The sequence below is a fragment of the Helianthus annuus genome, chromosome 16 (assembly GCF_002127325.2).
Source record: "Helianthus annuus cultivar XRQ/B chromosome 16, HanXRQr2.0-SUNRISE, whole genome shotgun sequence".
In the NCBI taxonomy this organism is placed as follows: domain Eukaryota; kingdom Viridiplantae; phylum Streptophyta; class Magnoliopsida; order Asterales; family Asteraceae; genus Helianthus; species Helianthus annuus.
Window position 1 is genome coordinate 137267986 of NC_035448.2, and position 72089 is coordinate 137340074.

The 72089-nt window shown below is 37.8% G+C and overlaps 4 protein-coding genes across 4 annotated transcripts; 2 read left to right on the plus strand and 2 right to left on the minus strand.

Moving 5' to 3' along the window:
* Positions 1–15952: 15952 nt before the first annotated feature.
* Positions 15953–21297, plus strand: LOC110918669 (E3 ubiquitin-protein ligase UPL5). The gene is made up of 3 exons (XM_022162946.2): positions 15953–17773; positions 18790–19379; positions 20773–21297. Exons 1-3 carry the CDS (start codon positions 16099–16101, stop codon positions 21034–21036), a joined length of 2529 nt encoding a protein of 842 aa, XP_022018638.1. The 5' UTR covers positions 15953–16098; the 3' UTR covers positions 21037–21297.
* A 2490-nt stretch (positions 21298–23787) lies between these two features.
* Positions 23788–25494, plus strand: LOC110916094. Its single transcript, XM_022160851.2, has 5 exons — positions 23788–24161; positions 24367–24478; positions 24607–24688; positions 24785–24836; positions 25106–25494. Exons 1-5 carry the CDS (start codon positions 23811–23813, stop codon positions 25253–25255), a joined length of 747 nt encoding a protein of 248 aa, XP_022016543.2. The 5' UTR covers positions 23788–23810; the 3' UTR covers positions 25256–25494.
* LOC110916671 lies at positions 25168–29148 on the minus strand. The gene is made up of 6 exons (XM_022161367.2): positions 28543–29148; positions 27255–27363; positions 26630–26801; positions 26354–26538; positions 25991–26138; positions 25168–25859 (listed from the first exon to the last, which is right to left on the minus strand). The coding sequence occupies exons 1-5, from the start codon at positions 29028–29030 to the stop codon at positions 26016–26018; spliced, it is 1077 nt and encodes a 358-aa protein (XP_022017059.1). The 5' UTR covers positions 29031–29148; the 3' UTR covers positions 25168–25859; positions 25991–26015.
* A 41039-nt stretch (positions 29149–70187) lies between these two features.
* On the minus strand, positions 70188–71367 carry LOC110919648 (acyl-CoA--sterol O-acyltransferase 1). The gene has a single exon (XM_022163911.2). It carries the CDS (start codon positions 71325–71327, stop codon positions 70266–70268), a length of 1062 nt encoding a protein of 353 aa, XP_022019603.1. The 5' UTR covers positions 71328–71367; the 3' UTR covers positions 70188–70265.
* Between the last annotated feature and the right edge of the window lie 722 nt (positions 71368–72089).

A 72089-nucleotide genomic window follows, 5' to 3' on the forward strand; every position in this document is an offset into this window, starting at 1 on the left:
TAGAAGTCAGAAATTTTAGTAAAACCGAGCTGATTTGGCAAGAACTCTTCCTCCTGAGCTCAGATACCACTTGTAGGATCGAGAAACGATCTAAACGAGTCTATCAGAAGAGTTCTAATCCATATCAAAGGTGGAAACTATGATATAGACTTGAATACAGCTTGATTTCCTCTTTAATTGTCTTGTATATTGATATAACACTGTTACAGATCGACTGACACGTCGGCAGCAGTTCGGTACCGGAATCAGCAAACGTTACAAATGAACTAGCACGACAGGTATATATATGGGACGGTATTTCGTACGAAATGACCAGGATTCATTTTGTGCGAAATGACTAATTGCTATTTTGTACGAAATGGCCCTTTGTCATTTCGTACGAAATGACATATCCTATACTTTTCTCGTTTTTCGCGCCCTGATCTATCTAAACGAATACAAGACTCGACACAAGACGAAGTCGACAGACATATGCACCAACATAATCTGCTAAACGTTTGATTGACTCATTTAGATTTAGTTTTGCTATAAGTTATAGTCAATTTAATGATCATAGTCGGATGGTTATTGTTAACTGTTTAGATGTGCTTAAGACTTGAGAATTGTTGAGAATATTGACCGCAAAACTGTTTTGAGTTATTTAGAAAGAATGTTTTAGTTTATATCCTTTTGATTGTAAATGGTGTTTATATGATATGTTCCTTTGTGGTGTAACTACTTGTTTGATGAAGAAGTGGCATGTGTTGTTTTGGATTCTTTGTGAGCATTAGATTTGTGAAATAAAAACACGTATATAAATGTTGGACAATACCTATTTGTCTCCTTTGCCTTGCATTTTTTATTTGGTGGAATGAAAGGGGTAAACTTATACATGTTTGATTTTAGAAATGATGATAGGATGTTTTATAATATTCTTGGAGTGAATTGCAAATTTTGTCCTTTATCTTTATACCTGTTTGCAAGGATTGTCCTTTATCTTTAAAGTTGACGAGTTTTGTACTTTATGTTTCTAAATCCTACACGTTTTGTCCTTTAGGCCTAACCTGGTTAATTTTTTCAGTTAAATCTGATCATGTGCAAGGCACATGAGGGCAATTTTGTCATTTTACTTTTTAGGGACTAAATACGTATAATCTGTTATATATATGGGTTGTTGTGTATAAAACAAAACTCATCAAATCATCATCATCACAGCCTCTTAAACTCATCAGATCATCAGCATCAGCTTTAACTTAAAAAACCTGCTTCTCTCTCTACCTCTCTCTCTAACTCTTCTCTTAACCCTTGCTTCTCTCGCAGAAGCACCGCCATCACACCACCTAACATCTACCACCGCCACCACTCTCAAGAACCACCTATCACCACCACGGCACCAACACCATCACCGATCACAACTAAACCCTAAGCTACCACCACCACCCCTCTCTCTCTACCTGCAACCTACCACCACCACCTCTCTCTCTCTCCTCACTCTCTACCTGCAACCTGCCACCTCCACCTGCCGCCGACCACCTCAACCCCATACAACCCACCGCCATCTCTTTACCACCCGTAACCCACCCTCAGCACATATAAACCCTAGTCCCAAAACAGATCTAAAAAATGATGGGGGAGTTGGACCGATTTTACATATCAAAGCTTACCTGCCACCGGAGTATGGAGGTCGGATCTGACAGTTGTGGTGTGGGGGAGGTGTGATGGCGGCGGCGATGATGAAGGCGACGGCGATGATGAAGGCAGCGGTGTAGAGGTGATTGTTGGTGGTTAATGGTGGCGACAAAGAGAGAGGGGTAGAGAGAGAAGCAGGGGTTAAGAGAAGAGTTAGAGAGAGAGAGAGGTAGAGAGAAAAACAGGTTTTCTAAGTTGAAGATGATGTTGATGATCTGATGAGTTTAAGAGGCTGTGATGATGATGATTTGATGAGTTTTGTTTTATACACAACCACCCATATATATAACAGATTATACGTATTTAGTCCCTAGAAGGTAAAATGACAAAATTGCCCTCATGTGCCTTGCACATGATCAGATTTAACTGAAAAAATTAACCAGGTTAGTCCTAAAGGACAAAACGTGTAGGATTTAGAAACATAAAGTACAAAACTCGTCAACTTTAAAGATAAAGGACAATCCTTGCAAACAGGTATAAAGATAAAGGACAAAATTTGCAATTCACTCATATTCTTGTGACAAACTAATTGTTTAAAGATCTGAAACATATGTTGTTGAGTAATTAGATTTGATTGTTAATTGTAGAAGGCATGACTATGAATTGAAATTGGTTGATTTATGTGATGGTGTTTACAGATAACTAATTTTTAAAAGTATGATTTATAATTTAATTAAGTTGCACACTCACCACTCTACCTTTTGGTCTACAGAAGGTATAACTCGACAATGCATGACCGCACCATGAAGGAGCCGCACACTCCAGCGTGTGTCGCATACCCTCATGGGGCCGCATATTCTTGACTGGGCCGCATAGTCCTATTGGGCCGTACCAGGTATTGGGCCACACACTTTAGTGGGCTGCACACCCAAACACAGGACCGTACACTTATTTAAAGTCGCACACTTATTAAACCACACACTTAATGTAGGACCGCACATTCGAGCATGGCCGCACACTTATCAAGCTGGCCGCAAGTGTGGGCCGCACACTTGACAAGTGGGCCGTACACGCTCATTTGGGCCTGATACCATGATTGTGCCGCATACTAGAATAGCCCACATCCCTTAAAGATCGCCCACTCCTCACTGTTCCATGCTAATTCATGTTAACTGTTATATATGGATTATTGTGTATACATACATGATTAAAGTGTTATACAATAATTGATACTTGTACACTACTTGATGAATACGTGTTAGATACGTGTAGCTTATACGTGATTACTCAATTTCCGTCCTAACAAGTGGTAACCATAATAGGATGTGGTTGACCAACTTAGGACAAACGCTTTATCTACCGAGCAAAGCAAAGGTGAGTTCACACACACAAAAAGTATGCGTCTCGGGGGACACGGACGAACTACTATCCTTGAAAAGGATGCTTTTAAACTACCATTCCCGGGGGGAATACAACTGAACACTCTAAACTACTATTCCTGGGAGGAATACGTTTGGATACTATTTATAAATCATGACTAGCAAACTAAACGAAACTCTATCATGGAAAGTCCCCACTTACAATACTGATTAATCGCCAGGGGTGAACGAGATATTTGTTGATAGCGCTATTAGGTTTGATAAACCTCACACCGTGACCTGGGGGATCGGGCATGAACTAGTAGGCCTTGCAACTTGGTCAATGATGATAGACATTGACTTGGGGCACAACAACTCAACGTCACCAGTATTCGGTATCTACAGTTTAGTGAGCTTACAGATGGGGTAGCTCCCCATAACGTGATTATAAATGTTTTATCTAAACAACTTACGTTTTCAAAATTTAAAATTAGATAACTTGTGAACTCGCCAACTTTATATCGACTCCCTACTGCATACTTTGCAGGTTGCTCGATACAACTTAGAACGGACAATGCAAACGGATAGAGTGTGTAAGTTGTACGTTTGTACATTCATCTAAATTGTGCTTTCTAACTGTGAAAAGTTTTCAGTTACATTCCGCTGCAAATTATATTTTAGAAAATTTTAAATTAAGTCACTAATTGTATTATTATTTGAAATAACCTACACTTTTCGCAAACGGTTCAAAATAATTAGTGGCTGGATCCTGAGCAGTCGCACGCCTCACGGTAATACTCCGCATGTGGAATTTGATGGTGTGACAACAATGAGTTGGGAGCTCTGGATTTGAGAGAGATAGATGGATTGAAAGTATGGTTTGAATTTTGAATGTGGAGCCAGAATCATGTATTTAGTGTTATATATGTATCAAAAAGTATGGTTTGAATTTTGAATATAAGTCAGAATTTTGAATGTGGCAGAGATTTTAATTGAGCACATTTTTTAAATGTAATTTAAAAGATTTTAAATTAAGATTTATGATGCAATAATGACATCAAATACGCATTGTTCGACAACCTATCTGATTGCCACGTCAACATTGTAATGTAATGTCCATTTCTCCTTTTATAGAAAGTATAGATAATATAAAATATAAATATAAATATAGATATAGATAGATATAAATACATGTTTTGTTGTATGGTATAAAGTAATGATGTGCCTTACGTGTATTTGTGTTGATTGCTTGTTAAAGTTTATAGTTATCTTGTTAAGACTATTATTCCATATATAAAGAAGCAGCTTTTTAGTGCATCATGACTTGTACATTGTGCTTAGGGAGTGTTAAAAAAAACTTTGATTCTTCACTTTTCCCCACATATGTCTTGCGTTTACATCTGCCTTACACATGTGGATTGAGATATCAGACATAGATCATGAGAGAGGGAGGCGGAGCTGCCGGCGGAGCACGACGACGATGGATCTCTTCATTGTCATGACTGTTCTCCTTCCGATCATCATCGGTCAACGCTACCATGATCAATAACGAAGCCGCTATTTCCACCACTACCACCACCGTCGTAGCACCATCCACTTCTTCCTCTAACATCGCCGCTCAATCTCTCGGTCTCAAAAACTTCTTCAAAACTCCCGAAGGTCGTTACAAGCTTCGTCACGATAAATGTCATCCTTCTTCTCTTCTTCCCCACGCTCTCGCCAAATCCATCACTCAGGTAAAAATATCTCGCACTCTCAGGTGTTTGAATTCGTGTATGATGTTAGGTCGATTAAGTATCGTTTATGATTGTGTTTGTGAAATTGCAATCGGAAGTTAAAATTAGGTTTTATGTTGATTAGATAAACCCTAGGTTACTGACGTGACCGTGTCGTCCCGATCAGTCAAAAACCCAATTAACCTAGGTAGCTAGGGTAAGTTGGGTATCATATCCACGAAGAACATGTGGTCAGTATCGCACGACCTGTTCGATTAGTTAGACTATTTACAAAAATGTACAAAGTGATTATGAAGCTTGCTAATTTTTAGTTGTTTGGTTTGAAAAGAAATCGGAGTGAACCAACAATTTGATGTTATCTAAAACCACGGTGTTACGCCCTAATTCGTATTTATCAAAAGTCGCAGCGGAAATTCGTGCCATAAAAATTCTTTCATTATAAACCTTACGTCTTACTTGAAAGTTCACTTCTAAAATAACTCTTTTATATCGAATACAACAAACTGACTCTATTATAGAATAATTCATAGCTTATGTACAACAAATTTACATCCTTAGACAACCCCGTACAATCCCTTAGGTGACTCGGTCTTCGATCTTTATTCCTTGATGATCCTCCGTGACCCGCACAACCTGCATTCACCACATACATTCAAAAACATTAGCACACAATGTATAAACAAGATCATTCGCATACACTTCACATCTCGTTCTTTATCAAACTTCAAGCGTTTCATCTGCGTATCCATTTCCTGGCGAGGCTTCATGAATGTACCTGCATTACTTATCATTCTCAAGGTACACCATTAATAACGTTAATCCTCAATGTGTCTAAATCATACACATATATGTACTTACATACCCACATACATATACATCTACATCTACATACGTACATACACTCATACATACCCTTATACATACCTACATACACAACTACATACTTACATATCCTTCCTACAACTAGACATACGTACATACACTCATACATATCATTAAGCATAACTACATATCCTACTACATACGTACAGTTGGAGTTATAAACATACATACGTGTATGCCTACATACATGCTTACATAACTTCTACATACGTATACAAATACATACAAGCACACAATCTTGCTTATCTATATATGTACATACTTCAACGAACACGTACTAGATCACGCGTACCTCTTACATAATCATACATTATTAACGTGGGTCTTAGTCTTGGCTTTATAGCCCATAAACATCCAAGGAACCTTCAAAATCATGTTTGGAAAGTTCGCCGTAGTCCACGGATATCAAACCGAAGCCCACGGTACATAAATTAACTTAAATAACAAGATTTCAGCTTTTGGGACTTGGGAAGGCCGTCACCGACGCCCCTAGGGCCGTCGGCGACGGGCCTTGCATTTACCCGTAGCCCAAAAACCCGTAGACAGGTAATTAACCCGTCAGCACAAAAACTGATTTTCTAGAGCCCGTCGGCGACGCCCCCATGCCCGTCGGCTACGCCCTCTAGATTTTGCATTTTTCTGCAGCTCCGTTTCGTCGTCCGTACGCACTAAAACGCGCATAACTTTTGAACCGTTTACCCGTTTAACCTCCCGTTTCTTCCTACATGCTTGTAAATTCACATTCTATCATATGAACTTAAAATCCCATATCCGGATTAAGGAAATTCTTAACTTACACTATCGGCTTGTTATTCACTTATGAATTATTCGACCCGTTATGGGTATTTATACATTAAAAGGTCTATAACATACAAAACTCTATACTTCACTTTCATAATAGACAAAGACATTACTCTAATCGAATAACTCACTTCCAAATGACTTTTAAGGTCGTTTACCCGAAATCCCCACCAAGGGCGTTTTTGTCAACCTTGCCCCATTATTAACAACAAGCACTACCTTGCATAAGCAACCAATCCTCCTACCTAGTTACGATTCTCAATCACTCATACCTTGCTCGGATCAAAGCTGAGATCCGTTTAATACTTCATCGATATCATACCATTTGTTCCTATTCGACCTCAATTATCATACCTAGTTAAGTTGCATATAACTTTACATAAATAACTAAGAAGTGATTACGGAATCACTTACCTTGTGCATCCGTGTTCATACCCGCTTGCTTGCCTCATCTTGACCCATTAGTCTTTCGTGCTTGAGTCCACGTCCACATGATCCCTAATGCTTTCATGTTACCGCAATCACATCCTTGTTAGTGTATACGATTTCACATCTAAATGATCATATCAAAAGCGTAACTCACATTTGACTTTCATGGTCAAGTCTAATAAACATAAAGCATACATCCAAAAACCACATCTTTTTAGACTCATGCAATCCATCACGTTAACGCATAAAACACATATTAATTTAGCACCTACCATACGACACTATGTACATTTCGTACTTATGATGCTAAAGTACTTACAACCACATGATCACATAATCATACTCGCATACACATTTGCTTACATATACTTTCACATATCATACACCTTCGCTCTTAATTACCTTGAGTCAAGCACATCTAATACAAGGTGAGCATTACACCATTCAAGCACAAGGTACAAGCTCCTAATGCATAATTTTACCAAACCATACATTCAATCCGAATTCTCATATGGACTCCACCTTAAGCACACTTAACATATTATTTTGCTAACGACTACACCATAAACACCTTCTATACATACTACCCACAACTTTCATACGATTTCACAATTTTGTTCTCTTAGGCATTTCATCGAACACTTGGCGGGTATCACATTTGTAAAACATTATGTACAAGCTTTTAAAGCGTGATTCCTACTAATTCTTCCCATAACTTATTAACAATCAATCAAGCTCATAACAATATTTCGCCCTAACTACGGACATATGGTTGTGACACCAATTGTTCATAACAAGATCATCAAAAACAATCAAATTAACACGTAGAAATCTCAATATTTCTAGCCATTCCTTGACATGCAAGTGGGTTTTGCCTAATCCATGTTCATATTCAAAATTTAACATATCTTGATGTCTACTCAGCCATTGCAACCATCATTCATACTAGATTTAGCATTACATTCACGAATTACACTAAACCCACTAAATCAAACATCACCAAATTGCAAAATTCGACTTACTTGATGTAGGAAATACTTAGATGATCACCATTCTTAGTTTATGCAGTCAACTAGCCTTCGATTTCCCTTTTAATTTGAAGATTTTGAAGAAACTAGGGTTTGAACCCTTTTCTTCCTTCCTGCTCATCGACACACACACATACTCTATGTGTGTGTGTGGTGTTTTAATTTCTTTTTTATAAAATCATGTTTCCCACTTAACGGTTTTGGTCCCTCTAGTTTTATTTCGGTTAAATAAGAGATTAAAACTTATTTGTTTACATCAACCGGGTTTTTAATTTACCAAATCCGTTTTTGGGGTGTTACAAGTCTACCCCCCTTAAACGAGGTTTCGTCCCCGAAACCTTTCTCATTCTTAGTAGACTAAAACTACTCTTATTTTCCATCTATTCATTCACGATGCTCATCACAACATGAATACATTCGGGATCTTGGTCAGAAGTTCGTTTCATACCTAAACATGATTGTACGCATTGTCCTTACGTTCTTAAATTATGTAAGTTACTTCCATAATTACATGAAACTCAGAATCTGTTCCAGAGCTCTTATTAGAGTCTTTCACTTTATGCTACTAGCTCTTAACGCCTATCATCACTAACGTTTCATTCATCGAATTTATTCCAATTGTATACAATTATTAATCTAGCAAACCCAAGTCTATGGCTTGTTTCTAGCTTCCTATTTAAGCATATTACATTCATTTATTTACTAATCGAAATAAATCGATTATTTCATACTACTCATACCTCATATACTATCCTTCATTTTGTTCGCTATGAGCTATCCTACACATTCCATTACTCTCATTACCTCTGATTAGCTTCAAGCTCATAGGAAGGGTCGATTTATTATCATACGCCTACTGCAATCATTCGAAGACTTATTATTACAACCAAGTCACCCTTTTTACACCTACTTATCCGTACTTAACATGAAGACTAAGCATTATTTCCATGGTTACTATTGTTATCTATGTCATGCATATCTTTCCTACCATGCCTTGTTCAAATGAACATGGCCAACAAGCCGAGCATCAAGGTTAGCATTTCTTATCGATACTTGTCGTTTCGTATATTCTATCATAATTTCCACAGTTATGATCGTTCAAGTTTAGTACCACCAGTTCACATAAAAGCATCATTCAATATGTAACTTTCTATTTAACATCCACAAGTTAAACCATTTACTAACCTTGCTAATTTGGCACCGACCAACGTGTAACAACCCGAGTTGACTCGCTCCTTCACGAATCCGTATCTTAACAGGGTTGATCTTGTCCATCTGGTATCATGAGCTTTCATTCATGAGCATTCTTTCACCGTTCTCGGTAGATTCATTGCATCAGGATTTCTGCCAATCTCATTATAAAATTAGGGGTTTACACACTTCATTCGATTTTATTTAAACATGATGTTTATCACCTGACCTCGTTTTTACATCAATACTTTATTGATTCCTTCTTAAGACATTAGTGTGTTAGACCTATTCATAACAGGTCAATACATAGCCATTTCTTAATATATCATTCTTGTTATTTATATATATATACGTATCGAGGTACATGTTTTAAATCCGTCCCACGGTTTTAAATGTAACATCCATACCCCTCATTCCTTCTATGTTTGAATCCATCTAGCGGCTTCAAACATATCATTCGTACCTTTTCTTCCTTACATGTGTTTTAACAAAAACTTAAAGTTTTACCTACCTTCAGCAACAAGATTTTAAAGTTAGTCATCTCAGTTGTCGAATCATAATCACTTCATTTTAGTTCCATCCACATATGAGCTTTCTTCTTTCTTACACATTCGACTACCCAAATAATTGGGTTTCGGCATAAACACTCTCAAAGAGAGTTAAGCATACACATTCGACTACCCAAATAATTGGGTTTGGCATAAACACTCTCAATGAGAGTTAAGCATACATATTCCACTACCCAAATAATTGGGTTTTTCGCATTTAATCATAACCTCTTCTTTCAATCCGTATAACGGATTAAGCTTCTAACATTCATTAGAGCATTCAAAATCACCCGTTCAAAACGGATGGTAGCTTATTCTTATTCGACTTGTTCGCTAGAACCGGTCGACTCGCATAACTTTTCATAACCTTCGTTAGCATAACCAAATCCGCAATGGATTTGCTATTTCGCATTCGCTACAACATAGCGCCCACCTGCTACCCAGTTCTACCGGACATACCTGCAATAATTGCCACGGTCTCACGAACGTCATATGCTTCTTGCGTACTGGCCAGGTGCGCAATGCACACACTAGTTTCGTGCCTTCGTGTAATCATCGCCTTATGCCCGAGAAATGGGTTTCAGTTTCGTGCACATTTCTAAAACTTCCCCAAGACCACATCATTGTCTTTCGTTTAATAATTTCCCTCCCAAGGAGACCCCTTCCTTTTTCTTTTGACATCGGTACTCATACATATTAGTAGTGTGTACCTGGGGTTAATTTGCCTATTTGCACCATTGCCCGCCTTAGCGTTCATCCTATTCTGTACTCACGGATCATCCTCTTCACGCTCTTAAGCTTACCTTGCACATAACACACTATTAGTTTCCTTCAAGTACATAATCTAATACATGCTTACATTCGCCTTTGCATTTAGGCCTCGATCGAGTCTTGGATTGTACGGGTTCTTGATTACGAGAGCACACCGGTTTGAGTTCAAGCATTTACCTTCTATTACTTGATTCTCTCAAACCAGGGCTCTGATACCAACTTGTTACGCCCTAATTCGTATTTATCAAAAGTCGCAGCGGAAATTCGTGCCATAAAAATTCTTTCATTATAAACCTTACGTCTTACTTGAAAGTTCACTTCTAAAATAACTCTTTTATATCGAATACAACAAACTGACTCTATTATAGAATAATTCATAGCTTATGTACAACAAATTTACATCCTTAGACAACCCCTTACAATCCCTTAGGTGACTCGGTCTTCGATCTTTATTCCTTGATGATCCTCCGTGACCCGCACAACCTGCATTCACCACATACATTCAAAAACATTAGCACACAATGTATAAACAAGATCATTCGCATACACTTCACATCTCGTTCTTTATCAAACTTCAAGCGTTTCATCTGCGTATCCATTTCCTGGCGAGGCTTCATGAATGTACCTGCATTACTTATCATTCTCAAGGTACACCATTAATAACGTTAATCCTCAATGTGTCTAAATCATACACATATATGTACTTACATACCCACATACATATACATCTACATACGTACATACACTCATACATACCCTTATACATACCTACATACACAACTACATACTTACATATCCTTCCTACAACTAGACATACGTACATACACTCATACATATCATTAAGCATAACTACATATCCTACTACATACGTACAGTTGGAGTTATAAACATACATACGTGTATGCCTACATACATGCTTACATAACTTCTACATACGTATACAAATACATACAAGCACACAATCTTGCTTATCTATATATGTACATACTTCAACGAACACGTACTAGATCACGCGTACCTCTTACATAATCATACATTATTAACGTGGGTCTTAGTCTTGGCTTTATAGCCCATAAACATCCAAGGAACCTTCAAAATCATGTTTGGAAAGTCCGCCGTAGTCCACGGATATCAAACCGAAGCCCACGGTACATAAATTAACTTAAATAACAAGATTTCAGCTTTTGGGACTTGGGAAGGCCGTCACCGACGCCCCTAGGGCCGTCGGCGACGGGCCTTGCATTTACCCGTAGCCCAAAAACCCGTAGACAGGTAATTAACCCGTCAGCACAAAAACTGATTTTCTAGAGCCCGTCGGCGACGCCCCCATGCCCGTCGGCTACGCCCTCTAGATTTTGCATTTTTCTGCAGCTCCGTTTCGTCGTCCGTACGCACTAAAACGCGCATAACTTTTGAACCGTTTACCCGTTTAACCTCCCGTTTCTTCCTACATGCTTGTAAATTCACATTCTATCATATGAACTTAAAATCCCATATCCGGATTAAGGAAATTCTTAACTTACACTATCGGCTTGTTATTCACTTATGAATTATTCGACCCGTTATGGGTATTTATACATTAAAAGGTCTATAACATACAAAACTCTATACTTCACTTTCATAATAGACAAAGACATTACTCTAATCGAATAACTCACTTCCAAATGACTTTTAAGGTCGTTTACCCGAAATCCCCACCAAGGGCGTTTTTGTCAACCTTGCCCCATTATTAACAACAAGCACTACCTTGCATAAGCAACCAATCCTCCTACCTAGTTACGATTCTCAATCACTCACACCTTGCTCGGATCAAAGCTGAGATCCGTTTAATACTTCATCGATATCATACCATTTGTTCCTATTCGACCTCAATTATCATACCTAGTTAAGTTGCATATAACTTTACATAAATAACTAAGAAGTGATTACGGAATCACTTACCTTGTGCATCCGTGTTCATACCCGCTTGCTTGCCTCATCTTGACCCATTAGTCTTTCGTGCTTGAGTCCACGTCCACATGATCCCTAATGCTTTCATGTTACCGCAATCACATCCTTGTTAGTGTATACGATTTCACATCTAAATGATCATATCAAAAGCGTAACTCACATTTGACTTTCATGGTCAAGTCTAATAAACATAAAGCATACATCCAAAAACCACATCTTTTTAGACTCATGCAATCCATCACGTTAACGCATAAAACACATATTAATTTAGCACCTACCATATGACACTATGTACATTTCGTACTTATGATGCTAAAGTACTTACAACCACATGATCACATAATCATACTCGCATACACATTTGCTTACATATACTTTCACATATCATACACCTTCGCTCTTAATTACCTTGAGTCAAGCACATCTAATACAAGGTGAGCATTACACCATTCAAGCACAAGGTACAAGCTCCTAATGCATAATTTTACCAAACCATACATTCAATCCGAATTCTCATATGGACTCCACCTTAAGCACACTTAACATATTATTTTGCTAACGACTACACCATAAACACCTTCTATACATACTACCCACAACTTTCATACGATTTCACAATTTTGTTCTCTTAGGCATTTCATCGAACACTTGGCGGGTATCACATTTGTAAAACATTATGTACAAGCTTTTAAAGCGTGATTCCTACTAATTCTTCCCATAACTTATTAACAATCAATCAAGCTCATAACAATATTTCGCCCTAACTACGGACATATGGTTGTGACACCAATTGTTCATAACAAGATCATCAAAAACAATCAAATTAACACGTAGAAATCTCAATATTTCTAGCCATTCCTTGACATGCAAGTGGGTTTTGCCTAATCCATGTTCATATTCAAAATTTAACATATCTTGATGTCTACTCAGCCATTGCAACCATCATTCATACTAGATTTAGCATTACATTCACGAATTACACTAAACCCACTAAATCAAACATCACCAAATTGCAAAATTCGACTTACTTGATGTAGGAAATACTTAGATGATCACCATTCTTAGTTTATGCAGTCAACTAGCCTTCGATTTCCCTTTTAATTTGAAGATTTTGAAGAAACTAGGGTTTGAACCCTTTTCTTCCTTCCTGCTCATCGACACACACACATACTCTATGTGTGTGTGTGGTGTTTTAATTTCTTTTTTATAAAATCATGTTTCCCACTTAACGGTTTTGGTCCCTCTAGTTTTATTTCGGTTAAATAAGAGATTAAAACTTATTTGTTTACATCAACCGGGTTTTTAATTTACCAAATCCGTTTTTGGGGTGTTACACACGGTTTATTAACTAAGATTGCAAGACTAAACTACTAAATTGAAAACGAGAATTGGGAAAACGGATCACACCCGGGTCGATAATTGTAAGACCTAGGGTTCCTACATGTTTTAACTTGACTCAATTGTATATAGTGATTAACGAATTTCTATCACGAAGCTTAGGTGCCAATTGCTATCAACGTCATAGACAACGGACCGCATTGCACTTCGTTACATCGGACATGTAAATCCTAACCTAAGATAAGGCATGATTGCACAAACCATTTCGCAAAGTCAAATTTTATCATCACTCGACAATTTACGAATTCGAAACAAATGCAAGACAATTATCAAAGGTTTCAAATACTAAACAACTTGTCACAAAATCAAATCAAAATACAAATGCATAAACCCTAGTATTCTTACAAAAATCTACACCGGGGTGAAACCGAGGAGACTAGCCGCTCATGGTTGAATGGCCGCGATCACCGGATGACGAACACGAACACCACACCATGATCTTGAGTCTTGAAGAAGAGTTGAAGGATAGGGGTTAGGGTTTGGATGGTGGAGAATGGATGAAGATGATGGTGATGGTGAACTAAGGTTTTAAAGTGTGGATGGTGATGGGTTAGAGGTTAGAGGTGATTAGGATGGTGTTAGGGATGATTAGAGGTGAAGAGATATGAAAAAGATGATAGGGAATGGTCCAAGATGTGTGTTTTATCGTCCCCAACTCATAATCCTCGAAAATTGGTCAACACCTCACCTAAAAACCGTCCCCAACTCATTAAACAACAAAATTCGCGACACACATACAGGGAGGGCGTCGCCGACGGCCCCTGGAAGTCTCAGTTTCACCCGACGTCTTAATCTGCTGTTTACAAAGGTTTCTGGCCGACGGAACAAACCAGAGGGCGTCGCCGACGGTGCCTCTAAATCCCGTTTTTTGTTTTCTTCGTAACTTCTTCGTTTTAGCTCCGTTTTATTCACCGTTTTCTCCCACGTCTTCGTAATTCAACCCTATATCATGCTATCTTCCAATATCTTCATTTTTAATCCATTAACATCCCCTACAACACATCCAATCTTCCTGGTTAACACCAACTTGTTAGTACATAATTTCTAACTACCAAAAGTTTTTTTTTTTAAAAAAAATCATATACAAAACCTAACAATATCGATGAAGCAATACAATACAATGATGAAGAATAACATCGAATTGGTCCTCCTATTTACGCCATATTTTTTGATTCTTTCACCAAATGACGTCACATTAGTTAATTTTTTCTTCGTTTTATAACTTCTAATATATATTAAAAAAAAAAACGAAAACGAGATTGCAATATGTTTATTTAAATATGTGTTTCGGTGTCAATTTTATAAAAAAAACAAGTCCGTATCATATATAAAAGTTTATAATTCTTATGAACTTTAGGAGCTGTTTAAAAACTTCTGAATGAGTAAGTGCCGGATCATTAAGATATTTGAACCATTAAGTGTTGAACTAGTAAGATGTCTGAACCATTAAAAGCCAGTATAAGCTTAACCATTCAGAGGCAAATGTCTGACCAATGAGATAAGAGGTCTTAACTATTCAGACTCAGTATAATGTTTAACTGTTCAGAAACAAATGTCTGAACCATTCAGACACCTGCTGTTTAGACATCTACCCGTGAAAAAAACAGTCTAAACCATTAAGTGCTGAACCAGTAAAATGAAACGGGTCGAAGGTCATCTAAAATACAATGAGTCAAGTGGAAAAAAATGACGCTTAAAATTTCTTTTGTAAATATAATTTTTTTTAACACAACCCATAACCCGTGAAGCTCACGGGTATATAACCTAGTACTTAATATGACTCCATTTTTAACAAACATCATCTTAAAACATAGATAAAAATAAACATATTGTAACACCATACAATTATATATTTAATGAAGTATTTTGAGAGGAAATTTAAGATAAATTTTTTCTTTTTTTAAAAATCTGTCCTATCTTTTTTTTCTTTTTATTAAAGTTAGTAAAGAAGATTATTAAAGAAAACTAAGAACACAAACTTTTTTCACCTTATCTACCCTTCCTTTCATAAAAATACTAAAAAACACAAATCATATAGTCGGTATAACAAATAAAATATATCTTAAATCTTAAATAATTAAATTGGAAAAAATTGTCATAAAGTAAAAAAGCTACAAAAAGTACAAGATAATTCTTTAAATTTAGTGTATATTTAAGACGTCACTGAAGATGAATAAATACAAAGCACCGTTTTATTAAAGAAACTAAACTTTATATAATTGTTCTGAGCTAAAAATAAAAATAAAAAACCGTGTCATCCTATTCTATCATTTTTCATTTGTGTAAAACTAAAACCCATCATCCATCAGCTTTTACTGTTTCCAAGGTTGTGTTCTCTGTTCTGATCGTAAAACCATCTTCACCGGCCAAAATCAGAGTCTCCGATCATCCCCGGAGAATGAAACGCCAGCTTGAAGATTACGACGATGATATATTCAACGAATTAGACCTCCTCAGAATGCGAAAATTCGACCCCAACCCTAATTCCGCTTCCGACACCGACCACTTTCTCGATCAAATCGAAGCTTCTACTTCCGGTTCATTACAGCACTCATCGGATCCTGATCGTATCCATTTCTTCGTTCGAATGATTTCCAATGGCAAAACCCTAGTTCTCCATGGAAAACCTGAAGATAAAGTGGAAGTGATTCTTGAGAAAATTCAATCAGTCACCGGAATTCCGATGATCGAGCAGCGATTGATTTACCAAGGACGGCAGCTGCAGTCGGAGTATAGTTTAGCTGAGTGTATGATCAAAAATGATGCCGGGTTGCATTTGGTTGGTCGAATGCGGAGCACTGAGCATCCTCAGGTTTGGCAATTGGTTGATACTTTGGTTTCTACGATTTATCGATTGTTGAAAGGTGAAACAGAGTTTATTTGCAAGCCAGTCGAAGCGGTGTTGATAGTGTATTTGGATATGACGGCGAAAAGGGAGATTCGGGTGAATACTTTGGCGTCTCATTTGAACATATTTCAATCTCTATGTGCTCCGTCGGCTCTGGTAATGCTTTATTTGTCGCCGTGTAAAAGTAACAAAGAGCTTGCTGAAAAATCGATTAGAATGTTTATATCGGCTTGTAAAACAGGGTTGCAAAGACCTTTGTATTCACTGTGTGCGCCTGTAGCGTTAGAGTTTTGTAATTTGCTAAGTAGGTCTGTTGCTCAAGATGATCCTTTGTATAGTTTATGCCGAAGTAGTTTAGGATCAATGGTGGAGGACGTGAGGATCGGAAGAAGTGCGAGAAATCATGATTGTTTTCATAATAGGATGTGTATGATTTCGTTTAAGGATGTTTTTCCGTTTGTTTCTGAGCTTGCGAATAAGCTGGCAGAGGGTTTGGATATAGATCTTTTACCAAGTGAAGTACGCGATTTTGCTGCGTTCTTGAGGCCTATAAAGGCCGCGATCAAGGATCTTCCGGATTTCGAGGGGGGCATACAACTTCCGATGATGCAAACCCTTTCTTGTTATGATGATGAAGTAAAAGATTTGTCTTTGATCTTATTTCAATTGTTGGAGAAAATGAGAAGATGTCTTGAAAAGGTTAAAGGTGAGATGGAAATGAAGGAAAAAGAAGATGGTGATTGGGATCAATACCTAGCTATCTTGAAAGAAACGCACGGGATTGCTAAGCTTTATCAAGGTGGAGAAGATATTTTTTGGTCGAATATGAAGGTAGTCGATGTTTCGTTGCGCTATTTGATTGTTACGTATGCTAAGAGAGGTGAGGATTATAAATGGGTTATCGGGCACAAGGAACTTTTGGACTTTGAATCTAGGAGGCATTTGGTAATGTTGATGCTCCCTGAGACGAAGAGTGACGACGAGGAGCTTCATGAGATGCTTATTGATAGATCCCAATTGTTGTCTGAATCTTTTAATTATATTTCAAAGGCAAAACCGGAAAATCTTCGTGGTGGCTTGTTTATGGAGTTCAATAATGAGGAAGCTACAGGTCCTGGTGTATTACGTGAATGGTTCTTCTTGGTGTGTCAAGAAATCTTTAATCCTCAGAATGCTTTATTTATCGCCTGCCCAAATGACCGGAGAAGATTTTTTCCTAATCCAGGTAAGCTCTTTAACCATTTCATCCCTTTAACCATATGTATATATGTTCTTTTTTTTTCTTTTTTTTATCTTTAACGCAAATTGCAAGGATGGTTTTATCATTTTTTATATCTTGTTAAATAAACAATTAGTTTTAGTTGCATTTTTTTATTAACCAACTTATCTTCTTAATCGTGAAGCGTATTTCTTTGATACATTTATTTGCCTTTTCTGATATGTTCATGTACTTGGAACACTTTGTACATGAGCTTGGTTTAAAATTGTGCAAGGCGCTAAAAGGCGTTTAGGTTCGAGGCGCGCACATCATGTACGCTAGGCGTTGCTTTATGTAAAACCAAATAAGCTTCATTTACGCCTCGCTTGCAGCATGCACATATAATGTATATATGTGTGGGCCCTTGTGGGGCAAAAGTGAAATTGCACTAATTTAAACGTTATTTTACTAAATTTTGTTAAAATAACGTTAAAAGCGGCGGACTGTTAATCATGCATCATGTGTGGCATTGATAACCGAAAGACAAAAGGGTACATGCACTAATCGGCCTTTGTCCTGATTGCTGAGTGTTATGTGCCTTATGTCCAAGGCTTGATGCAAAACTACTATCAAGCCGGGGGTCTCACTGGAAGCAGCCTCTCTATTCCTACGGGGTAGAGGTAAGGTTGTCTACATCTTACCCTCCTCAGACCCTACCTTAGCTTTGCTATTGGTGGGATTTACCGTGTATGATGATGATGATGATGAGTTGCGGATCTCTCATCAGTTTTACATATCAATTTTCTAATTAAGTAAACCCTTTCATAATTTCTTCATCTCTTCGGTTGTTTTTACATATCAGCCTCTTACCGACCCTGATTGTTGACCAATTTTGACCTAGAAATATATAGTCTCAAGCCCCTGAGGTGTTTTCTAGCTCGTCTTGCGCACCTTTTAATACCAAGCACTTGTGATGTTTGTATGATTTTTTTTTCTTCTGACATGGAAAGAATTAGAGAAGTATTTGTTTTTATATATTGCAGCATCAAAAGTGGACCCATTGCATCTCAAATATTTCAAGTTTGCAGGCAGGGTAACCGCCTTAGCATTGATGCATAAAATCCAAGTCGGCATCATGTTTGACCGTACATTTTTCTTGCAACTAGCCGGAATTGATATATCTTTGGAAGATATAAAAGACGCAGATCCGTATTTCTATAGTAGTTGCAAACAAATATTGGACATGGATCCGTTTATAGTAGATCAAGACGCCCTTGGTCTGACATTTGTACATGAAATCGAAGAATTAGGATCCATGAAGGTCGTGGAGCTTTTCACTGACGGAAAAAATATTGCAGTGAATAGTAGAAACAGAAAAGAGTATGTTGAACTTCTTATTCAACATCGTTTCGTGACATCGGTTTCTAAACAGGTGGCCAAATTTGCTAAAGGATTTGCCGATATAGTTGGTGACGAAAAGATACAAAAGCTAGTTTTTATGACCTTAGAGTTTGAGGATCATGATGGCTTGTTGCATGGGAGTGAAAATATCATTTCGGTAGATGATTGGAAGGCACATACTGAGTATAATGGGTATACGGAAACTGATCCTCAGATATATTGGTTCTGGGAGGTATGTTTTTTTTTTTTTTAATTTATTGTTACAACTATCATCATTATTATTTTGCAAGATTCGAATTTATACATCATATTGTGGATTTTAGTCGGGATGGCATCGCTTTCGGTATAATATGTTCTTTGTTTGATATAATTAAGCAGTTTTAAACATCATAAAGGTAAAAGATTGAAACTAATAAAGTTTGAAGAAGCACTACATATATAATCAAATATTATATGAATTCAACATGTTCCTATAAAATACTATTCCCCGCTTGCGATGTGCACATATAATGTATATATGTGTGGGCGCTGGGGTGCAAAAGTGAAATTGCACTAATTTTAACGTTATTTTACTAATTTTGTGAAAATAACGTTAAAAGTGGCGGACAATTAATCATGCGTCATGTGGTGGCGTTGATAGCCGAAAGACAAAAGGGTACATGTACTAATCGGCCTTTGTCCCGATTAATATGTGCTTTATGTCCAAGGCCTGATGCAAAACTACTATTGAGCCGAGGGTTCACCGGAAACAACCTCTCTGTTCCTACGGGGTAGATGTAAGGCTGTCTATATCTTACCCTCCTCAGTCCTTACCTTATCTTTGTTATTGGTGGGTTTTACCGAGTATGATGATGATGATGTTACTATTGAAAATTAAGAGTTAATTACTGTTTTCGTCCCTGTAGTTTGTCAAAAATCACTATTTTAGTCCATTAGTTTAAAAATTGTGATTTCAGTCCCTGTGGTTACACTTTCGTAACCATTTCAGTCCTTGTGGTTTCACTTTCGTAACCATTTCAATCCATTTATTCTGTTAGTATTGGGACTGAAATGGTTACGAGGTGGACTGAAATGGTTACGAAAGTGAAACCACAGGGACTGAAATCGCAATTTTTAAACTAATGGATTGAAATAGTGATTTTTGACAAACCACAAGGACGAAAACAGTAATTAACTCGAAAATTAATAATTTATTGTCTTTTACTTTTCTTAGGTGTTGTCTTCCACCCCAAGTATTACTTTGTAGCGGAGGTGTCAACTTGTGACCCGTTTACTTACAAATGGATGATCATTTTATGTCAACTGCTAAATCTATGTCTTAGATTAAAATGAAAACGGTTGGAAGTCTTTAAATGTTTTTCAAAGCGCATTCTCTATGCATAAAACCTTCTAAATATTTTATTTAACAGATTTAATTATCATTGAATTAATGGTCTATGTAATCTTATTGAAAATACTAATTATTTATTAAAGATCACAACAAAAATGTGTTTGGGGCTGACCCAACCCAACCCAACCCATATGGAAACCCAAAGAAACATATTGTTTTACTAATCTTAATTATTATAAAACCAAAACAAAAAAAATGCTTGAAATTAGATATTGACAAAACACTTTCTTAGCAGATTGTCGGGGAAATGACGGCTGAGCAACGAAAGGTTCTTCTTTTCTTCTGGACCTCCCTGAAGCATTTACCCGTAGAGGGTTTTAGCGGCTTAGCTTCAAAGCTTTACATTTACAAATCAAACGATTCAATAGACCTTCTACCTTCTTCTCACACATGCTTCTACAGAATATGCTTTCCGTCTTACCCGTCACTGGAGGTGATGCGACAACGACTGAACATCATTACTCAAGATCATGTTGGATGCGGCTTTGGAACATGGTGATCGAAGAAAATATAATTTTTTTTTTTTTGACGAGGCATCCATTGAACATGCCAAAAGAAGTATGTACTTAACTTGTGCAGGGGATAAGGTGGGCTTAACTTTTTTTTTTTCTTGTTCTTTTTTAGACCAGGTAAGAATGCGTGAATACTCATTTTGTGTTTTTTTAGTTGGTTATTGTTCTTCTTATGACTTGGATGGTGCAGTTATAAGTAGGTACATAAATATATATCTATGTATAATGAATAAAATGGAAATTCATTATCTCTGCTTATATAGGGGTGCTCATGTTCTTTATAAACCGTTTAAATTGACGAAATTGCATAAACCGAAGCAAGTGGGCTGGTTTGAAATCCAAACAGTTTGGTTCATGGTTTGCCACTTTAGCAGTTTTGTATGTATGGAACTTGGAACCGGCTGTTTAAGTTATTATTTATATTTTTTTGAAATGTTTAACTGGCATTTTAAAAAGTTTAATACGAATCAGTGATTTAAATAAGATAAAAAAATATGTTTAATTGTTTAAAAAATTCAACTATGCAATGCAACCGGTTTGGTTGTGACTATGGGAAAAAAAAAACAGGTGACGCATACACTTATTTGTTTATTTTTTAGGAACTGTAAATACTTGGCGTTGGTTAATATAATTAAAAAGTATATTTCTACTTTCTACTTTACAAGTAACAGTCTTACTGAAGCAGGTTTACCACTCTACACAAGTACAATAAAAGTAACGATAGAAACTGAAGAGGTGTAGCTCATGACATTTGGATTTTGACTATTTAACTCTTTAAATCGAAGCTTTTTTTCATAATCCAACCGACAACTAAACCAAGTGTCTTAATGATCTATTGATCGATCGGTTAAAACTTATAAATCTACGGATAATTAGTTTAAAACACAATATGGAACTACTTTATCCTTTTTTTTTACTGGCTAACTCACACACCCTCTAATCCTACTTCTAAATCTACACTTTTATCCATCGTGGGACTCCAATCTTTAACCTTACGGGGAGAAACACTTTTCCTTCACACAATGATACCCTTAGGCTACTTACAAGGAGGATTTGCATTGTTAACAAAATATGAAAATTGTAATAAATAAAATATGAAGTTCAAAACTAGTAAATAAATCAGTAAGTATAATTTTAAAAGGAACAAAAAAACTGAAATTTGAAAATCTACTAAACCACCGATCCAGTTCGCTAGTTAAAGCTCAATGTAGGCGCATTAACCGACTGACTCAACTTTTTAATGGGTTGACGGGTTGGCCCATTATCTATAACAGAACCGGAACATAACTAGTTTGTTAAAAAGGTTAGACGGGTCTATCCAGGTAACTCAGATATGCAGCAACAAATATCTGCACAACCAAACAAATGTAGTATGTGGGTACGTCTCATCACCTCGTCTGCCGCATGGCATAAGTAAAAACAAGACCACTGGATTTGGGCTGGGTTCAAGCCTGCCGAGTTGCTGGGATCGCAAACTGCTAACTGTACCAGTTCTGTTTTGATGTGGACCTGTATCATCACTTACCAACATGGAAGCTTGCATCGGACAATCGGACATCGACGGATTGCTCACGCACTTGTATCATAGTATCTGATGTCAAAGATATTTAACAAACCTGCGAGGAAACATATCATCAGAGCATAAATACTATGAACAAGAATTTAGCAACTGAATTCATGTTAAGAAACTGATCCCACATCGGCTTACGGAAAACTTTGAGAATACTTTATATTAACTTGTTACAGGTTCATTGTCACTGGGCTTGGTAGCGCTTGCCTGTAACCCAAGTGGGGGTGTTAAAGTGGGTCGGACTGTGTGTTGGTTTGGTTTGGTTCGGTTTGGCTTGATTGTGCTAAATCCGGCTTGCCCGTTCCAAGTTGAGAGTTGGTCCATGTGACTTGAGCGAAGGCTCGGGCTACTTGGTCCCTAGACTAAGGGGCACTGCGTTAGGCTGGCTTCACAGAGCTGCGAGAACCCTTGGCTCTTGACAGTGGAAGGATAACAGGCTTGGGGCTCATCAGGTCAATGTAGCCGACTTATCCAACTCAAATGAACACCCACTTTTTAATTTTTTCTATTTTGTTTGTATGTTCTTGTTAGATTATCAAAAAAATTTGGATTAAATGATTCATGTTTGATGTATAGTTTCTCTGTATCATCGACCGTCAATGTCTTGACCGACGCATACTTTGGCCAACCTTTTGAACAATTCATAAAACTACAATCAATGTTCTCTAGTGATTCTTATTCATATTTTTTTTTTGAATAACGTTTACTCATATACTTTATTACACCAATAATTCTAAATATTCACCAATGCCCAGACTTGAATCCGAGATCTCTCCTATATGAACACCCACTTTTTAAGTGAGCTAACCCCGTATTGGTGATACTTCATTTATTTGAGAGATAAGACCAAAAGTTTCAAAAGATTAAGTGTCTTGACACTAAACTTCTTATATTATTATGTAAACCACGATCAATGTAGAGATATTTTTCAGGCTATAAAGGAAGTGATTGTTTTAATAGTGTTATAAAGAGAATGAGGCAACTTTTTTTATTTTGTGAAAACCTACAAAACAATAACATTAATCGAAAAAAACATTCTCTTTATGATAGCACGTGCTAACTTATTTATTCTTAACTTGTCTATCAAATATTCCTAGCTTCTAGTCTTTGAACAGTAGGTCTCTTTCACCATCTTTATCATATTAAAAATTTGTTCCGATGTGTTCTTTTTACTTGTACAACCCTTCAAAAATGATACCAAAATCTTTCCCCACAAACACAACTCCCCTACACCAACCTCCTCTCATTTTCCAAACCAAGATTCCACACATTTGTCACCATCAACACAAGTTACACACACCCATTAATCTTTCGGCTTTTTGTTTCGAAAGAAACCGTCATGGGAAAAGAAGAACAAGATTACCATTAGCACCGGCTTCAAAAGGATCAGACGACGGAGATAATAGAGCCGTGGACACAGTCCTCAAGCTTTACGAAGCGATTAAGAACAAGAATCTTAATGAAATGTCCGAGATCATCGGGCATGATTGCCTTTGCGTGTGCAACTTTGTCTCCATGTTCAAAACATTTAGTGGAAAGCAGGTTATATCCACATCTAAGTTCCTATATTTTTGAATATTAGTGCAAATACCACTGTTATGTCACATTTTAAATGTAAATAACAAACTTATATACTTTATATTAAGAAAATATTGCTTGTAAGAAAGGATGCCATGTGACATCCAACTTTGACTTATGAACTGAAGATACATGTTCTTATGGTACTAACTCGCATTTTTTACAACAGCAAGTGATGAAATTCTTCACTTATCTGATGGGTACTTTAGGAGATAAATTTGAGTTCATTGTAAAACCGACGTTGCATGATGGAATGACAGTCGGGATTTCTTGGAAACTAGGTCCGATTCCCTTATCGAACTTGTATTTAACCATATAAAAACTAGTCAAAAAGCAACTAAACTTGGTTCTAGTATCATATTTTCTTAAATTTGTGAAAATGATGTTTCATTTATTGCCAATTGTGCAGAATGTAAAAAGACCCATAAACCAATTGGAACAGGTTTTAGTTTCCATATATGTCATGTCTACCAAGGGAAGGTGCTTATAAGGTAACTTCACAGGCCCTATTGCTTATACAGTATTATCACCCATCATAATATCAAAAAAAATATTAATTAAAAGTTTTTCTTTCTTTCTTTCTACAGGAATGTAGAAATGTTTTTGGAGCCTTTTGTACATATTGATAATCATGGATTGGTAAGAATTATTTTCCAAACATTGTACTCGGGTTTGCTATTATAGAGTCGTTCAATACAAAACAAATTTCAATATATAAAATTGCATAAACGACTGTACTTGTTTTAACTTTGCTACACAATCATAAGACAGCTATGTAACCACATAATCCAATCTCACTCTTCCATTATATACAAATGCTTCTACGATTCTCTAATTATAACTTGTTTTGTATTGAACGTGACAAAATGATTGATAATATATTTTTTATTTTCATTATATTTTGGTAGAAAATGGCGGGGCTTGTTGCAAACATTATTGGAGAAATGGCTTCCCAAACAATACTCAAAGGTGAAAGGAAAAAAGCTGCTTATGTTTTGTGCAGCCTAGTCACATTAGCATTGCTATTATTCATTATTAGAAAGACTTATAGAAGTTAACCGATCTATACGTTGATTATGATTTTTGATTGCTGCTACATTTTCTAGCTGGGTCTTGTTAGGCTGTTGGGCTGGACCCGTTCTAGCTTTCCCGAGTCCCAACCTTTGATCTAGGCTGCAACATATAGATAAACCATTAGACGGTTGTAACCCGAAGGTGTAGCCTTAGGGAACACCCATCGACAATCAAGTCAGTATGTGTAACCATATTTTGTATTAAATGCATCTCTCTCTCTATCTCTCTCTCTCTCTCTCTCTCTCTCTCACACACACACATATAAAAGAGGGGGCTATGGGCTAGATCAGGCCCAATGGGCCGATCCTACCCGACGCAGACCCAGACACTGAGTACAAGGATAGCAGGGAGACATCAGGCATCAGCTAAAAGTTGTCGAACTACAAAGATTCTACAAGATTTGGATCAAGGACTAACAGCCTTACAATTAAAAATTCAGATTTGATTTACAAACAATATCACCCTTCTCTAACCATGTCAACCACACGAAAAGAAAAATAAAGAAATCAAACATAAAAGTACCGACTACCGAGTTACTTCACAAGAGATCATTAAGCCTGAGATTACCATCTATCATTAGTTGTATACCTGGAAAAAAAAAAGAAACAGAAAAGTTTGTCATTTGTTGAATGAATACAATCGGTAAATTCTGATAAAACGACATTTAAGCGGGAAAATTTGTCTGGGATTATAAGAAAACAAAAGTCTGGAATACGTACCAGTCAACATATTTTGATTAGATCATCATCGCTTAAGTAAATGGTGGTTGACCAAAAACTGAGGTATATCCATTGCAGAAATGGTTTCACATCCAAAAAGCTCCTTAAGCTTTTCATCACATAGAACCATCACCGAATTTTGAGGATCCTATTAGCAAACAAGCAAAGGCCAATTTATATACATGCATCATCATCGTCATATAGGCCAAATAATAGAAAAGAAAACGTTAAGCAAAAAAAGAAGATTATTTCAGTATTGTTTCACTCTAGGATGTATATTGTAAACGGTAGACTGCTTATGCAATATGCATATTACTATGACATAAGCACCCGATGCAAAATGGGACCGCTGGATGTACATACCTCAAGATCATTAACTTTTATGTACTCCCAAACAAGTCTTAGCGCCTCTGATTCCGACATTTCTCTTTCTAGCGTATCCAGACAATTAGCAAGTGCTTCAGATATTATAACTTGAGACGGAACAAAATCGTTACTTTCAGCTTTAGGCTCATCATTGACCTTTGATTTCTTACGAGACGTTTCCTCTGCAAAATAACATTCGGGAAATTACGTTAACTATGAGGCTAGTCAATTTAAAGAATTACTGCTTGATTTGTTAATCTTCACTTAGCATACTTGTAGGTTCAAGTGGAATTATGTGTTTGGCAAGCAACTTATTCATCTTGAACATATCAGTGCAATCGGTTTCGAATACCACACGCAACGCATCATCGCAAATTATCTTTCTCTTGTTGCCTGGATCCTGGAGGTTGTTTTTCTTTATGTAGGCCCATAGTTGTTTGCAGACCTGAACAACATAACATTTAAATGTTTAATAACATCAATATTCATAGTGTTTAACAAGACCAAATATTCATGGTTGTACAAGTCGCAGTAATCCGATGATATGTTTCGAACGTTTAATCTAAAGTTCTAAACACCCCCGAAAAGCCTCCTTACTAGTAACAGTGTGTGTGACCACATTACACACTTCACATAACCCATTATGAGCCAAAAACCCCAAGGTACAACAGTTAGATGCACAAAAACGCCTCGGGTACAAGAGGCGCGCGCCTCAGGCATAAAAGCCCAGAAAAATCCCAAAAAAGCGCGCCTTTTTGGCGCTTCTTGTAATTACTCTAGGCGCTGAGCAAAAAAGCCCCAGGGTGTACGCCTTGTTGTGCCTCGCGCTTAAGTGCGCCTGAGGTGCGCTTTTTAAAACCATGACTAAACTAAACATTGCTTAAACAAGAAAACATACATCAGTTCTTGATAACGATGATTCGCCAACAATAACTTGAAGCTCAGGTGAAATACCACAGAGCTTATTTAACCCTCCTGGTCCACCCCTTCTTTTGTTGCCAGAACCCCTGTGTCAACAGAACAAACACACATGATGCATTAGATACCGAACCAAAAATCCAACCCCTAACTAGTCACCAAATCATTCTTCCTAACCTAACTTCTAATCTCCTCACAAAACACCACACAATTTGGTAATTTGGGTAGAATAAGACCTAAAACATCACATTCTTTCACCATATCATATTAGGGTTTCTAGTATTGAGCCCACGGGCCCATTAGCTTGGTTTTAAAAAGCGAGAGGCGCACAAAAGCGAGGGGGTCTTAATTCGAGGCGTGAAACGAAGCGCAAAAACGGCGGGCTTTTTTTATACATCCCATAGGTTTTGAGCATCCCTTATTTAAAATACATCTATAAATAAGGTTTATATATGATTTTACCTACATGTACAAGACAAAAGACCTATTGTACAACAATTTGATGCATAAAAACAGCATAAAAAGCCAAAGTACAAAAAGCGCACGCTTCAGATCCCAAAAACCCTAAAAATGCGGTTTTTTGCACTTTATGGAAAAGGCGCGCCTCGGGTGACATAAGGCGCTGAGGCCTGTGCCTTAGTGTGCCTCGCGCCTAGGCGCGCTTTTTAAAACCTAGCCCATTAGGCTTATTAATGTTTCCTTGTAACGTCTATAAATTATATGGTAACCTATTCAGTAATGCAATTCAGTCTTTCCTAATGTCTATAAATTGTAAGGTAACGCAATTCAGTCTTTCATATTGTCTATAAATTGTAAGGTAACCTATTCAGTAATGCATTTTGGCAACATCTGAATGGTTAAGTGCTGAACCAGTAAGAGATCTGAATCATTAAGTGCTGAACCAGTAAGAGGTCTGAACCATTAAGAGCTTGTATAATGCTTAACCGTTCAGAGGCAAATGTCTGACCAATTCAGATTAGAGGTCTTAACCATTCAGACTCTGTAGAATGCTTCACCATTCAGAGGCAGATCGTTGTGAAACAAACAGTCTGAATCATTAAGTGCTGAACCAGTAAGAAGTCTAAACCATTAAGAGCCTCATTAAGAGGTAAACAAACAACCCCTAAGTCTTTCTTGTCTATAAATTGTAAGGTAACCTATTCGGTAATGCATTTCTTAATGTCTAAAAATTATAAGGTAACCTAAATTTCAACCCAAACCCTAAGTTCCACAAACTAAAAAAACAAACCAAACACATTAAGCTGTACCCTTTCTTGAGCTTTTCCGACGATTTCCAAACCGCATTTTCAACTGAAACTCCTTCATACTTCACTTCCTGCACCGCCCGCCCTTCCGACTGCTCTCGCACCTCAGGATTCCCAAACCTAAGCTCCACGGGGTGCCCCGGGCGGTGCGGTTGTTGTTGAAACACAAAATGAGGCTGCTGAACTTGCTGATTGTAACCAAACTGGGCCTGTTGATATAAAAACTGGTCTGCAGGTCTCCCGGCGACACTCACCGGCGGCCGACCAGCAGCCGGTACCGGTAGCGGCGGCGGGGGAGGAGGAGGGTTGTGGGGTTGAGATTGTGATCGGTAATTTAGTAGGTTGATTTGGTCACGAATGAAATGGGCTTTGTGGGATAAATCAAACCCTAGGGTTTGACTGAGGTGGTTAACAAGATCATTGAGCGTGGCGAATGATGATTGGGTGAGTAGAATCTGAATCTGTTTGGCTAGTTCTTGGTCGGAAACCATAGTTGTAGGTTAATCCTGTGGGAATATATAATAAATTTTCACTCTGTGTGTGTTTGTGTGTGAGGGACACAGTGACACACTCTTGATCTGTCTGACCCACTATGTTTCTGTTTGTCTCTATGTTTGTGTTTGTTTGCACTGCTTGGTTTAGTTGCTTTTGTTTGACACGTGTTGGTTGGTTATTGGTTGTGGGTTTGTGAAAGTTAGTTTGGTAAGTTTGAGGTTGGTAAACTGGTAACGTTAGCCTATACGATTAACATTTTGTGTTGGTTTTTCGGAGTTCTATTTTGAGTTAGATTAGAGTTTGATTATCGATTTTTATCGGTGTGTAGTGGAATTCACACGATGACGAGGAAAACGGTTTTAACAAATTACTTTACTGTCGAAAACTCGCTTTAAACACTCTTGCTTTAATTTTCGTAAGAAGAATTTGTTTTATTGTCTTCTTACAAGATCAAGGTTTTCTGAGTAGTGACATCCTTAGCAACTAACTATATTAACAATTCCTTAATCTTACTCAAGTTTAGGGTTGTTCAAAAAGCTCGTGGCTCGGAGCTCGCTTGGATTTAGCTTGGAAAAAGCTCGCTCGATATGGCTCGGTTTGAAAGTGAGCCAAGCCGGCTCGGTTAGAAAGTGAGCCTAGCTCGGCTCGGCTCGTGACGAGCCAAATTGGCTCGGTTTGGCTCGCTTGGTAGCTCGAGCCGGCTCGGTTACATGTATTTAGGGTTGTAGTTTTATATCTATGACATATTTAAAAGTTGATTGTCGTGCTAATGAACAAATATTGTATTACTTGAAATATAAAACTTATTTTGCACTGTTGAACGTGATTTTGGTTTGTAATGTATTAGGTTGAACCTATTTTGAATATGTTCTTTTGAAGTATTGAATAATATTTTAGAATACTGAATTTTGAGAGCTATGTATTAATTTTTATTTTTAAAATCGAGTCAAACCAAGCCGAGCCGAGCCAGCTCGGTTTAAAACCAAGCCGAGCCCGAGCTTAGATTTTTAGCTCGGCTTCAAATCCGAGCCGAGCCAAGCCAGCTCGGTTTATAATCAAGCTGAGCCCGAGCTTGCCCTAGCTCGGCTCGGCTCAGCTCATGAACAACCCTACTCAAGTTGTTCCCACTATCCCCCCCCCCCACACCTAAGTTATTTCCTGAACTTCCACTAGAAAACTAACCCTGTCCCTGATTTTGATTTAGATTTAGATTTGAGTGGAAACCTGGGGGATTACCGAAAGACTTCCAATTAAAATAAGGATGATATCTCCAACCCGAGTTATAACTTAACATGTCAAGGAAGTGTCCATATTCCTTAGCATATTTTTGATGCTTTAGGTGAGCAGGATATGGAACACGGGAGTGATTATCTCCGGGGTAGGTCTACTCTCGACTGGCTTTTTACCCACATATCTCTCTACCTGAGACTCCCTGTTCCGTGCGATATTTGCTGGGACTAGCCTAGGTTGCACCCTAATAGGAGCCTCCATCTTTATCTCCTCGTCAACAGGTTCTTCTTCATCATCCTCAACCGGTGACCTAACTAACTCTCCTCCCGTACCACTACGAGTGTGATTGCTTTCAGTTGGGCGGCCAGGTTTGTTTGAGTACTACCCAAGAACTGGCCTGGGGCCCTTTCATCTAACCACCTAGCAATGTCACCTACCGAGCGCTGAAGATTTAGGAATGCATAATCTTGATTTTTAAGAAGGATGTCGTGTTCCGCAAGAGTTTTCTGGGTAGTGGCATCCTTAGCAACTAATTATATCATCAATTCCTTAATCTTACTTAAGTTGTTCCCACTACCCTCACCTAAGTTATTCCCCGAACTCCCACTAGAAAACTGATCTTGCCCCTGATTTTGATTTAGATTTGAGTGGAAACCAGGGGGATTACCGGAAGACTTCCAATTAAAATAAGGATGATTTCTCCAACCCGAGTTATAAGTATTACCAAAAGCATTTGTGGGACCTCGGTTCGCACCTCCTACGAAGTTTACCTGCTCCTGTCTTAGTAAAGGACACTCTAAAGTACCATGACCCCCTTGACACACCTCACATTTACCTACTTTCATTTTCAACTCCTTCACATCTCTTGACAAGTTCTCAAGTGCAGCAGCCACACTAGTGTCCAAGGTGACTTGGTGAATACCTCGCGTAGACGAGGATGTACTAGGTGTAAGAATAGAATTCCTATTAGCTGACTGCTACTCATATTCGGATTGGGCGAAACTATCGAAAAGGTCACTACATTCGGTCACATCTTTCTTTCCCATGAGGTGACCTCCTGCAGAAGTGCCGAAACGAGCCCTCGTCGATGAAGTAAGACGTTGTAGAATTTGCCTATAATGGCCCAATCAGACAAACCATGTTGAGAGCATCTGTTAAGCAGATTTTGGAAAAGCTCCCAAGCAAGGTAGTACGGTTCAGTGGGTTCCATCCGGAACGAGTGGATATGGTCACGAAGTCTGGATGCTTTAGCTAGTGGAAAGTATTTCTAAAGGAATCCTTCACGAAGGGCTGCACGAGTGGTGAAAGCTGAAGAAAAATGGCATCCTCATTAGCACCCTGTACTTTGAAGGTGTCACAGATGCGAGTAAGGCAGGTAATGTATGCAAGAGCATCCTCATCATCACGACCATGAAATTGACATGAATTGGCAATAGCGGTCATAATGTGTGAGGGTATTTGCCAAGAGTTGGCGTTATCGACGGGCGGACATGTGATGGGGGAGTTGACTCCCGCGAAGCCCTTGGTGGATTGTTAGTGAATGGGACGAGTGGGTGGTGGACTAGGTGTTTTGGGTGGTATAGATTATGGAGTAGAGTCAGAAATGGGCGAGCTTGAAGAAGAAGTACTAACCTCGAGTTTGAAATCTGTAAGCTCAGGAAAATCGTATGGTGGTGAACCTGTCGAAATTAGTAAAGCTAAATTAAACACAAAGTAATACTATAGACTCTTTAAAAACTAAACTACTGACAGGCAAGTGAACCTATCAAAACTAGTAAAGCTAAAGTAAGTCCAGATATCGAACCCACGAGACTCCTATTGAAAACGTGAACTAGACTCGATTACTTATCCTCATTAGTGATTTAATTATTTTTATTGTTTGAGGGAGGTTTTTCTACCAATCCTAATGCAATTAATTAAATGATTACCAAAAGCGAACTTAAACACCAACTCTAACTGCAGACGAGATCAAATGATGGTAAAAGCACTACCTTTGTTAGAATCCTACACATGAATAACAAGTCTTCTATTGGTAATGGAACTTTTGTGGAACCGGGATCTTATTATGCTAAACTTAAAAGGTAATCCAAAGGATCCTCAACCCTACTTAAGGTGTCACCTAATAGATTCCTAAAAGCTGTTAAAACTACCGTTTAATTGGATCCCTCACGGTTTCTCAATTCTAATGATGAAGTACCCTATAGACAGTCTACATTACAGCGCGAAGGTCTCAATACACTAAGAAGTGCAAGGGGTAACTAAAGAAATACTAATCAGACTCGATAAGCAAGGAATGACAAGTAAACTAGGGCAATCTCTTCACAAAGGCTTTACTCCTAGCAACCTGACACTTAAGACAAACTGACAACCTTTCACTTCATGGATATCAAGATTAGTTGAATACTTAGACCTACTCAATTCACAAAGATCATTCCTAAGGGTTACTATGTCTAGCAAACTAGTTAACAATTGAAAACACACAATAAACGATCTAACATGCACTTATAATTGAAAGACATTCAACAAAGCACACGTAAAGTGATAATTATGCAATTAAAATTGTCTAAATACACAAATACATCAGATCAAATATAATCAAAGTCTTTACTTCAATCATTCATCCACAAAACAAATACCAAAAACCAATTTATTAGGAATCTAACATGTATAATCATCATTAACCTAGGTAGTTTAATAAAGTCTAGCCAATAATCATCTTAGAAAAACATACATGTATCAAATTAAGTTCAACAAACCTTGTTTTAATTAAAAGAATCAAACAACTAGAAACCGAATGGGTAACACCCGAGGAATCTCGTTCGTAATGCTTGAAACCTTGATCCTAGCCTTTCGTTTCTTCCAAAATCGCCTCTAGTCGCTCCAAGTCGTCCCAAAGTCAAATTATGTCTTCAAACGTTTGTCATTAGGTTTGTATTATGTTAACTTGGGCGAAAACCCACTTTCTACGAAATCAGAAATGCACGAGGGGTTTTGGGTGAATCTGTTGTACGACGCGACAACTACCAAAAATGCGGTGGCAATTTTTGTAATAAACCATGACAACCAGGGGCAATTTGGGCATTTTCTGGAAATTATGTGTCCTCGCATCGCGTGAGGGATATCTCCACGCCCTGTCGCGCGACGCGATAGAGGTATTTTTCTGCATTTTTTAATTCCATGATCACCCGATCACTCGTGACATGCCCGTAAGCTCCGTTTCTTTGTTTTTTCCCATTTTCATTTCCTTTTCCCTCCGGACACCTACAAAACACAAAATGCTAAGTACCATGTGAAATCTCAATCAAAACGACATAAAACCCTTCGAAAATTAAACAAACTTTACATTGGAAACAAATGTATTTTACAATATATCAAATATCCCACACTTATCTTTTTTTCATTCTTGAAAAAAATATATGCTATGGAATCATAATCAGGTTTAGATCTTGTTTCAAAACTTAAGTTACTTAGTTTTAAGACCTAATAACGTGTTAACCATGATTATAGATATACTTGTCCACTTAAAACCAAACACCGGTTTCCAGGCCCCTAATCATGTGAATTTAGTTCAAATGGGTCAGTCAACCTAGGGTCTCACACTAAGAAAGTCACAGTCCATCCTAATCCCACCTCAAGCTTATGAAACAAAAGGAAGAATCATTAAACTCTTCCTAACTGTCTCATGTAAAAACCAAAAGAATTTATTTGTTGGAATTACAATGAGCAACTAGACTTATTTTGCATATCTAACTCAGAGGTTGTTTCGATCAGAGTCACCATCCCCGAGCGTAACTCCATAGGACTCGTCATGCACATCTTGCTTATTTTTCATGGATGGCAATTTTTTTTATTTTGATTAAAAATTCTAACACTTTTAACTTTTAATGGTAATCCTTATACTATTATTGGTGTAACACCCCGAAATCATTTTAATACGAGAATAAGTAAAAATGAATAAAACTTAATTTAGATGGTGAATTATGATAAATGATAAGTTAAATTATGGGAAGTGCTTAAATTAAACACTTAACAATCTTGAAGGGGGGTAATGTGAAAAGTTATAATTAGTTAGGGATTAATAAGGCTTAAACCCAAAAACACACACACTGGTGCGTGTTTTGGATCGATCAGAGTAGGAGAAACAAGGGTTTACCCTTGTTCTTGCAAGATTCATCAATTAACAAGGAAATTCAATGTTAATCGGTTGCATGTCATCAAATTTTTGATTAACCTAACACACTCAATAAAGTGGTAAGTTCAATTTGGTGTTTTTGATGAATTGTATGAATTGGGTTTCACCCAAATCATGAAATTATGGAAAACCTTGTGTAATTGGAGGTTAGGATTATGAAATAGGGCAGAATTTATGTTTGATTTGGTGGTTTGGTAAGATTGTAGCAAGAACCCACTTGTTTAGAAGTTAGGATAAGTAGGATAATTAAGTAAAATCATATGTCTAAATTTTGGATGTATAAGCTTGTTTGTGATACATGAATAATGAATAAAATTGATGTAGGATAAAATAATTATGCAAAATAGAATGATTGTAAATGTGATGTGAAGATGAACTAGTAGAGATTTGCCTTGTATACTTGTACCTTATGTTTTAATTATGATGCCTACCAAGTGTTTGATGAATTGCTTAAGAAAAGAATATATGTGTAATATGGAAATGATAGATTGAATGGGTTGAACTAAATGAGTGAACGAATGTGTTAATGTAGGCGTGAAGGAAGAAGGTACAAACACTAGGAAAACGGAAGGCGCACAAGATCGAGGTATGTTCCATTGCGCATACAAAATTTTACTTTGATATTCTAAGGTTCGCGTCATATCAATTTTAGTTATAATTGTTTACGGTGTTTAATAAGTAGATAGCCAAATCCCTTGTGGATTGGGTTATGTAAGTAAAGCTTATAAAAAGTCATGTAAATTGATTTGGTTCGTATTGAGCGAACCGAAGGAAAGAAAAGTCATGTAGAAAGTGAGAAGAATTGTTCTACCCGTTATGTATGGGCGATGATGAATGTAAATTCGAATGTTGAATGGAAGATGTCCAATTCGTTATACGGATTGAACGTATGTCGAATGTTGTAAGTAAATAACCCAATGTTAACGGGTTATGAATGGTATGTTTTATCTCATTTATGAGAGTATGTGCTTGACCCGTTTAAATGGGTAGATGAATGCAAGAATGAAAGGAAAAGTATATAAATGAATGAAGCCAGAAATTATTGATTTGAAGTAAAATAGTTAATAAGACTAACTTCTTAAGTTTTGTTGTTTGATGTAGGTAAGTCCTCAACTTAGGCGGCTCGGCGACTTGGAGCGAACACACATATGAAGCTTGCCTATATGCGCTTCCGCTACTTTTAGTAAAAATGTTTATGGTTAAAAAGTGTTTTTGTTGTAACTTGTTTTGTTTTAGTAGTTAAACTTTCGAAGTTAACTTGGTGGATCTGTTAAAATTTCTAAATGTTGGTAGTTATTTAAAAGCTAAGCAACGGTTTTGATTACCGTTTTGAAAGTGTCGATAATTTACTTGATATTGAGTTTGCCACAACAGGGATATGTTCATCATACGAACGGGTCATGCCGAATTTTCTAAAATAATTATTTATAATTATTTAAGTCTAAAATTTAGAGATTAGGGCGTTACAGTTTGGTATCAGAGCCTAGGTTTGAGGGATTCGAACACGATAGAGTGCTTGAACTCAAACCGAAAGCTCGAATGAAGGTGTGTTCGTTCCGAAGCGCTATGCAAGTAAGTAAATTGTATACTTTAAATATACATATATTTAAAGATGAAAAAGGGAAATTTTAGGCAAATTGCTTATAAATCGAGTTTTTAAGCACATGATAATGTTAAACGGGTCCGTATTTAAATTACCAATGCGTAGGAAAAGGAATTAGGAGAAACGTACCTGTAGATTGAAAGTTATGAGAGTTTTAAGTTGAATTAGAGTAAAAACTAGAGCTGGGCAAAATACAGGATTTTGCAACAGACCTGCTGGAAATGTGGTTCCCCCGCGCCACGCGACAGGGTTCAATGTTTCTAGCGCGACACGCGACAGCGCTCGCGGGGCGCGACAGATTTAAGGCAATCTGTCGCGTGCCGTGAGAGACCTTAAAACGTTTAAAATTTTTTATTTTGCTTATTTTGAATGCGGGACTTGCTCTAATCGGTTTCTAAGGCCCGTAATCAATATTTAAGCCATTCGTATATTAAGAATGATGAGGAAAACTATATACGAAGAGAGAAATTGTAAATCATTACGATGAAAGATTATGATCAAAGCGATACAACATGATTGTCGATGACGATAATGTATGAAAAGTGAAATTGTATATGAATTGTAGTATGATGACACAAGTTTAAATGTGATAAAGAGGTGTGAAAGGAACTCTAACGAATAAGATGGATGTTTTATGTAGATGACGGACACAGGGAATATAGATGATGCTGAAATAGCACGACAAGAAGCATTCGATAATAAGGTTATGGAAGCGGCAGAAAAGGTTATACATGCTAACCTTCCCAAGTTAGCTCAAGAAGTCGAAAGTCGTGTCCTAAGGGTAGTAGATGCAATGATGACTAGTAAGATTGAGGAATTAAAGGAGATGATTGAAGGATCTATAAGTAAAAGCAAGGAATGAAGGTGCACGTACAAGGATTTCATGTCATGCAACCCTGCAACGTATGATGGCAAAATCGATCCGATAGCATGCCAAAGATAGATTTCAAACATAGAGGCGGTGTTTATACGAAGTTGGTGTGATAAGGAAGATCAAGTGATGCTCGCTACTGGTCAGCTCACCTTCCAAGCGAAGGATTGGTGGAATGCGTATAGCAAGGAAGTTGGTGAGGACAAGCTACAAGTGATGACTTGGCAGGAATTCAAGGAACCTTTTATGAGATATCACTGTCCTCAGTCAGCCATTGATAAGATTCAGGAGGATTTCTTACGCCTCCGACAGAAAAACGAGACGATAAACGAAATAATAAACACCTTCTTGGATAAGATGAAGTTCTGCGAAGATTTTGTGAAGACGGAAAGAATGAAGATCAATCGCTTTTATGGTATACTAAAGGCAGAATTTAGGGAGTTCATCACTCCCTCAAAATATGAAACCCTTGATGAGCTTATTAATTGGGCTCGGGATAGAGAACTTGAGATTAAAAGACAGGAGGAACGTGGTGAAAAGAGGTCGGCAGAAAAGGGGACAAATGCAAGTCCTTCTAAAAAGGCGAGGTTCCAAGATCAGGGAAGGAAGGATAAGTCGAAGGGTGGTATTACTCTTTGCAAGACATGTAGGAAAATTCATATAGGGGAATGCCTTTTAGGCAAGAAGGGGTGCTACAAATGTGGTGACGAAGGATACCAGTATTATAAATGCCCTAACAATCCAAAGACTTGTTTCAACTGCTTTCAAAAGGGGCATGTTAAGTCAGAGTGTCCTAAACTTCAGCAAGGATCAAAGAAGGAGGGAAGAAATGAGGAAGGCTCTAGGGCGAAAGGGAGGATGTTCCAAATCACATCCGAAGAAGCTAAGGTTCATCCGAATGTGGTTTTAGGTATCTTTCTATTAAACTCCGTGCCTATGTATGTTTTGTTTGATACCGGAGCCACTATGTCTTTCATTTCAAGTGAAGTAGTAAATCATCCCTCATTTAAGATTGAAAGAATGCCGGTGCCTTTAGAGGTAGAAATAGCCGATAGTAAGAGCTATTTATTGCACGAAGTTTGTAGAAATTGTAAGCTTATGATTGAAGATGAAGAATTTGATATTGATCTCGTACCAATGATTTTGGGGGAATTTAAGGTGATAGTGGGTATGGATTGGATGGCCCGACACCATGCGGAGATTAAGTGTAAAAGTAAGACCGTGCTTATCCAATCTTCGAATGGAAAACAACTAGAAATTCAAGGGGAAAGAAACGTAGAAGCGAAACTATGCACCATTGTTCAAGCCGTTAAGTATGTACTTAACGGGAGCAGAGCATACCTAGCTTATGTACTAGACACTAATCAAAGTCTCCCTAAGTTCGAAGATGTCGCGATCGTTAACGAATTCCCGGACGTATTTCCAGAGGAATTACCGGGGCTCCCTCCCGAATGTGAAATAGAGTTCCGAATTGAGCTGAATCCGGGTGCAAAACCGGTAGCTAAAGCTCCATACAGGCTGGCCCCCACCGAGATGCGGGAGTTGATGACGCAGTTACAAGATCTACTTGACAAGGGCTTCATACGCCCGAGTGTGTCACCTTGGGGAGCACCCGTCCTATTTGTAAAAAAGAAGGACGGGTCGATGCGTGTGTGCGTCGACTACAAAGTGCTTAATAAACTAACGGTGAAGAACCGCTACCCTTTGCCCAGAATTGACGATCTTTTTGATCAATTACAAGGGGCGAGCTGGTTCTCTAAGATATACTTACGATCGGGATATCATCAAGTCAGGGTACGAAAGGAAGATATTTCAAAGACTGCATTTAGAACCCGATATGGAACACTACGAATTTTTAGTTGTGTCTTTTGGGTTGAAGAAAGCGCCAGCCGTGTTTATGGATCTTATGAACCGGGTATGCCGACCCATGTTGGACAAGTCTGTGATCGTATTTATAGTTGACATTTTGGTCTATTCACGAAGTGAGGCCGAACATGCGAGACACCTACAAGAAGTAGTTGAAACACTCTGTAAGGAGAAACTCTATGCAAAGTTCTCAAAATGTGCCTTTTAGCTCAGAGAGGTGCAGTTCCTCAGTCACGTAATAAACTCAAAAGGTGTCTTGGTAGATCCATCAAAGATCGAGGCAGTAATGAAGTGGGTTTCCCCAAAAACTCCAACTGAAGTGAGGAGCTTTCTAGGCCTTGCTGGCTATTATAGGAGGTTTATTCAATATTTTTCAAAAATAGCGTTACCTTTAACGAAACTAACGAGGAAGAAAGAGAAGTTTGTGTGGGGTAAGGATCAAGAAGAAGCATTTCAAGTGTTAAAAGAAAAGTTGTCTAGTTCTCCGGTTTTGACACTCCCAGATGGAACGGAAGATTTAGTTGTCTATTCAGATGCTTCACATCAAGGTTTAGGGTGTGTTTTAATGCAAAACGGGAAGGTCATCACGTATGCATCGAGGCAATTAAACCGCATGAAGGAAACCACCCAACTCACGACTTAGAGTTAGCGGCAGTAGTTTTCACCTTAAAGATCTGGAGGCACTATCTTTACGATTCAAAATGTACGATTTACTCGGATAATAAAAGCCTCAAATATTTCTTTGAACAGAAAGATTTGAATATGAGGCAGCGGAGATGGCTGGAACTTACTAAAGACTACGACTGCGATATCCTCTATCACCCGGGAAAGGCAAATGTCGTAGCGGATGCGTTAAGTCGAAAAGAGTATCCACCTCCGATTCAAGTAAAGTCCATGAAGATGATAGTTACACCTCGCCTCCTTGAAATGATACGAGATTCTCAAACAAAGGCATTAGAAACAATGGATCCAAAGGAAGAAAGAACAAAGGGAGTAGCTGAAAAGTTGGAAGAAAATTCGATCGGGCTAAAAACCAGATTTGGGCGAATCTGGATACCACGGTTTTGTGAAGTCAAAACCGCACTACTCGAAGAAGCTCATAAGTCACGATATTCCATTCATCCGGGGCAACAAAGATGTACCGGGACTTGAAGACAAATTATTGGTGGCCGGGTATGAAACGCGATATTGTTAAATATGTCGCAAAATGTTTCACATGCTCCCAAGTGAAGGCGGAACATCAAAAACCATACGGAGAACTACAACCTTTGGAAATTCCGGTATGGAAATGGGAGGAGATAACTATGGATCTGGTAACCAAGCTTCCTAAGACGAAAAAAGGGCACGATACAATATGGGTAATTGTAGACCGACTCACAAAAAGTGCCCACTTTTGCCTATTCGAGAGGCTTACTCTTCGGAAAGAATGGCAGAAGTTTACGTGAACGAGATAATTTCTCGACACGGGGTGCCCGTGTCAATTGTCTCAGATCGGGATACGAGATTCACCTCTCGTTATTGTCAAAAGTTTCATGAAAGTATGGGCACGAAGCTACATATAAGCACTGTCTATCACCCTCAGACTGACGGTCAATCAGAAAGGACCATCCAAACACTTGTTGATATGTTGAGGGCATGTGCCTTAGATTTTGGCGGAAATTGGGATGACCATTTACCACTAGTGGAATTTTCTTATAATAATAGCTATCATAGTGGTATTCAAATGGCTCCCTACGAATTATTATATGGGAGGAAATGTAGGATTCCCGTATGTTGGGGCAAAGTTGGACAAAGAGAACTTGCGCCTAATGATCTGATAGCGATGACGAACGAAAAGATCGATCTTATTAGAGCACGACTGCAGGCAGCTCAAGATCGGCAAAAGGCATATGCGGGCAAGAGAAGATGTCCTATCGAGTTTCAAGTTGGAGATTATGTTTTACTGAAGGTATCACCATGGAAAGGTATAATCCGTTTTCGTAAACGGGGCAAACTGGGACCTCGCTATATCAGACCGTTTAAAATTTTGGCTCGAGTCGGAAAGGTTGCATATCGTTTAGAATTGCCGTCTACCCTAGACGGGATTCACAATACCTTCCACGTGTCGCAATTGAGAAAGTGCCTTGCAGATGAAACAACGTTTGTGCCCCTCGACGACATTGAATTGGACTAGGGGTTAAATTATGTCGAAAGACCGATAGCTATTAAAGACGTTAAGGTAAAGAATCTCCGCAACAAAGCCATTAAACAAGTGTTGGTTCAATGGCAATACCGAAAGGGATCGAAACTTACATGGGAAGCGGAAGATGAAATGCGGGGGCACTACCCTTTTCTCTTTGGTATGTAAATATTAAATTTGTTAAGCGCCCAAGTTTTGGGGACAAAACCTCTTTTAAGGGGGTAGACTTGTAACACCCCGAAATCATTTTAATACGAGAATAAGTAAAAATGAATAAAACTTAATTTAGATGGTGAATTATGATAAATGATAAGTTAAATTATGGGAAGTGCTTAAATTAAACACTTAACAATCTTGAAGGGGGGTAATGTGAAAAGTTATAATTAGTTAGGGATTAATAAGGCTTAAACCCAAAAACACACACACTGGTGCGTGTTTTGGATCGATCAGAGTAGGAGAAACAAGGGTTTACCCTTGTTCTTGCAAGATTCATCAATTAACAAGGAAATTCAATGTTAATCGGTTGCATGTCATCAAATTTTTGATTAACCTAACACACTCAATAAAGTGGTAAGTTCAATTTGGTGTTTTTGATGAATTGTATGAATTGGGTTTCACCCAAATCATGAAATTATGGAAAACCTTGTGTAATTGGAGGTTAGGATTATGAAATAGGGCAGAATTTATGTTTGATTTGGTAGTTTGGTAAGATTGTAGCAAGAACCCACTTGTTTAGAAGTTAGGATAAGTAGGATGATTAAGTAAAATCATATGTCTAAATTTTGGATGTATAAGCTTGTTTGTGATACATGAATAATGAATAAAATTGATGTAGGATGAAATAATTAAGCAAAATAGAATGATTCTAAATGTGATGTGAAGATGAACTAGTAGAGATGTGCCTTGTATACTTGTACCTTATGCTTTAATTACGATGCCTACCAAGTGTTTGATGAAATGCTTAAGAAAAGAATATATGTGTAATATGGAAATGATAGATTGAATGGGTTGAACTAAATGAGTGAACGAATGTGTTAATGTAGGCGTGAAGGAAGAAGGTACAAACACTAGGAAAACGGAAGGCGCACAAGATCGAGGTATGTTCCATTGCGCATACAAAATTTTACTTTGATAAGACTAACTTCTTAAGTTTTGTTGTTTGATGTAGGTAAGTCCTCAACTTAGGCGGCTCGGCGACTTGGAGCGAACACACATATGAAGCTTGCCTATATGCGCTTCCGCTACTTTTAGTAAAAATGTTTATGGTCAAAAAGTGTTTTTGTTGTAACTTGTTTTGGTTTAGTAGTTAAACTTTCGAAGTTAACTTGATGGATCTTTTAAAATTTCTAAATGTTGGTAGTTATTTAAAAGCTAAGCAATGGTTTTGATTACTGTTTTGAAAGTGTCGATAATTTACTTGATATTGAGTTTGCCAAAACAGGGATATGTTCATCATACGAACGGGTCATGCCGAATTTTCTAAAATAATTGTTTATAATTATTTAAGTCTAAAATGTAGAGATTAGGGCGTTACAATTGGCGGTTTCGGTTTCCCTATTTCTCCTAAATGAGAACTGTCACACCCCGATTTTCACAAGTTTCACCGGTGGGCCCGGTGGGGGAGTATCGTGACGTAGTTGGTAACATTACAGTCAAACAACACAACATTTAAATGCACAGCGGAAGCAAAAGATAGATATATTTCAACCGAATGTTATTGTAATATCATGTATCATAAACAGTTGAAAATAATCCACAGGGGATCCAAAAATAAAATAGAACACATGTTCAACAGTTTGACATCCAAGCTTGCGGGACTTATTAAGGATGCTAGGAGAAAGCCAGCCTAGTTCGCTTAGTACCTGCACTTAACCTTTTTGGGAAAATACGTCAGTTTACACTGGTAAATACATTCAACCGACACTTTTGAAAAGGTTTAATAAAATTGATTTGAATGCACGTGGCACAAACTTTTATAACTTGGGATAATTATTTTAATATAATACTTGTAAACGAATTACATGTTTCTTATGCGTTCAGTAGCCCGATCCGTAGTTCGGGTTAAAGATCAATAGACACACCACATTATTTATGTATTCATTTATGCACAGACGGGTGTACGCCTACACCTCGTGCTCAAGTCGTGGCCATCTCGTAAGATGATGCCAAGGATATCCGGGACATGGTCATTAACCCCCCAAAGGCTTTAAGTAAACAAAACATTTCAAAACAAAGCATATCAATGATTTAATCTCTATTCGATTAAAGATTCAATGTTGGACCAAGCGGTATTCTATATACCGTACCCCAAGCCCGTATAGGGAAATAAGTTAAAAGTATTTACCTTTGCAAGTATAATTCACAAGCCAGTACAAGTAGCTTTTACCGGGTCTCCTATTCTGGAACAAAGGTTTATAATAACCTATTAGAATCCTAACGGGTCTTTAATTAAGCCTAAACTTAGACCGGTTAGTTTTAACGAAAGATACGGTTCGAACGCACGATTAAGCGAAGACCGGAATAGAATGTGATTTAGACCCGACAAGTCTGAAGAATTGTATAATATGGGTAACCCAACCACATTCTGGATTTTGAGATAAAAACGACAAGGTTTGACCTGTTCCGGCTAATTTATGTAAACTAGTTACATAAACCGAACCGAACGCGTAAATGGCGCACTGGGTAACCGTAAGAGTCTTATACAGGTTTCCTAAGTCAATATGCTCTAAATATGTTGTGATATCAGTAGGATACCTTCCATTATGCCCATAACGAGTTTAATCCCATAATACGCCCCGTAGGGGTATTCTGGTCATTTTAAAGATTATAAAAGTGATTAATTTCACTCCTATGATTCGGGTCTGAATAAATCAGTAAAATAACTTATTTTAACAAGTTACATCAGTAGGTAATAAGTCTTTATGACAAAAATGGTTTTAAACCCAAACTATGCGTTTAATACGCGTATAAAGTCGTTTTAAGCGATTTCTAGGTTATACAGGAAATCTGAGTTTTCCGATCAGGTTATTTAGTTCAAAATACTTTATTTATTATTTAAAATCAGTAGCAATTGGTTTGGCGTCAAAATACTATGTAGAACTCATTTTATGTCCGAAAAGGGTATATTCGGTATTTACCGAATCAATGCCATAACCTTAGGTTTTGAGCAGGTTAAAAATAATTAAAAAAATCTTTAAAAATCTCAAAATATTATATTACATCAGTGTGTAAAAGGTTTGGTGTCGAAATTTGGGTTTAGATAGGCTTTATGCTAAGTGCGCCGTTTAATTACAAAAGTTTTCTTAATTGCGCTATTTAGCATAACTCCTATTCTAGACCTCGAATTGACATGAAATTTTAGGGACATGCTTAGAAATCAGTAACTAAGGTTATTGTTCTTTCGCATATCCAAAATTCTCGTTTTAAGGTCAAAAGGGCATTATGGTCAACATTTAAGCATTTAACGGAAATGTGCAAATGACTCAGACAAACATCGAACCAGCCACAGAGGGTTATACCATCATGTAACCTGGTCCTAAGGGAGTCCTAAGGCATTTCTAAGTTATACTAAATCGGGTCAGAACTGAAGTCAAAGCAAAAGTCAAAGTTTTGCGACTTTCGGTTCCGAACCGGGTCAAAACAGTAAATGGTCGGATCAAACAAGCTTAGACCAGTTCTTATACTTACTATCAAGTTATATGAGTGATAAAATAGGTTATATGCCTTCTACATTGCTAATTATATGTTAATTCGAAAATTAGCATTCTGTTGACTTTTTCTAAGCAATTTTGACCTGACATTTGAACTAGTTAGAGTGGGAATCAGAGGGTGCCCTGTTAAGGGTTTAATGCCCACATAGTTACCAACATATAACTACCTTTGATTCGACTAATCACTGGACCATTAGTGATTAATCGCTAAGTCAACCGCTAATTACGACGGTTTGACTTTTAAGCTAAAACTAAGCAAAAACTTAACTAAGAAAGGTTAAGCACACTTACTGAAGTCTAATGAACGACCAGAGATGCTTAGAGAAGACTCTTGAGCTCTAGAGATGATCAGGAATGCCGATTGAAGGTGTGTTTACAAAGGTTGCACACAATGGCCTTATATAGTGTTCTTAGATGCATAAGATCATGACAACTAAGCCTACAATGGATCCCAGATCATCAACAAGTGTTTCCTAGTGCCTAGGAACTGTTAGGGGTCGCCCATGTTGCTGAAAATATCTTACAAAGTCGGTTAAACCTTTATAACAGCCAACAGCCAAGCTGCTGTCGCTGGGCACCCCTTACGGACCGTAAGGCAGGACCTTTACGGTCCGTAAGCTTTTGACAGAAGGAAAAAATTAACCTTTCACGTATTACGGACCGTAAGGCAGGACCTTTACGGTCCGTAAGCCCTTGCCAGAAGCAAAAAAAAATAACCTTTCATGCATTGAACAGGCAACTTTGCGTAGCATTATTTTTGGCCAGGAACAATGTCAGTAGGAGGCCTTTTTACCCATGCTTGATCAGTTGTGTCTACCTATCTCAATGTATAATTGGTTTGCATTATGATGGAAAATATACACCAAAGTTTTTATTGAGCATTATTTCATAGGATCCATACTTGCAATTTGGACATCCTTTATTATTAGTAATCACCGGATTAAAGGTATACTAGATGTTTATTAATCATGTTAGGGTCTTGGGATTTTATAATAAAGTCGTTCAGAGGTATGAATTAACATGTCGACGTGTTTAAAAATCCTGCCATACATTTTTAACTAAATCCAGGTTTATAATGCTTTTGTCGTATGTGACACGTGTTGTTTATTTATTGAACTCAAATTTTCTAGGTGTTACAAGAACCCACTAGGTATCCTAACATAATTAGGTGTATTAGCTCAAAGGAAACCCTTCTACCAGATGGGCCTACCCACAAATCCCAAGTCAGACACCGTTTTGAATAATTTATCTTCTAAAAAGTATAATATTTGAAAAAACACACACACACACACATGATTTTACCTATTATTTTCCATATTTTAATAAGAGTAAATTGCACAAAACGTCCTTTAAGTTTCACCAATCTTGCTGGTTTCAGCCTTAATCTTTAAAAGTTGCCAAAACCAGCCTTTAAGATTAATTTTGTTGCAGATTTAATCCTTTATCACTAACCCAGTTACTAATCCATGTTAAATGGCCTCACATGCATAGCATGTGAGGGTAAAAGCGTCTTTTCAACTCTCTCTCTCTCTTTCCACTTTCTTCATCTTCAACCTCCAAAACCACCATAGCTTTAACCCTCCATTGTTGACAGCTGTGTCGTTCCTTCCAATTTTTAGGTTTTGACTCTGCATAGCCTCTTCAGCTACATTAACAGCAGTGTGTTCATCTGAGCCTAACCCCATGAGACCTCCTGATTTACCCGCCAAACCATCCTCCATCTCTGAGTCAAACGAGACCCCTGCAACAGCACCTACCTGTTCACCAGCCGACTGGGCAGCAGAGGCGGCTGACTGCTGAACACCCACCACATCCATCACTTGCTCAGAACCCTCCAGCCTCCAGGTCAGCAGGGGTGGTATCCAACTCCCTGTTATTTCCTTCCAAATCCATACTCTCATCAACAACCCCCTTCGATTGGGGGTATTTTACCGAAGAAACACTAGACTTTCCACATGTGGTACGCAAGTTATGACAGAACCCATGGGTTTATTGAACAAATTCTTTGATATGGAGATTAGATAGGAGGGGGTTAAATCTTACCAAATTCTTAGTCTTCTTCATTATCCATTTCCTGTTTCCAGATGGTATTGCTTCCGATTTTGCATTTCCTGGTTCCATATCATTGGTTTCCAAGTCACCTGAAGCCCGATTAACATGCGCAGGATATGAAAATTGCGGCTGGGGTTGACTAATTTCTTCAGGATGGATCGTATCTGGAGAAGAATTATGGGGCTGGTCTTGATTACGCTTATCCATCTCCAGATTTGGAGTTGAGTTGATTGAAATTGACACACTCCCATGGCTAGGGTTTGAGTTTGTGTCAATACTCCTCAAAAAGGAGGTAACAGGTTATGATATAGGATAAGAATCACCATTCTTTTGAGAAAGATGAGCGGCTCCTGATGTATTTTTTAGGTGCTCTACACTACGAACATGATCGTCTTCCCCAAAATGGGGTGGCGGCTGGGGAAAACAAGCACCTTGGGGTTCCAAATTAACACTACCATAATCATACAAACTTGAGAGAGTATCAGGAGGTTTATCAGGTGGTAAAATTAATGGCGGCAAAATACCACTAGTTGAAAGGATTTCGGACATTGAAGTGATGAGAACCGTAGAGAGAATTTCTAGCGAAAGAAAGAAGAGAGAGAAAAAAAACTAGTAAATGAAAATCCTTAGGGTTTAGGTTTGAAGATGGGGTGGTGGCTGGGGAAAACATGCACCTTAGGTTAGAAGGAACGACACAGGTGTCAACAATGTGTGGTTTTGGAGGTTGAAGATGAAGAAAGTGGAGAGAGAGAGAGAGAGAGAGAGATGAAAAGACGGTTTTACCCTCACATGCTATGCATGTGAGGCCATTTAACATGGATTAGTAACTGGGTTAGTGATAAAGGATGAAACCTTCAACAAAATTAATCTTAAAGGCTGGTTTTGGCAACTTTTAAATATTAAGGATGAAACCAGCAAGATTGGTGAAACTTAAAGGACGTTTTGTGCAATTTACTCAAAATAAAAACATGAGCGAACAAAGTGAACCTCGCCTCCACCTTCAGCAACATCAGAGACAGTCAGAGACAAGTGAACCACATTAGCAGCGACGCCTCCACCTTCAGGCAGCGACCACCTCCGCCGAGTGCCGACACCGGCCGTCCTCCTCCGCGACTCCGCCGACAGTAGTCCACCTTCAGTGATTAAGGTTTATACAGTTATCATCATTTGTTTGGTTAATCCGTTGAGTGCTTCTATTGATTGATTATAATGCTGGTTTGGTTTGGTTGTGGGTTGGTGAATAGACCAAAATAAACCAATCTATCTGTTTGTTATACATAAATTGGGTTTGATTACACTTCGTTTAACCATGTGTTAGACCAAACAAACCAATCTATAATTTACGTGATTACTCTACAAAAACACTACTGAAATCTAGATTAATTTAATGATTAGAACTATTAAGGTCTTTGACTTTTTGACTGAGTTGAGTTGAGAAATTTGGGTTGTTTTAATTGAGTTGAGAATACATCTTTCTTGTTCCCTTATTTATGCGTTTTATTGAGTTGAAAATTTTAGATGTTTTAAATCAGCTTTTGATGTTTTATTGAGTTATGCAGTTATGGTGTTTTAAACTTGAATTTTATTGAGTTGAGAATAATCAACTTTTGGTGTTTTAAACTTGAATTTGGTTTTTAGGCAGTATCAGTTATGCAAAATAATATTTCAAGTTTTTTCAAATGCAACCACCATCTAACATTGAATCGTCATCTTCAACTAGTAAACCCTTGAAAATAGTTTTGGATTTCTAATGAAAACTCGTCGTCAACGACTTTAGGTAGTTTTTTTTTATTTGTAAAGACTATCGTATTTTAAATTATGTGTTTCTAAATTTCTAATGATGATTTTCTTTTCATTATTATATCGTAGTTTTATTATATGATGAACCTTACCCGGTCCGAACTGTCGAACCGACCCGATATTTTTTATGTTCAGTCATATGAAATTGGACTATCTAAAAAAGTGAACCCAATGAAAAATTTCTGGATCCGCCACTACCTAGCGGCAAACCATACTCGGAAGAGTAACCCGCCTGGCCTACCCGCGTGGGTTCGAACCTTAACAACCAACCCGCAAGGATGCCCCATTCCCCCTAAATCTTACATAATACTCGTTAGAGTAAACTGCAATTTTACCCCCTGGGGTTTGGGTTGATTGGCATGTCTACCCCCTAAGGGAATAATTTCAATTTTACCCCCTGACGTTTGCTCTTATGTCGCAACTTTACCCACCGGCGTTAATTTGGCTTAACAGTCAACATAAGAAGCTGATGGTCAAAGGGTAAATATGTCATTTTGCTATTATTGTGAAGCTTCTTCTCTACAACACCCCTATAAGTAACATAGCAAAGCAGAATTACCCCCCCCCCACATTCCCACCATTAGGGATGGCAATGGGTCGGGTTTGGGACGGGTTTAGGTAATCCCAAACCCAAACCCGGTTAGATAAGCTTATACCAAACCCGTCCCAAAACCCGTCGGGTTTCTAGCGGGTAAATACCCATCGGGTATCGGGTATACCCGCGGGTTTCGGGTAAACCCGTTAATTTAAAAAGATTACTCATTGGGTATACTCATCTCAAAACCTATTGGGTATCTACCGGGTAACTACTAACCGGTTACATTTTGTATTGTCATTATAAAAATATATATTAAATAACTACAATGTATACGAAATAGAATACCTATATATGTAAAAAATGGATGTATCATGTATATACATATTTAATAATATAAAAGAAATTATATCGGGTATACAATCGGGTAAACGGGTACACTTTATCGGGTAATTGGGTCGGGTAAACGGGTATATCACTAAATCCCAAACCCGTCCCAAACCCGCCAAAAAAATAAAAAATATTCCCAAACCCGTCCCAAACCCGATTAACCGACCCAAAACCCGTCCCAAATATGTCGGGTTTCGGGTTTACCCAACGGGTTCGGGTTTGATTGCCATCCCTACCCACCATCCTCCTTCCAACCTACGATCACCTTCTCCGGCGACATCAGGGTTCTCCGGCAATCAGTGATTCTCCGGCGATCAAGCTTCTCCTCCGGCGACATCAGGTCCTCCGGCGATAACAACTCCTCCGCTATCTTCAGACCTTACAAAATGTCTGTTGTATGTTGGCTAATCCGCTATCTCATCCGCCATACCGCAGGTATAAGCGGCCAATGTTAGTTAATCAGGGTCAGATTTAGTCATTATCATGTTATAAACAGGGTTAGGGTCTGATTTGGTTCACTGTTGGTTTTTTTACAGTTGACCTGACGATGAGCTTATCAAGCTCATCATTGGTGGTCCGCCTGGTGGTCTCTGTGTTTGGGAAGCATGTCCTCAACTTCCATTATCCACCGGAGAGTTGAGCGGATGTTTACTCTAGTAGTTATTTAGCTTTTGTGTAATATGTAGGTTAACTTAACTTAAATGAAGCTTTTGTGTAATATGTAGGTTAACTTAACTTAACTTATTTAGCTTTTGTCTAAAATGATGATGATGATGATTTTGGGTATGTTGTTAGCTTGGTTACCTTTATGCAGTGTTGTTGGAATCGTTTATGTATTTTGTGTAAAATGATGATTTTGGGTATGTTGTTAGCTTGATTAGCAGATTGATGTGCCTATAATGAGCCTAGTTATAAGAACAGCAGATTGATCAGCAGGTATGTTTGAACTTCCCCTCAGCAGGTTTTATGTGCAGGTATTATAGAAGCTATGATGCAGAAAAATATCATGGAAACATGGAATAATGTGTTGTTTTTGGCCCAGATTCTTGACATTATGTTTGATCAAAATGGGCAGCATGTTAGTTGTTGATTAGGATTACATTTTGATCTCCATTTGATGATCATACACAGGTTAGATCTCTATTTGATGACAGTGGTTAGTCCATAACTTATAACTAAATAAACAGGTTCTTTATTATAAGATCATGGAAACATGGAATAATGTGTTGTTTTTGGCACAGATTCTTGACATTATGTTGGAGGGCAAAGGTGTAAGTATCCACTTTCCTTTCCTTTTGTCACAAAAATAGAAACTATTTATGATGTATATTTCAGGTTGTAGGCTAGTAACCTACTAGCCATATGATCATACAGATGCTAGGGCTAGTAACCTGCTAGCCATATGATCATACAGATGATCATACAAAAACAGAAACTCCAGAAACTATTTATGCTAGGCCATATGATCAAAACATTTGCTGTTATTAGCTGCTGCTGCTAATCAGTATATAAGGAGAGATCAATAACAATGGATACTGATGCTAAAATGACAGTTTGGGTCAGGTATGTGCCTTTCATGTGCATTTGCATTATAGATAGACTAAAATGAATTGAATCAATACGTGAGCAATGAATTGAATGTGTATACTGATGCTAAAATGTGTAAACAGTTGCTGCAAATGAATTGAATCAATACGTGAGCAATGAATTGAATCAATGGGTTGATTAAGAGCAGGGGTTATAAGAGCAGGGGTTATTAATTGCATCAATATGCATCATAAGTTATTAATTGGTTTCGATTATTAAGTTATTCAATATGCTGCAAATGAATTGAATATAGGTGATGGCGGGAAGGGATTTGGATGTCCCAGGGGATAAAATTGCTTCTTAACAGAAAGTATAGGGGAGAATAAGAAAGGGCATTTTAGTAATTTACCTGTGGGGGGTAATTATGAAACATAACAGGAATGTTGAGGGTTAAAATAAAAGGGTAAAATAGTCATTTCATATTAAATCTAACAGATCAGTTAGCCAAATTAACGCCGGCGGGTAAAGTTGCGACATAAGAGCAAACGTTGGAGGGTAAAATTGCAATTATTTCCTTAGAGGGGTAGACATGCCAACCACCCCAAACCCTAAGGGATAAAATTGCAATTTACTCTACTCGTTATGTTATGTTATGATATGATGTATTTATCACAGATAAATTATTTTTGAACGTCCGACATAAGAATCACCGGGTACTCCGTACGCGGCACCCATTGGCCGAAAGGTAGCCCGCGGCAGCCCAACCTGCACGCACGGAGCCCCTAGCCCACCATGCCACCAGTTCCGGGGAAAACCCGACTCTGCACCCGCCCGAGGGCACGACAATGCAAAGCCGGTAAAACCCGTGTTGGGATTGAACCCTATCAGAGGAACAGATAATTAAAGCCAAAACTGGATCAGAGCAGTGGATTCTGAATAAGCAGATGCTGATATACAAATCTCTCCCCTTGAAAGTGATTACAACTACTGATGACCTCCTATCTGCTGATCTTACCAAACTGCTGACTCATAACTGCTGCTCAACTAAAGATCTGATGGAAGACTAAAGTCCTGCTGATTCAATCTACTGCCTTGAGTCAAGCACTGCTGATCCGGACAAGTGCTGCTGGGTTCACAGCAGTAGAAGGTTGCAGCAGCTGTTCTAAAGTCTGTTTTGTAATAGAATGTATTAGCAGTAGTTAACACAAGCAGTGTCTGTATAGATCAGAGGTTAGAGTTTGTTAGGAGGTTAGATGTCACTTTCATGGTGACGTCAGCAAAGATGCTCAGTAGTTTGCAAGTGCCTATAAATAGTTCAGTACTTTGTACTGTTCTATTAGCTCTTCACATCATTCGTCTTCTTTGCACGAACAAACTACTGAGCTCGGGCTGAGGGGGAGTTTGCATTCATACATCTATCTTTGTAATCGTTGTTGAAATTAAATTCAATCATTCGGTTCATTGTGTAAAAGATGTTTGATTAAAGTATTACTCTCATTTGATTGTATGCAAAGTTTGTTTTCATTTTAATTCCGCTGCACAACTCATCCATTTTCATCTTAACTTCAAACACAAAATACAATCAAAAAGAAACTCAGATCCTAACAATTGGTATCAGAGCTTGGACAGTCAAATTTAATTTAACAGTCATTTTGACGTAAATAGTTCAGCTCAAAACAGTTGATACTGATCGTTTGTTCGTCGTTGAAAAACAGAGTAAGGATTAATCACCACTAAAGTTGATTTCTCAGTACCTGTAAAACAACAAGAATGACGTCACAATCTCAGGACGATAAAAACAACATTGGTTCTCAATTTAAACCACCTATGCTAAAAAGAAATGAGTACAACATCTGGCAGAGGAGGATGGGTCACATCCTCGCTCAACAAAGCACAGGTTGTTGGAAGTCTGTCATCTTTGGTCCTCATGTTCCTACAGTGCCAAGCGCTGAAGATGCTAAAAAACAAGTTCCAAAACCTGTTGAAAATTATACTGAAACGGATTATCAAAAGTTTGAACTAGATGCTAAAGCATTTAGTATCATAGCATCAGCGCTGCCCAACGAAATATATGCTGGATTGTTACATTGTGACAATGCTAAAGAGTTGTGGGACGCGCTTAAGGAACAGTTTGGAGGTACCGAAGAGGTCATAGAAAACAATAGGGAAATCCTGAACCAACAGTATGAAACATTTTGTCATGTTAAAGGTGAATCACTGACGCAACAATTTGAGCGGTTCAGTTGTCTCATCAGTGAACTGAGGCTTGTTAAAACCACTTTTACAAACTCAACTCAAAACAGCAGGTTCCTCAGGTCACTGCCAGATAAATGGGACACAATAGCATTTGTCACCCGAAATTCACCTGAGTTCAAGGATCTGACCTTGACCCAACTCCATGGTCGACTCCTGACCTACGAAAGGGAGTTGAACCAGAAAAGGAAGTTACAAGAGTCAGGGAAAACCGTTGATGATTATTCATTCGGTAACACTGCTCTTCTGGGTCAAGAAGAATCTGGTGGTAGTGGTAAGGATCAGGGTTATGATCACTTCATTGACATAACTGCTGGTGCAAATTTTAACAACCCTGATCCTCACTCTACAGGTTATGCATTCACTGCAATTGAAAACCAGATGTCAGACAATTTAAGCTTTGAACTAAATGATTTACAGCATTTTGACCCCACTGATCTAGAGGAAATGGACATCTTGCATCAACTGGCCTTGCTAAGTGTTAGAACTAACAAGTTTTATAAAAGAACAGGGCGAAAATTCCCAGGGTTGCATGGGAATCTAAGGGTTGGTTTGGATAAATCGAAAATCAAGTGCTATAAGTGTAACAGGTTAGGACATTTTGCTAGAGAGTGTAGGAGTCAAACAACTGGTCCCATAATCACTCACCCTAGTTCAAATCCTAGACCTCAAAATCAAAACACTGTGCACTATGCCCAATATGCCTGTCACGGCCCCCGACCCGGTTTGACCCGTTTCAGGAGCCGCGGAACAGAAATCCCGTGGTATTTAATTTAGGCGACAGCGGAAGTCTTTTAAAACAGGATCTTTAGTATTAAAACTGCTCGTTACATAATTTAGGGATAAAACCCAGTAATTTACAATAATGTGATTTCCATGGAAATCTTTATTTTTTTTAAAACATGTTCCTTTATTTATTTACACTGAGCCACTTTTCTAAGCTGGTAGTGCTTTCTGGCACTTTTCTTTGCTCACAACAGATTACCTGAAACATGTTTGAAAAAGGTTTTGTCAGCGGGGAAATACTGAGTGAGTTCATTCAGTTTTTAGGAAATGACCCATAGTTATAAATTACAGCATAAGAGCGATTACAATGGTTCATATTTATTTTTATCTGGCTTTCTGTCACAATGGTGACAAGTCACAATGGTGACGATGGTCATACCACTATTAGGTCAATGAACTCTAATAGTGACGTTTCTCCCTAGTAGGTCAATGAACCTAACTGGGAGAAATAGTAATGTGCACAATACCCCACTAACCAATAAATCAAGATATCCACGACTTAGTCCCTGTAATTATAACACTTTGAAAATAATTTGGAGTATTGTAAAACAGTTGATAAAAAGAAGAATGACTCACAAACTGTGAGAAAAGTGTTTACAAAAGAAGAATAACTCACATTGCAGATTTAACGAGCAGTGTATAAGCCTACTGATTAGCCTTGATTATTTCTAATTTAACAATAATGTACACAAAACAGGGTTAGTGATTAATACAGCAGTTACGATAACTTACAAGATCAAATTCTCACAAGGAATGACAAAGTGCAATACTTCAACTCATTTATCGTATTAACGACAAACGACAAAGTATAATACTTCAACTCATTTATCGAATTATCGACAAACGACAAAGTATAATGCTTCAACTCATTTATCGAATTATCGACAAACGACAAAGCATAACCCAATGTGGGCGGCACTTAGACATTCTTTGGATATATTGATCCCGGAAATGAATCGTAATAGCGATCGAGTTATTACCCTGATTGCGGCAGCGTTTCGTGATCGGTGTGTGTTGTGTGGTAAACGAACGATATCTCTGTGTATATTGTGAGTTTTTACGTCGTTCAAGTGCCCAATTTCAAGTCCCAGACTCCTCTATTTATACCCGAAATTTGACCCTGTCGCGTAGCGCGAGGGGTACCCCTATGGGCGTCGCGCTACGCGAGGGGTCACCCTACTTCATAGGGTAGCCCTTCGTGCATGTAGGCTGGATGAGTCGACAGTTTCTTAAATTTCGAATTTGACAGATAGTTATGAGGATAATCGTAACTAGGGTTTTGCCCCCCTGAGTTTTAGGGGCCCTGATCCTGATTCTGTTTGTTCTGGAAATTTTAGGGTTAGTGCATAATTACTTGGGTTTCTTAATTAGGGTTTCCTTAATAGCTAATTACCATCCTAATTATGGATTTTAGTGATAGTTGTTACATCCTCCCCACCTTAAGAAAAATCTCGTCCTCGAGATTTACTGAAATAGATGAGGGTGCTTTCACTTCATCTTTGATTTCAGTTCCCAAGTGTACTCTGGTCCTTTTCTGGATTCCCATTTGACTTTCACTAGCACTAGTCGTTTGTTTTTGAGAAACTTAATTTTCCGATCTTCTATTTGTAGGGGTTTCTCTACGAATTTCAGTTTTTCATTTATCTCTACCAGGGATTCGTCTGGGAGACATTTCTTGTGATTGGATATACGAAACACATCATGTACTCCTGCTAACTCTTCTGGTAGTTGTAAATGATAAGCTACTGGTCCTATGCGTTGGATTACTGGAAATGGTCCTACGTATCAGAGACTTAGCTTCTTCTCTTACCGAATTCATAAATTCCTTTCCAAGGAAATACTTTTAATAGCATTTTGTCTCCAACTCGAACTTCGACGGCTTTTGTTTTATTATTTGTATAGTTCTTCTAACCGTCTTCAGCCTTTCCTTCGTGATACTAAATATCGTAATCACCGAGGATTTCCTTTTCCTTATGTTTAATTCTTGTTGCTCAAATATGTATCTTAAATTCTTATGACCCTTATGGATAGTAAGCTTGCTTAGATAATGTTTCCTAATCTTAAGGGTAACTTGTGGTTCCTAATTTTTAAGCTTACAAGTGGTAAGGCTTTCTTCGTGTTTTTGCAATTGCCTTGATGCATACACAATTATCTTTTTGTGTCGCATTACCATACATCCAAATTCTAACTTTGAAGCATTACCGTATACTTTAAAATTTTCTGTTCCTTCTGGTAAGGCTAGCTAGAGGCTTCTTTTTGTTTGGGTTCTTATTTAGAATTAACTGTGTTAACTTAGTTAAGGATATACCTATTTAAAAGAATCCTTAATAAACTGTCTATAGTATCCGGCTAAATTTACAAAATTCCTACTTTCCATTTAAAGATTGCGAACTCTTCCATTGCTATCTTAGCAGGATCTAAGTGAATACCTTCATGATTCATCATGTGACCTTACGTTGTTTATTTCCTATAATCATAAATACTTCTCCGGCGGTTACCTGTATTTTCTATAAAGTTCTTATCACAGAGAATTCGAGTCGGGTTGGCTACTAACCAATCTATTTCTCACACAACATCAAACTCGGCTAATTTCATAGGAATTAGGTTAGCGAAGAATCATATGACCTGAGAGTTCTATATTTTCCTTTTTGCCTATTTTGAGTGTAAAGATTTGTCTAAGTTAAGAGTTTGACAGAATAAAGTATTTATAAAACTTTGGTGTACATCAGAGTCAAATAATACTTTTTGTGTAAACGTTGTAACCTAGGACGTACCGGCTATTACATCTGGAATGAGCTCTGTTTCCTGAGCAGTCAATTGAAAGGCTCTTGCATTCCTTTTTGCTTCTTCTGCAGGTTTGGCTTTAGTATCAGATGGTTTGTTTAGTTTTGGACAATTTGGCCTAAGATGTCCAGTTTCTCCACAGTTGTAACAAACTGAAAATTTCTTCCTTCTGCAGTCTTCTTCCTGATGCCCCGGAATTTTGCAAAAATTGCAGTATCCTTTGCATCTTCCAAAATGCTTTCTTTTGCAAAAATTGCAAAATGGACTAGTAGAAGATTTCCCATTCCCTCCTTTCTTAAAATCGTTATGGTTATCCGAACGGATTACCTGGGTAATCTTTTGGGCTACTTCCTTCCTTCTATTTTCTTCTCTTGTCCGTACTAGTTCGTCAGTCAGAGTATTGGCTAAATCCACCGCATCATCAATCGTGCGAGGTTTCGTGGCCTTGACGATGTTACGGATTTCAGAAATCAATCCCCAAATATATCGAGAAATAAGTACTGGCTCTGGCGAAGCCAGGGTTGGTACTACTCGAGCATATTCGAAGAATGTCGTAGTATACTTTCGACAATCTACATCAACCATTCGGTGGGTTAAAAATTTGTTTGTCATTTGTTCTTTTTCATATTCGGGACAGAATTTTCTTTCTACCAAGCTTTTAAATTCTTCCCAGTTCATAGCATACGCCATCCTTCTTCCTTTTGATTGTAACACCGTATTCCACCATTCTAGCGATCCTTCTTTGAAAAGATTTGACGCGTACATGACCTGATCATCCTGAGCACATTTACTTATGGCAATTACTGCCTCAGTTTTCTCTAACCAACGTAGTGCCGCAGTTGCTCCTTCATTGCCTGCAATCTCAGATGGTTTACAAGCAAGAAATTCCTTGTAAGTGCAACCAGGCGTTGCAACTTTCATTTTCTTAGGGAGCGGCGCTGGTTGTGGTTCATTGTCATGATTAACATGATCATTGCCTCCGTTTATGCTATTACTGAAGTTATCTTCAGAAATACGTTTACTAGGAACGAGTTGTTGTGGTTCTATTGGATTTTTAACAGCAGCAACGATGGCTGGAATAGCGTTGGCTATCCCTTGAGCTATCATTGTTGGAATAGTGTTGGCTATCCCTTGAGCAACGATATTTTCTATATCCTGCCTAGTCATATATTGATCCCCCGGTTGTTGCTCAGATTGATTAACCTCATTAACTGGTTCATTATTAGCGTTTTCCATTTGACAACTAATTTATAGATAAATAATTAGTATACAAGAAATAATCTCAATATCATACTTAATTGTACATTATCACGTATACGAACAAAATTTGTAAATTTTCTAAAATTTCATGCTTCTATATACAATCGTTTTATTATTTATCTTACACATACTGATTTTACTATTACTATTACACAATAACAGTTTCATAAATCCCCTATCCTTTTGTCAACGATTTTCTAGTAACTGTGTTCCCTCTTATCGTAGTTCCAGGAGATCTGTCCCCCAATCTCTTGGATCCTATTCCCAACATTCATTAGTTTTTGGTCAAAGTGGCGGAGTTCAGTTATATTCTTATTACTTATTGGGAAATTTTGGTAAAGGTTCTAGATGGAACTTGAGGAAAAAGCTTATAGGGATGGTTTTGTAACTGTATTAATCCCTTCGTCTATTTGCGAGTGGATTGAAGGGTTTGGAATAACTGGTTCTAAGTTCATTGGTAGTTGTGTTTCAAAAGAGCGATTAAAAATATTTTCATTAACAGGCTTAATAGTATTATGGCTTGCCATTATAGAATCTAACTCTTCCTGAGATGGTAACTTTTCAATTTGCCTAGAACTTTCCCCAATTTCTATTTCCTTGGGCTTGGGTTTCTCGAGAGGTAAAGCATCGAATTCTATAGGTTCTTCTATATCTAGTATATACCTATTGAAATCTCTGGAAACTTCTACTCTTACTGGATAGAGATTTAAATTCTGAAGGGCCTCAGACAAGTTACTCATGCTGTTTAGCAAAAATAGACATAGTCAGAATTCATAAAATTTATAGAAAACTTTAAATATTAGTTCCTACTGGGTACTATTGAAATTTACATCATTCGAGGTTTTATTTGTAAATTTTATGATTTTCTTGATAAGACTTCTAGACTGTAGATAATAAAGGTACTAATACTTGAGTCAAATTATTTAAGAATTTGCATTACTTGCTACATTGACTAGCATATAAAGATCTGCTCATACTGTACAAAATTATTCAGATAATAGAACACATAATCACAAAATAGAAATTAATAAAAATTAAGTATTTAAATACTTAATTGGCTTAAATCAGTGGCTTGAGAAGTGGCTCTGATACCACCTTATTTCTGTCACGGCCCCCGACCCGGTTTGACCCGTTTCAGGAGCCGCGGAACAGAAATCCCGTGGTATTTAATTTAGGCGACAGCGGAAGTCTTTTAAAACAGGATCTTTAGTATTAAAACTGCTCGTTACATAATTTAGGGATAAAACCCAGTAATTTACAATAATGTGATTTCCATGGAAATCTTTATTTTTTTTAAAACATGTTCCTTTATTTATTTACACTGAGCCACTTTTCTAAGCTGGTAGTGCTTTCTGGCACTTTTCTTTGCTCACAACAGATTACCTGAAACATGTTTGAAAAAGGTTTTGTCAGCGGGGAAATACTGAGTGAGTTCATTCAGTTTTTAGGAAATGACCCATAGTTATAAATTACAGCATAAGAGCGATTACAATGGTTCATATTTATTTTTATCTGGCTTTCTGTCACAATGGTGACAAGTCACAATGGTGACGATGGTCATACCACTATTAGGTCAATGAACTCTAATAGTGACGTTTCTCCCTAGTAGGTCAATGAACCTAACTGGGAGAAATAGTAATGTGCACAATACCCCACTAACCAATAAATTAAGATATCCACGACTTAGTCCCTGTAATTATAACACTTTGAAAATAATTTGGAGTATTGTAAAACAGTTGATAAAAAGAAGAATGACTCACAAACTGTGAGAAAAGTGTTTACAAAAGAAGAATAACTCACATTGCAGATTTAACGAGCAGTGTATAAGCCTACTGATTAGCCTTGATTATTTCTAATTTAACAATAATGTACACAAAACAGGGTTAGTGATTAATACAGCAGTTACGATAACTTACAAGATCAAATTCTCACAAGGAATGACAAAGTGCAATACTTCAACTCATTTATCGTATTAACGACAAACGACAAAGTATAATACTTCAACTCATTTATCGAATTATCGACAAACGACAAAGTATAATGCTTCAACTCATTTATCGAATTATCGACAAACGACAAAGCATAACCCAATGTGGGCGGCACTTAGACATTCTTTGGATATATTGATCCCGGAAATGAATCGTAATAGCGATCGAGTTATTACCCTGATTGCGGCAGCGTTTCGTGATCGGTGTGTATTGTGTGGTAAACGAACGATATCTCTGTGTATATTGTGAGTTTTTACGTCGTTCAAGTGCCCAATTTCAAGTCCCAGACTCCTCTATTTATACCCGAAATTTGACCCTGTCGCGTAGCGCGAGGGGTACCCCTATGGGCGTCGCGCTACGCGAGGGGTCACCCTACTTCATAGGGTAGCCCTTCGTGCATGTAGGCTGGATGAGTCGACAGTTTCTTAAATTTCGAATTTGACAGATAGTTATGAGGATAATCGTAACTAGGGTTTTGCCCCCCCTGAGTTTTAGGGGCCCTGATCCTGATTCTGTTTGTTCTGGAAATTTTAGGGTTAGTGCATAATTACTTGGGTTTCTTAATTAGGGTTTCCTTAATAGCTAATTACCATCCTAATTATGGATTTTAGTGATAGTTGTTACAATGCCCCAGCAACACATGTGAACACTGCTCAGTATGCTGTTGCTCCTGTGCCAGTGCATTATGTCCAAACAACTGCTCCACAGATTCAATATGTTCAAACCCCTGCTCCCCAGGCACAAGTGCAACCTGCACCACAAACCACTGCTCCAGTAGCAACACAACCAGATCAACAAAGTTTCTTTACTCAAGAGTTTGTTGACTGGAGCAGTATGCCTGAAGACCTCAGTGATGAAAACTTTGCACTCTATGCTTCTAATGTTTCTTCTCATGATGAATTTTGTTTGATGGCATTAGAGTCAATACAGGAGGGTGTTGAACCTGAAGAGAAACAGCTGGTCTCTGAAACAGTGGATGAGGTGGTTGAAGCAGTGGTTACTGCTGTGGCTAATGAAGTACTGTTGGAAGAAAGTTCAGGTACCCTGATTGAACCACTGACAGATCTATGGTCTGAAGAAGATAAGAAAGAAGAAAAGGCAGGTGAAAAAGAAGAGAGAGCTGGTGATGAAGAGAATACTCAATGTGATTGTGCAATGATGGCTGCTGCCAAGGTATCACCTCAAGTTCTAGAAAAACTATGTTCTGACAATTGCATTATTGCTTTTGCTAACATCAAAGAGGTGAATGAAAACCTTAGGAACAAAATCTTAACTGATGAAGTCAAATTTGAAAGATCTTTAAAAGAACTTAAAAACAAATTGGCTGAAAAAGAGAAAGAGATTAGTAGCATGAAAGAAGAGCAAAGCATAACCAAAACCCAACTCCAAACTATGGTAGAAAAATACCAAGTTTGCAAAAAGGAGTTAGAATCCACCCAGATCACATGTGAGAAATGGGTGGAATCATGCAAAGGGTATGAGGTTATGCTTGACAAACAGATAAAAAGCAATGTGAAATTTGGGGTTGGTTATAGAAAACATGATGATGAAAACACTGCTTTTGAAAAATCTGTTTCAACCACTGATGTAACTGTTGAGTACATCCCCACAAACAAGAATGGCCAAGAAGTGAAAATCACTGACAAACTTGGTAACAAAATCACACTTGACAGACCAGTGGGCCCCTCTGCTTTTGAGGAGATTGAAAATCATCAATTTAAACCAAAATGGTCTGATGAGTGTGATATTCTTGAAAATTTCAAGCCAATGGACTTTACATTAACTGATGGTGTTAAAGCTCCAAAAGCTAAAGTCATTCCTCTTAAGGACATCCCAGCAGTGGTTAAAACCTCTGCTGCAAAGGAGTCTGAAAAAAGGAAGAAGAAAGAAAAAATTGATAACTTGTTTTGTGAATTTTGTGAGAAAAGAAACCATCTAACAAAAGATTGTTTCCACTTAAAAGCTTATGATATAAACAAAACAAGTGTCATAGTTTCAGCTGAAAGCTGCATTGTTTGTGGTAAAACAAACCACAAAACTCAAGCATGTGTGTATCTCAAAAACTTTAACATCAAAAAGAATGAGTACCTTGCTAAAACATCCTTGAGTCCATCAGCATCACCATCTGTCAAATTCACAAAGAAAACAACCACTGTTTGTGCCAGTTCAAACAACTGTCACAAAACAGCTGAACCAAACATCTGTTAAAAGAGATGTTCAAGTTACTGATGCACCTCCTGCCAATCAGTTCAGAAAAGGCAAGGAAAAACAGTCTTACCAAAGGATTCCACACGTTTATGAGGTCTACAAAAAGCCCTCTAAACCCAGAGTGAATAGGCATCCTTTCGGTTACCAGCAGGTGATTGGGCAAGACCCTCAACAGTGGTTAGCAAGGAACAATACTAAAACTGTCCAAACCCCTGACTTAACCACTGTCCATCACACTGCATCCATACCAGACACTGTTGAGACTCCATCCAAAGCCCTGTTGGCTTTGGAGTCCTTAATGAACTAATCCTCTTACTTCATGTGCAGGGAGCTTCTGCATGCTTTGATAGTCTTTGGTATGTAGATAGTGGAGGCTCCAGGCACATGATAGGATGTAAAGCCCTCCTCAAAGACTTTAAAATCCATGGTGGGGGTGATATATCCTTTGGAAATAATAGTAAAGGGAAGGTTTTGGGGTCTGGAACAGTGCAATCTGGCAATGTAAAATTTGAAAATGTCAATCCAATAGACAATCTAAAATTCAACCTTCTGAGTGTATCTCAAATGAGTGACAAAGGGTTTGGGTCATTCTTCACAAAAGATTGTTGTAGGATTGTTGGACCAGAAATGGTCAAAAAGATTGAAGCAATAATAAAAAATGGTCAAACTAAACTTGTTGCTCAAAGAAGTGGCAATGTTTATGTTGTTGACATGTCAAAAGAGTGTCCCAGAGCTGATGCCTGTCTGTTCTCAGCTGCCTCTAACAAAGAGACAGAACTTTGGCACAAAAGACTGGGGCACACAAATCTTAAGACAATAACAGAAATTTCAAAAAATGGTTTGGTGAGAGGCCTACCACAAAAATTGTTTTCATGTCCTGAACATTGCATTTCCTGTTTAAAAGGAAAACAACATAAAAGTTCTTACAAGTCCATTGAAGAGTCCAAAACAACCCAGTTGAAGTCATGAGCCTTAAAAAGAAAAGATATTGTTTGGTTATAGTTGATGACTTTTCTAGGTTTACATGGACTTTCCTTTTGCACTCTAAAGATGAAACTGCAGGCATTTTGCAAGACTTTGTGACACAGGTTGAAAAGCAATTTGACCTTCCAGTGAAAAGCTTTAGGAGCGACAATGGCACAGAATTTAAAAATAGGGAGTTGGATGCCTTCTGTGTGAAGAAAGGGATTGTAAGGCAGTACAACATCCCTAGAACACCAGAGCAAAATGGGGTTGTTGAAAGAAAGAACATAACTTTGATTGAGGCTGCCAGAACCATGCTTGCAGATTCAGGTTTGCCATTAACTTTCTGGGCAGAGGCAGTAAACACTGCTTGCTATGTCCAGAACAGAGTTTTAATAAACCCCAGGCACAAAAAGACTGCCTATGAAATTCTGTATAAAATCAAACCACTAATCTCATACTTTAAGGTATTTGGCTGCCCATGCTTTATTTTGAATTTAAAAGATTCCATTTCAAAATTTGCAGCCAAAATTGATTGTGGTTATTTTCTGGGATACTCAACCACTGCTAAGGCCTACAAAGTGTTCAATGCACGGACCAAGGTAGTGGAGGAGACTTTGGATGTAAAGTTCAATGAACTTTCATCAATGAAAATCCCAGCAAATCCTGCTGAACTGCTTGATCTTGAAAAATTCACTTTTGAAAATAATGCTGTCAAGACTAACAGTGCAGGTCCATCAGAGGATACAACACCAGACTATGGGTATGAAGTCATCATCCCTCAAAGGTCTGCCATAAAGGGAAAAGCATCAGTTGTTCAAAACATCTGTCAAAGCTCAACCACTGCTACATCAACAGTTGTTGGCCAAAGTAGCCTATTTCCCACTGCTTCCACATCCTCAACTACTGCTGACAAAAGTCCTCAAACAGTGGATAAAAGTCAGCAGTGGTCCACTCCATTACCACCCATTCCACCACCTTTTGAAGCCACTGCTGGGTCATCAAAGTCACCAGCAGTGGTTAGCTCAGATGATACACATTTACAGCCTTCACCAACAAATGCCATCATACCATACCAAGGAGATTTAATCTTCTTGAGATCTCATCCACCTGATCAAATCATTGGCAACATCAATGAAGGGGTGCTCACAAGAAGCCAAACCCAAAACATTTGTCTTTTTGCTGGTTTTCTATCACTTCATCAGCCAGTCAAGTACCAAGAGGCACTAAAAGACAACAGCTGGGTAGAAGCCATGCAAGAGGAGCTCCAACAGTTTAAGAGACAACAAGTATGGGAGCTTGTACCACTGCCAAAAGAGGTTAGTCCCATTGGCACAAAGTGGGTATTCAAGAACAAAACAGATGAAAGGGGCATTGTAGTCAAGAACAAAGCCAGGCTTGTGGTTCAAGGCTATAGACAGGAAGAGGGGATTGATTATGATGAAACATTCGCCCCTGTTTCAAGATTGGAAGCTATCAGACTGTTGGCCTTTGCTGTCAACCACAACATGAAGGTGTTTCAGATGGATATCAAAAGTGCTTTCCTCTATGGTACATTGCAAGAAGAGGTATATGTATGTCAACCTCCAGGCTTTGAGGATCCATTTTATCCTGATCATGTCTACAGGCTAAACAAAGCCTTGTATGGCCTGAAACAAGCACCTAGAGCCTGGTATGAAACTCTTTCCAACTTTCTACTCTCAAATGGTTTCAAAAGAGGTACCATTGATAAAACAATGTTTCTTAAATGGAGAGGGAAAGATTTAATGATTGTCCAAATTTATGTGGATGACATTATTTTTGGAAGCACATGTACCAAAATGTGTGAAGAGTTTAGAGAACTCATGACAGCTGAGTTTGAAATGAGTGCAATGGGTGAGCTGCAATGCTTTCTTGGTCTCCAAGTACAGCAGTTGCAAAATGGAACTTTCATTCATCAAAGCAAATATGCTAAAGAACTTTTAACCAAATTTGATATGAATGATTGTAAACCATGCAGCACACCCATGGCCACAAATAAGATGGTCATGTCTGATGAAAAGGATGAGCTGATTGACCAAACACTCTATAGAAGCATGATTGGGTCCTTATTGTACCTAACTGCATCCAGACCAGACATCATGTTTGCAACATGTGTCTGTGCAAGAAGTCAATCAGCTCCCAGAAAATCAAATCTCATTGCTGTAAAAAGGATACTCATATACATAAAAGGTGCTCCCACACTTGGTATCTGGTATCCAGCTAATGGGAATATTAAGCTTTCAGGTTTTTCAGACAGTGACTTTGCTGGATGTCACACCACAAGGAAGTCCACTTCAGGAGGATGCCAGTTTCTAGGTGATTGCTTAGTCTCTTGGCAAAGCAAAAAGCAAGCAGCAGTTTCAACATCCACTGCTGAGGCTGAATACATTGCTGCTGCAAGCTGTACAACCCAACTCCTGTGGCTTCAAAATCAGTTACTGGATTTTGGTATCACTGCCTTAAAGACACCACTCATGTTGGACAGCCAGGCAGCAGAAAATATCATCAAAAATCCAGTTTCCCATTCTACCACAAAGCACATTGACATCAGACATCACTTTGTGAGGGATTGCTATGAAAAAGGTTTGATTTCTCTGCATCATGTCCCAACTAAAGACCAGCTGGCAGATGTGCTCACAAAAGCACTTGATACAGCCACTTTTGAAAGCTTGGTCTCTAGGATTGGGATGCTAAACATGGAATAACAAGCAACATCTTGTTTTTCTATGAATAAAAGCAACAAAATGTTTTCAGAAAATCAAAAATCCATCCTTAAAAATAGCTTAAAAATGAAAATTTCATTAAAATCCTTAAAAGTCTGCCATAACCACTAATTGTTCAAAAGTCTGCTCTACTTCAAAAAGTCTGCTCACTGCTGAAAGGCAACCTTTGTTCTCTCATTCCTTGATAACCACTGTTGTTCAAAAGCAGTGTCTTATTCACTGATATGCTATCCACTGATAGTGAAAATCATCCACTGCCCCCTTTCCACTGCTTTCATCAGTTGCTTTCACCAAAAGTATTGTCCTTCATTTTCACCAGTGGTTGTCACGTGGGCAGTACATAGCAGTCAGACCTTTTGTAACGGCTGCCACGTCAGCATTCATTCTCTTTCCTATAACATCCCCACTCACCATCAAAACAGGGTTTTACTGTCGAATTGAATTCTTAAAAATTCTTTTCTCAAAGCAGTTTTTCTTCTCATTTCTCACAAATTTCTTCGATCGTTTCGTTTCAAAAATGACAAAATCGAAGGTCTCTGCAAAACCCTCATCAAAATCATCGAAAACAGCCTCTCAAAAGGCAACTACCACTGAAATTCCATTCAAAAAATCTCACAATCTCCTGGGTCTTCTCACAAAACCAGGAACAACAGATGTTTTCGATTCCATTATCACCATCATGGCAAAATCAAAGTACAAAACTTTGCTCACCGCCGACGCGCCCATCTACTTGGTGACCCAAAGGGAATTTTGGAAGAATGCAACCCTTGAAAAACAAGGAGACATTGCAACTGCAATCCAATCTTCCATAAAAGGTAAAGCTGTCCACATTACACCACAATCCATCTCCGAAGTCTTTCAACTCGATGACCAGGCAGGTAAAACTTCCTTCACTAAAAACGAGTTGCACATTGACTTCATTGAAAGAGGGTATGAAGCCACAATGATGAAGAAACTAACCTTAGAAAAAGGTTATTTTCCTCCTGCACCAAGATTTCTATTTCATACCCTCCTCCTATGTGTTTCAAACAAAACCACTTCTTTTAATGAGATCCCTATAAAGATTCAAAATCTGGGACAATTCTTCAAGAAGAAAATTATAATTATTCTCGGGAAATCTTTAAAGATTTGGTTAATAATGTTGAAAGCAAATCATTCTTACTATTCCCAAGGTTTTTAAGCTATTATTTTCAAAAGAAATTCAGTAAGGATGATTTAGCTCTAATAAACCAAGGTGGTAATGCCATCTACAAAAGAAGGACACAAAGCCAGTTAGGAGTTGAAACTGTTCAAGAAGTTCTTGCTGGAAATGCTGTTTTAAAAGAAGGCTTGTTAAGAACGTTAAAAGAAGAACTTGAACAGGAAAACTCTGCTACCACTGCTCAGCCAGTGATGAACAGGCCAGCCTCACCAAATACTTCTGCAAATAAACATCTCCCAAGAAACCCACCAGGCTCAAAAATACAAAAGTGGGCAACTGACAAACAGACATGCGTATTGACTTTGCTCAGGTCTGGTGGAGAAGTGGAGAAAATATCAAGGGAACAAGCTCTTGGCCTGAGTCTTGAAGATTTGCAGGATCTCCTTGATCTTCCACTTAGCAGGGATGATGAAGATACAGATGCCCTTGACTTTGAATTACAATTTAAAGGTCAGATAAGGGAGTTGTTAATGAGGCAATAAAAAATCCACAAATAATGAAGGGTTTTGGCATTATCTGTTCCAGGGGGAGATTGTTGGGATTGAACCCTATCAGAGGAACAGATAACTAAAGCCAAAACTGGATCAGAGCAGTGGATTCTGAATAAGCAGATGCTGATATACAAATCTCTCCCCTTGAAAGTGATTACAACTACTGATGACCTCCTATCTGCTGATCTTACCAAACTGCCGACTCATAACTGCTGCTCAACTAAAGATCTGATGGAAGACTAAAGTCCTGCTGATTCAATCTATTGCCTTGAGTCAAGCACTGCTGATCCGGACAAGTGCTGCTGGGTTCACAGCAGTAGAAGGTTGCAGCAGCTGTTCTAAAGTCTGTTTTGTAATAGAATGTATTAGCAGTAGTTAACACAAGCAGTGTCTGTATTAGATCAGAGGTTAGAGTTTGTTAGGAGGTTAGATGTCACTTTAATGGTGACGTCAGCAAAGATGCTCAGTAGTTTGCAAGTGCCTATAAATAGTTCAGTACTTTGTACTGTTCTATTAGCTCTTCATATCATTCGTCTTCTTTGCACGAACAAACTACTGAGCTCGGGCTGAGGGGGAGTTTGCATTCATACATCTATCTTTGTAATCGTTGTTGAAATTAAATTCAATCATTCGGTTCATTGTGTAAAAGATGTTTGATTAAAGTATTACTCTCATTTGATTGTATGCAAAGTTTGTTTTCATTTTAATTCCGCTGCACAACTCATCCATTTTCATCTTAACTTCAAACACAAAATACAATCAAAAAGAAACTCAGATCCTAACAACCCGGGTGAATCAGGAATCGAACTCGAGACCTTTCGGTCAGAAATCTTCCCTCATTTCCATAACCACTGAGCTATAAGCCCAGGGTTTTTAAAAAAAAGTTAAAGTCACCATTGACTTTACTTTTTTGAGTGTTTTAAGAGAATTCCAATTTCCCAATAAACTGCTACTCGTAAAATAAATAAGAGGTCCTTTTCTCATTTATTGTTCATTAAAGTATTTCCAGGCTTTCCAAACTTTACCCTCTCTTCAACTTCCTTTTATGTAAACCACAATCGGGTCAATCAAGAAACTACGATGAAGTTATATCTTACCCCTGATCTTCCCTTGGTTCAGCCGATGTGTGTGCATACATATAGCTGTACCCATCATTTCACCTCAATAATAATTTTTGTAATAATAATTAAGTTGAATGTTAAATTTATCTAAACAATGATATTTGTAATATTGTTTGCAATTGATATATTCAAATTATATATAACTGAAAATAAAATTGATAGCCGTTCAAAAAAAAAAAAAAAAAAGAATATCAATGAAAAATAACTTATATTTGTGAAGCTACATATTCAGGTTGTTGTTAATTGTATAATATTGTTATGTCTTGGTCTCTTAGAACCAGAGTATATATTGATGAAATTAATTTTTACTAGTTTTTTTTAAGTCGCGCGTTGCGGCAAAATCGAGCAAATGATAATGTAAAACAAACGTGATTTGAAAATAAAACATGTTGTTTAGAAAGCCAAACCATTAGAACAGTTTAGTTTATCATCGTATCGTTTTATGATACCAAATAAATATTTTATTTAGAGTACAACTTTGTTTTTAGATGTATTTTTTTAATTAACCTACAAAAAAATTATAACCGTTAAAAAATTGTGAGGGAGTTCGTATTTTTATAAAGGGATAAAGTGTAGCTAATAAGTAATTATCTATAATTTTGTTAAGGATGAAAGATTAATCTGTAATTAGTGTTTGAAATATTAATTTACCCTCATTTTAAGTTGTAACTATGCATTAAAGCAAAAATAAGTTTTTAATTTTTTGATATCTTCAAATGCCTTTGTCTTATACGTTATATATCACTTACTTTAATAAATTTTTTATGTTTTTATGTTGTATTCTATCTTGTTTTTAGCTTACAAAATATATACATATGTAAAGTTATTAAAGGTGTACATTTGCTACAACAAAATAAATGTTCCAATTTTTGTCATGACAGTATATAAAGCCTATTTGTTCATTACAAATACATACATTCTCTTGGAGAACATGAACATTTACCAGTTTAATGGGATAAACATCTAATGACATCAGGCCGAGAGGTAATTGGCTCCTGTTTGTTAGTTACAAATTAACGGGGTCTAATAGAATAAGTTTATTATAAAACCAAGTCATCTAAGTTAATCCATGCACGATTTTGTACTAGTGTATCTTTTTTTTTTCTTTAATACCTTTTCTTTCAAACCTAACACGCTATCAATCTCTTTTACATGTACAAGAATACAATAATTTAGTTAAGTTTTCTTTCTCTTCAAATTAGCAGGATGCAAATGGATATAAACAGTAGCCTTTCTCTTCAATAATTTAGTTAATCGGAATAAACATCAAATTAGACATACAAATATCAATTCATGTACTCAAATTCATTTATTATGTTACAACTGTATTACTTCACAAGTTGTGCAAATTACACTAACACTAGAACAGAAATACAATCAATATACCCATAAAGATAGGACTACAATTATATATATAAAAATACAAAGATCGAAACTAAGATAAAATCAAGCCCAATTATATATCTATATGCCCCTTCTAAAAGTAGGGACATGAATATTCCACAAAGCTAATTAGATGCCCATGTTTAAAAAACCCTATTACTGCAAGGCACTCTCTACAAAATCTAGCAAATGGATCTACCCTCATGAATGGGGGGAAGAACAGCAAAAAGCTCGTAATCATCACAAAAGCCAGTGTTAATGCCCGCGATACAACACGTGGAGGTTGGAACCGTGGACCCATGGTTTTCTTGACCACGATCTCGGTTCCAACCCACACCCCTTGAAGGACAAAAAACCAAGTGACTTCCCATGTCGGGTTCAACCGGCCAAGGTAGTAAAATATCATCTCATGCATGATCCCGGACACTAGAAATGTTGCCAAAACTGCAGGCACGGACACCCATCTTTCTGGAAGCAGATGGCTAAATATTGCACGAGATGGATGGTAGACTGTAGGGCGTAGTATGCTAGACACCATAAGGTTCCATCTTTTTCCCCAAAAGTTTTGGACGGATGTTGCGTGGTGGGGCTCATCGAACTGTGGTTCGAGCTCAGCCCCAACCACGGTCCGAGCCAAAGAGGCTGCTAAAGCTAGCAATAACTCGAGTGCGAAGAAGATGTAATAAGCATAAATTGATGTTGCGAATAAAGGGTGGAACTTTTCTTTATAACTATAGGCTTTAAGTGTGATGAAAAGGAGAAAAACCCTAGGGGCATAATCTTTGGGTGATCTTTGAGGGATTTTTGTGATTTGGTGAGATGGGTTTGGTTGATTTTTTATGATCTTGATGGGTAGGCAAGCAGTGGTTATGAAATGGGATAAAGGGAGGGTTGGGTGTGAAGATAAGGGGCCTTGACCAAAGGCATAAAGAATGAGCTTGAAGCTTCCAAGCCATGACATGAAGAAGAAAGTTAAACCACAATGGAACACACTATGGAGGTTTAAGGGGAGATACAAGAAGAGAAGTATGACAGGAAATATAGCCAAGAATCGAGTTTTACCTTGTGCAATAAACATGCCAATAGTGTGGCAATATAGGAGAGATGTTAAAGCTATACTCCAATCCAAAATTAGATTATACGTTTCACCCTTCATCTCTCGCTCACTCACTAATTTCTTTATTTTTGCCTCTCAATTATATATCACACCACGAGATGAAGTTATAATGAATAGCAGAGAGGATCACAAAGAAGCTTTTATATACATATATATATATATATATATATATATATATATATATATATATATATATATATATATATATATATATATATAGAGAGAGAGAGAGAGAGAAAGTGTAAAATACATTATGGCTTAACGTACATCACGTACGACAACGTGCGTGATTTGGGTTTTTTGAGTTTACAACGTGCGTGATTTTCAAATGAACGTGCGTAATTATCTGTCGTACTGGTCATACGTTAAGCCGTATTGTACGTTAACTGGCCTATATATATATATATATATATATATATATATATATATATATAGGGTCGGGATTTGGAGAAAACGGTAGAAAGTGTGAGAACGGTGAGAACGCTTACGGATCGTCCGATTAAAACAATCTATGGACTAGATTGGCGCGGTGGCGTTTTGGTAAATAACATCAATTTTATTACATGGACGCGCCTCATTAAGGGTAAAAGCGTCTTTACATCTCTATACCAAAACGCCATAATGATGAATAAAACGCCAATACGGACCAAATCACATCGCTATATAAACAAAAAACATCCAAGACAACAAAACACATCCCCCAGAACCTCAAACGCCATATTTTCTACTATATACCATTCAACTTACAAACGCCAAAATCCCCAAAACATCAAACACAACTACTCAAAAACGCCATATTTT

Bases quoted from the DNA above. Each gene is read 5' to 3' on its own strand.
- LOC110918669 (XM_022162946.2), top strand. From the start codon at position 16,099: ATGAAACGCCAGCTTGAAGATTACGACGATGATATATTCAACGAATTA. The intron at 17,774-18,789 runs GTAAGCTCTTTA...TATATATTGCAG, and splicing joins AAGATTTTTTCCTAATCCAG to CATCAAAAGTGGACCCATTG. The intron at 19,380-20,772 runs GTATGTTTTTTT...CTTTCTTAGCAG, and splicing joins AGATATATTGGTTCTGGGAG to ATTGTCGGGGAAATGACGGC.
- LOC110916094 (XM_022160851.2), top strand. From the start codon at position 23,811: ATGATACCAAAATCTTTCCCCACAAACACAACTCCCCTACACCAACCT. The intron at 24,162-24,366 runs GTTATATCCACA...TTTTTACAACAG, and splicing joins AAACATTTAGTGGAAAGCAG to CAAGTGATGAAATTCTTCAC. The intron at 24,837-25,105 runs GTAAGAATTATT...ATATTTTGGTAG, and splicing joins ATATTGATAATCATGGATTG to AAAATGGCGGGGCTTGTTGC.
- LOC110916671 (XM_022161367.2), bottom strand. From the start codon at position 29,030: ATGGTTTCCGACCAAGAACTAGCCAAACAGATTCAGATTCTACTCACC. The intron at 27,364-28,542 runs GTACAGCTTAAT...CTGTTGACACAG, and splicing joins TCGGAAAAGCTCAAGAAAGG to GGGTTCTGGCAACAAAAGAA. The intron at 26,139-26,353 runs GTATGTACATCC...GTTTGCTAATAG, and splicing joins TAAAAGTTAATGATCTTGAG to GATCCTCAAAATTCGGTGAT.
- LOC110919648 (XM_022163911.2), bottom strand. From the start codon at position 71,327: ATGAAGGGTGAAACGTATAATCTAATTTTGGATTGGAGTATAGCTTTA.